This window comes from Gossypium hirsutum, chromosome A08 (assembly GCF_007990345.1).
Source record: "Gossypium hirsutum isolate 1008001.06 chromosome A08, Gossypium_hirsutum_v2.1, whole genome shotgun sequence".
Taxonomy (NCBI): Eukaryota; Viridiplantae; Streptophyta; class Magnoliopsida; order Malvales; family Malvaceae; genus Gossypium; species Gossypium hirsutum.
Genome location: NC_053431.1, coordinates 107,853,557 through 107,925,645, shown reverse-complemented (window position 1 = coordinate 107,925,645; position 72,089 = coordinate 107,853,557). Strand labels below are relative to the sequence as shown.

General features: G+C 32.3%; 2 protein-coding genes, 1 long non-coding RNA gene and 1 other non-coding gene across 4 annotated transcripts; 2 read left to right on the top strand and 2 right to left on the bottom strand.

The window, feature by feature from the left end:
- Positions 1-3,600: 3,600 nt before the first annotated feature.
- Positions 3,601-8,687, top strand: LOC107938339 (protein OBERON 4). The gene is given in 3 exon segments (XM_041074366.1): positions 3,601-6,229; positions 6,232-7,384; positions 7,989-8,687. Coding segments are annotated over 3 exon segments (3,825 nt in total). The 5' UTR covers positions 3,601-4,126; the 3' UTR covers positions 8,558-8,687.
- A 15,147-nt stretch (positions 8,688-23,834) lies between these two features.
- LOC107900759 (uncharacterized) lies at positions 23,835-26,054 on the top strand. Its single transcript, XM_016826461.2, has 3 exons — positions 23,835-24,524; positions 24,623-25,120; positions 25,265-26,054. The coding sequence occupies exons 1-3, from the start codon at positions 24,386-24,388 to the stop codon at positions 25,783-25,785; spliced, it is 1,158 nt and encodes a 385-aa protein (XP_016681950.2). The 5' UTR covers positions 23,835-24,385; the 3' UTR covers positions 25,786-26,054.
- Positions 26,055-34,907: 8,853 nt separating this feature from the next.
- LOC121205956 (small nucleolar RNA R71) lies at positions 34,908-35,014 on the bottom strand. The gene has a single exon (XR_005901030.1). It is a non-coding gene; the product is annotated as a small nucleolar RNA R71 (small nucleolar RNA).
- Positions 35,015-49,794: 14,780 nt separating this feature from the next.
- LOC107929054 (uncharacterized) lies at positions 49,795-50,376 on the bottom strand. Its single transcript, XR_005899425.1, has 2 exons — positions 50,109-50,376; positions 49,795-49,987 (listed from the first exon to the last, which is right to left on the bottom strand). It is a non-coding gene; the product is annotated as an uncharacterized lncRNA (long non-coding RNA).
- Between the last annotated feature and the right edge of the window lie 21,713 nt (positions 50,377-72,089).

The window sequence follows — 72,089 nt, the reverse complement described above, 5'->3', positions numbered from 1 at the left end:
TTAAATTGATTTTGTTTTATTTAATAATTCCTTAATAACTAATTTACCATTTTAACCTTAATAATAAACCTTTTAAACACATAATAATATGTCCATATATGTCCACTCACCAATATAATGGTTTAATTACAACATAATGACCTTAAATTTAAGGTTATATAGTTATTTGACACCTTTAGCTAATAGAATAACACTTTTGCATTTTACGCGATTTAGTCTTTTTTATCAAATTAACTATTCAAACGATAAAATTTCTTCACGAAACTTTCACACATATATACTATCATGTTGTAAACACTTAAAATAATATTAAAATAAATTTTCAACCTCAAATTTATGGTTTCAAAACCACTATTCTAATTTGACTAAAAAACGGGTTGTTGCAGGTTAGGCACTTAGGATGATTGTTATAAGTGATGTTTTTTGTATGATTTTGATGATTTTGAATTGGTTGAGATATGGTGTAATGTTGGCTTATGGCATAAGTGAACTAAGGATAGCAAACTTGTATTAAAAGGTTTCTTTAGGTACACATGGTCGTGTGCCATACACGGGCATATGGCATGACCATTTGGTATGTAGGTTTTGGATGATATTTGGTGCACATGACCATAGTCTGTTACACGACTGTGTGACTCTAGCCTCACACGACATCAGGTTGTTGCACAGCTTGCCTACAAGATCGTGTGTCCCATCCCCACACGGCCTCAACCTTTCACACAGTCAATGGACACGGCCATGCGACCCCTGTTTGCAGATTTTTTCTATCTTTTTGTTTTTGTTTCAAATTGATCCTTGTTCGATAACAGGTTGGTTTAAGCTTTCGTAAGCTCGATATAAACCCAAATTTGATTGTAATGTTTGTTATATTTAATTATATGTGATATATTGATATTTAACGGAAATTTTAAATTATAAATTGTATGTAAATAATTTGTATTTGTTTGTAGCATTCTATTTATTGGGTTTGGCGAACGGACTAGGTAAGAGGTGTTACAACTTAAATAATTATATTTATTTAATATAAAAATAAAGTGATGTATACCTTTTTTTTATTTAAATGTGTACCGTTGAATCAAAATCAAAATTCTACATATTCGTTTGAACTGTGATCAACGTTTCATGCATACAATGACATCAAACCAAAATTTATACATCAAATTACTCATTAAATCACTGTTTTCATAATCGAACTAGTTAGACGGGGGATTGACTAGGGTATCGATCTAGAATAAGGGGTTAGATTGGTTGAGCCACGAACTAATTGAATTGGTTGAAATGATGATTGGGCTACTTGAGATAACCAATTCGATTGTTTGAATTGATAATTGGACCCCCTTTTTTTCCCCTTTTTAGTGATTTATTCAATTGAATCAAATAAATTGATCAGATTGGTCGAATTGAAAACTGGTGGTATGATGAATATACAAAATTGAAATTTATTGCATGAAGAAAAAAATGTTAAAATAAGCCATAAGTTCTAGTGCTCTTTGTAAATTTGAAATTTAGTTCATTTACTTTTCAGATTTTAAAATTCAAGTTCAACTATTTACACTATTAAAATTATTTTGTAACAATTGAATCTAAATTTTGAAATATAAAAAATTAAGGGACTAGATTCTTAGAAAAAAAGTATAGCAATTAAATTTCAAAATTATGAAGAGGGAGCTGGTCATATTTTAACCAAAAAATGGTATGAGAAAAAATCAGATCGTTGCATTGAAATTGACTTCCCAAGTTTGGAACACGAGTCTGGGCTCTAAAAGCCCATGTCTCTTGACCATGCGCGTCGCTCACTTAACTTACACGTGCGCTTTTCTTTCTTTTCTTATCATCTAATTTCGGGAAAAACAAAGAAATAAATATTTTCATTCATTATTTTAAATATCCATTTCCTTTAATTAAGTGTCCATATGAATATTCCACAATTAAGCAAAGAAAAAGAAAAAGGTAATTTTAATAATGACGTGAAATGTCAATGTCAGTCAAACCTATTCTTCTTGCAAGTTGCAACAATAGTTTCAAGTGGTAATATAAAAAACGTGTAAACCCTAAAAGAAACTCGTCGCTGTTCTTCGGCACATTTCGTAAATGAGTCAGATTCTCGACACGTTTCTGGTAAAAAATCTAACTTTAACTTTCTTAAAGATGCAGACTGTTGAAAACTCAGCTACCACTCACGCCTAATACCTACACCTTATTTAAAATGCTTTGTTTTTATTTTCTTAAAAAGTTTTCAGTGACATGACATGACTGCAACCACCAATTTACATGTGCCACGTGTAATGTAACATTCACTTTCCTACCTTTTTTGCCTTTTTTAGTGTTTCTCGAATTCACCCAATACTATTCATTTACAAAAGGTCAAATCCTTTAAAGGGTGTCCATGTATTATGAGTTTGGACAGTTTAGTCCCTCTATTGTAATTTGATATTTTTAATTCTATACTTTTTTATAAATGTTTTTTGTTTTTGGTACATATCAAATTATCATTTCATAAAGATCCGTTCATCGCTTTCAAATTCTAATTCATTCTTTCCATTGTTAGTAGGGGTAAGCTTTCGATATGCACCCATAAACAAGACTAAAAGAGGACGGCTGGTCATAACATTAATTGATCTTCTTACTAGTTAACTGATTTTCCATAGAAAAATGATAAACTTGAAAAAATAATAAAAGAAATAATTAAGTCATAATATGCCAAAAAAACATAAAATACAGGGACCTTCCTAAAATTTCACTTTAAATATGGACTGATACATTATTGTATTGAGCTCCAAAAAGGAAAAAGAAGAGTCAAAAGAGCAAATATTGTTCAAAGGCAATGAAAATTATGCGAAAAATAGTCAGATGAAGGAAAGTGATTGGTGGTTGCAAGAGTTTTGACAGCTCCTGTTTGCACACAATGGTAGCCCTGCTAGAAAAAACAAGCACAGCACCACTTGGACTTTGCGTATCAAAAGTCCAAAACTCTCCTCCTTTTCATTAGTTAAGCTGCGTTGACTCTGATAAAGGCTATTATTGCTCTCAAGGAAAATCAAAATTCCCTTCATTTTTCTTAGGGTAAACTTCCTAATTAGTCACCTAACTTTTATAATATTTTCATTTTAGTCATTAAAATGCAATTTCGTAATCCAACTTTTAAGATGTCTTCAGTTTAGTCACCCAAACGTTAAATTATCAATGACAAGTAACTTTACACGCCAAATTATGTTTACAGTTTTATTTCGATTACGTAACTTCTAGGTTATTTTCATTTTGACGACCTAGAAATTAAGTGACCAAAATGAAAGTATAAAGATGATGTGGTATGATTTGATGTGTATGTCATCCTTCGTTAATATTTAAAGCTTTCTTTTATTCTAAATAGATTTTACAATTGAGTGATTAAAATGAGAATGTCTTAAAAGTTGAATAATGAAATTATAAGAATTTTTATATGACCAAAATGAAAGAGCTTTGAAAATTGGGTGACCAATTAAGGAAGTTAACCCTTTTTTCCTTACAATTCTTCCCATTTTATCCCCCAACCAAACCCCAAATTCCCACAACCTTTTTCCACCTCACCTTTTATTACCAACAACTGGGGCGCATACGTAAATTCACTCTCACATTTGGGCACAAAGTTTAATGAAATTCCCAAACTTTCCTCTTCATGTTTTAGAAGCTTTTCTCCCCCCAGAATCTCAAAAAACTTAGGGCATTGCGTATCGTTTAATTAAAAACCTGGATTTCCTCATCATCACTAGTATTCTTCTTTCCTTGAATTGCACTTTGGGCAATTTTTGTAGCCATTTGGAAGCTTCCCCTTTTGTTTTATTTTATTTCCTTTGTTTTTTTTTTGTTACATTTCTCCAAGGTTTTGCTTTCAAGGTCTGCATCCCGACGAACACTGTGAGCTTCCCCTGTCATGGATGTGAATTCGACATGAAATTTGTGCAATTCTCTAGGTATTCATATTTAAAGGCTCAAAAATTATTTATTTTCAAAATCCTCTAAAGTGAAGACTGCTTGATTTTGGGCACAAAATTAGGGTTTTTGGTTTTCTGTAATCTCTTATCATATTGTTGTTAGATTTTTTTTCTTTCTTTTCAGCAAAAAGATATTGCTTTGATATACCGAAATTATGAAGCGGTTGAGATCGAGCGACGATCTCGATTCTTATGAGAAAAATGCTAGCAAAGAATTGAATCAGAATCAGAATCAGAACAGAAATCGGTCATCTTTTCACCGAAGCAGCAGTAGCAGCGTTGGCTTTTACTACAAGCCGTCTTCAACCTTTGATAGCAATTCCCGGGCCAAAAGCAATCTGATCTCATCGTCTTTGTCTCGTTATGATAGAGATCGGTCCATGGCTGATGAGGATAGCAGCAGGGAGAGGGAAAGGGAGAGGCTGGTCCGGAAGCGATCAGAGCATGATTTTGATAGCTTTGATAGGCGAAAAGCAGGGTTTGATCGGTACAGAGAGAGTGGTGGTGGTGGTGGTAGTAGTAGTAGCCTTCATAGGTCGGAGAGCTTCTGCGGACCTCATAGAGAGTTTCCAAAGGGGTTCCGGTCAGAAAGGGACCGAACTCGTCGTGAGAGTGTGTGTGGGAGCTCGTGGCGAAGGTTGGGAATTGATGACGTTAGAGGGAGTAGTAAGGTGCAACTGAGGGATGTTAGGGATGTGAGCTCACCTACAAGGTCAAGGGATTCTTTGGGGGCAGGGAGGGTTGTTGGGGAATCAAGGGAAAGGGAAGATTTGAGGAGGAGAAGCACCAAGGCAATGTCTACGTCAATGTCAAGGTCGCCAACATGGTCACGGGATTCAGGCAGTGAGCAGTCTAAGAGTGTTGGTGGTGGAATTGATGAGACTAGAGGTAGTAAGGTGCAACTGAAGGATGTTAGGGATGTGAGCTCACCTACACGGTCAAGGGATTCTTTGGGGGCAGGCAGGGTTGTTGGGGAATCAAGGGAGGAGGATTTGAAGAGGAGAAGCTCCAAGTCGAAGTCTAAGTCAAGGTCACCAACATGGTCACGGGATTCAGGCAGCGAACAGTCTAAGAGTGTTGGTGGTGGTGGTGGAGAGGAGAAGAAGAATGAGGAAACCCTGGTGGAGAATGGGACTAGTAGTGAGATGGAGGAAGGTGAATTTGATCCTGAACCTCAGGCTAAGTGTGAAACTGATTTGGCCACTGAAGCTGGAACCGGAAATGATGGGAAAGAGTCTTGTCAGATAGAAATGGAGAATGTTGAAGGTGGGATGATTCCAAATGTGGAAGCTTTAGAGGAGGTTAATGAAGAGGGGGTGAATAAAAGAGAAGGTGATGTGAAGGATGATGGTGAGTTGCAAGATTGTGGACAGAATCTAAATGGTGGAACTAATGAGGTGGTGAATAGAAGAGAAGGTGGTGTGAAGGACAATGATGAGTTGCAAGATTGTGGACAGAATTTAAGTGGTGGAACTAGTGGTACTGGGGATAAGATGGATGATGTGGCTGGTGGTGAAGTTGGAAAGGAGGAAGAAGGTGTAAAGGTTGGTGGTGAGAGTGAGTTAGACAGTGAAGATGCACTTGCTATGAAGTCATCCTGTTTGGAAGGGATTTGTAAGGAGAATAAAGGGATTAGTCTTGAGATGCAGCTCGAGGAATGTGAGGCAGCTGAGTCTAATGAAGAAGTTGCGGAGGAAAATGGTGAGCATAAAATAAACATGCATGTGGTCGAGATAGGATTGAGTCAGAATGTCAAGGATAAAGGGAAAGGAGTTGCTGTTGAATCTACAAATATTACTGATTCTGCAGCAAATGGGGTATGGAATGAAAGGGAATCAAAAGCTACAGATCTTGAAACGGAAGGGCCTTCTAGGGGTTTTGAGTTGTTTTCTCATTCTCCTGTTAGGAGAGTGGAAAAGCCAGAGCAGCCAGGTGCCAATAAGAAAGAAGAGAAATTGGCATTTGAGTCTCTTGATCTTTCTCTTAGTTTACCAAATGTCTTGTTGCCAATTGGTGCTCGAGAAACAGATGAGGTTCCTGGCTCCCCTAGCCACGGGAGGAGTGTGCAGTCTTTAACAAATACATTTCGTACCAACTCTGATGGGTTTACTGCATCTATGTCCTTTTCAGGTTCTCAGTCATTTTACCATAATCCAAGTTGTTCTTTGACTCAGAATTCCATGGACTATGAACAATCTGTTCACAGCCGTCCCATATTTCAGTGTGTTGATCAACTTTCTCAGGGAGCATCGCAGTCTCAAATGAGTCTCGGCATAAAGACATTCCCATGTTTCAGAGAATTTTGATGAATGGCAATGGGTCTTTCAATCATTCTTCAGAATTACAGGGCAATTCAAATAGTCAGGCTGTGCAGGCACCAAATATGCACACTTTAGATGGAAGCTCAAAGATTCCCAATGTACTTGAGCAGCAGTTAAGTTTACAGAATGATGTCAGGTCTCCTTCACAGAGTTTTGGGTCTCATGAAATCGCTTCAAAGTACAGCTTTGAGAATAAGCGAGGCGTGAGAGAGAAGCATGGAGGTAGCTTATATAGGAGCCGTAGCCAGAAAGAGCAAGAAAAACTTCTGCTTGGTGGAGCTGATTGTGCTGAGACTGTAATGAGCAGTATTGTTTCTGAGCCTATCCTTGTTATGGCTAGGAAGTTTTATGAAATGATGGGACAGTCAGTTGCTTGTCTAAAAGACAACATTCACAAGATCATGTTAGATGCAGGTAAGCAGGGACAGCTACGTGCATTGCAGGAGGCCCTACGGAACCGATCTGATCTAACCCTTGAAATGCTGCTAAAATCACATCGGGGTCAATTGGAAATCTTGGTTTCCCTGAAAACTGGTCTGCCTGATTATCTTCGGGTAGATGACAGAATTCCATCTTCTAATTTGGCTGAGATCTTTCTGAACCTACGATGCAGAAATCTCATGTGCCAGACTTCTCTGCCTGCGGAAGATTGTGAGTGCAAGGCTTGCTCAAAGAAGAATGGTTTTTGTAGTGCTTGTATGTGTCTTGTATGTTCAAAATTTGACATGGCGTCCAATACTTGTAGTTGGGTTGGATGTGATGTCTGTCTTCATTGGTGCCATGTTGATTGTGGATTAAGGGAATCTTATATCAGGAATGAACATACTGCAGCTGAGGTGCAGTTTCATTGTGTTGCTTGTAATCATCCATCCCAGATGTTTGGCTTTGTAAAGGAGGTTTTTCAGAATTTTGCAAAGGAATGGACGCTTGAAACTTTCTCCAAGGAACTTGAATATGTCAAGAGAATCTTTTCCGGCAGCAGAGACTTGAGAGGGAAACGGCTGCATGAAATTGCTAACCAGATGCTTGTTAGATTGGCAAGAAAGTCTGACCTTTCTGAGGTTTACAGTCAGATAATGAGCTTCTTGACTGGTAATGTTATCTATTCTTTTTGACAACTAGTTATGTTTTTTTTTTCTCAGGTTAGTTGTTACTAGGTTAAGAAGTTAATCAATTTATATTGTTTATACATAATTTTCAAATCAGTACTGTTTACTCGTCACCCTGACAAACCTATGCTTAATAAATGAGAATTTGTCCTCTCAAGAATATTTATAAATGTTTCCTGGATCATAAGAGATTGATATTAGTTTCCAAAGCATATATGGCTTTGCTATATGTTTTTCCAGTTCTTAGTGGCTGATTAAAGCTCTTTGGTCACCTTTGTGAGAATTTGTTTCTACAAAGCTGTGCTAGATTTTCTGTATGATATGCACTGTTTTCTTTTGATGCGTTAACTTTTTGTTCATTTGCAGCAGCCCCACAAAATTATGATGATTTCAACTAACTGGTTAGATAGATATCAACGTTATTTTGCATTCTATTTACTTTAAGTTTGATGTGTTATGGTCATTATTTATAAATAGCATGTTAATTTCCATCACTGCATTTAGTGCAAGAAAATGACTGTGAATGGCACCTTGCCATGTGATTAAAGGCCATTTGAAGTGAACAAACTTCTTTATTCTAATTGCAGATGCTGATTCTTCCAAGCCTGACAATACAACTGTTTTGTCTGGAAAAGAACAAGTCAAAGGAGTCAATGGTATGGCTGGACCATGTCAGGATGCTACAAGGCTCAAACCAGTTTATTCCGATAAAGCCCTTCAATTGGAAAGCTCTTCTAGCTTGCTTCCTGGTTTCCATGTTGACCGAACTGGGCTGTCTGAGAAACGGCCTTTAGAGTCAGAGTTGGAGAGGAGTGGTCAGAAGCAGCCATTTTTGCCGGAACTGGATAGCTTTGTAAGAATCAAACAGGAAGAGGCCAAAATGTACCAAGCACGGGCTGATGATGCAAGAAGAGATGCTGAAAGCCTGAAAAGAATTGCAATCACAAAGGATGAAAAGATTGAAGAAGAGTACAAGAGTAGAATTAAAAAACTACGCTTGGTGGAGGCTGAAGAAATGCGTAAACAAAAGTTTGAAGAGTTTCAAGCTCTAGAAAGAGCTTACAGGGAATGCTATGGGATGAAGACAAGAATGGAAGCTGATATTAAAGATCTTCTGTTGAAAATGGAATCCACAAGGCGAAACCTTGCCATGTGATATGCTAAATTGAATGGTTCTTTGCTTTCAGTTAGAATTGTTATTGTAGGTAATGTCATTTTAGCGTAGAAATTTCAGTTATATAATGTGCGTACATTATGATTTGCCGTTTATGTAGTTTCTTTTTAAACTTTAGGTGTCTTGCAATATTAGATATTTGCACTTCTCCAATACTTACCCGAATATGTACAGCAGGGATGCAACACTCTCTGTTGTTCCTGAGAGTGGGAAGTTTCAAGACCACAAAGTGCAATGATTGAATATCTTTTAAGCCTGCTTGATTTGCTTGCTTACAGGATAAGCGGAGCAAAGCCACAGTTTTGTGCGAGTACCATGATGCCTCCCAAACCTCTCATTATTGGCGATTGGGGTGCTGCAAATGAAGAGCTTCTAATGTGCCCCAGTTGAAGATGTTCTCATTCAGGCTTCTTCTGCAAAATACTATCACTTAAACCAGAGGCAGAGAGTGAGCTCCCAAGGGTTGCCTGTGTATATGTTTGAGGGCCTGCCATCCTCATCTAAGCATTGGGTGGCTGTCGAAATGAACATGTCAAGTCATCCACGAGACCAAAACAAGTTATATCAACTCCTAAAGTTGGTATAAATGATATGTCAGAGATCAATGATGCTCTTGACTCCATTTCAGAGACCAAAAGGTCATTAGTCTTCGTTTACCATAAACAAACACACATGCAGTGGTGTCAAGGACTGACGTTTCATTTTGGTAAATTACATAAAATACACCGCTGCTATGAGTGACCTGAGCTTGGGTTGGTGTCTTGGGAATTGGCATTAATGTTTGATAAATATATATGGGGTAGAGCTTAATAATATACTTCATCCAATACTCTGTTCTTACTCAAAACATCATCTTAAAAATTAATGCAAGAAAATGCAGGAGAAAAGAAAAAAAAGGAAAGTGGGAATGGAATTTTTTATTTTTTAATTTATTGAAAGGAAAAGAAAATTAGAAAGGGAAGGGACAAGGGCACGTGTGGAGGCGTGACCACAAGTCAAAGTTAGGGCCCATGAAATCTTAATTTTCCTTTGTAATGTTTCCACCTATCATCATCACCTGAGCCCATGGCACATGTACACATGTACATGCACATGCATTCCTCGAACTATGTGTGTCGTGATTGGAATCAATTTGTTTTAATTAATTTTCAATTACAAAAAGTGTCTTAAGAAAAATACATTTTAATTAAAAAGTTAAGCTTAATTAAATGTGCCAGAAATGATATAGTAGAATAATATGGCTTTAGGTAAACTAAACCAAACCAGAAAACGTGTAAGTGAACTAAAAATGTGGGAAATTGTAGGATTATAAACAAAAAAATTGCTTCCCAAGAAAAAATTAAATCCATCGTAGAAAAGAGTTATTTAGGATTTGAATTATGAAATTAAATGTTACTTTTACTCAATTCAAATCCTTTTCATTTCATTAATAATTTAATCGATGCAATAATGTAAAAATCACATAAGAATACTAGTACTATTTACTTCACTTAGACTGGAGTAACTAAGCCATTAGTATGTAGATGTAGTATTGATGCACATCACAACAAAGACAGAACAGTTGAAGAAGGTGAGGTGAACCCAGTCTCAAAGTCACAAGAGAATGGACCCCATCACATCACCCATGTATAGGATTCATTGTATACGCTGTGGGATAGTGATGACCAAAATTTAAATAATTCATATCAATTAGATTTTCTTTTTATAAATTTAGTCATTTATGTTAATTGAAATATAATATAAATCTTATAAAAACATGTATGTTTCTAATGTATATACAATTTCATAAGAAATCTCTTTTACCTGATTGCTTGTTTCTATAAAAGGGGATTAACTCCAAGGTATTTAATATATTTTCTCAAGTTCAAAATTCTAAGACTTCAAAAAACAAAGCTTGAAAAAAAGATTTTGAGCACTAAAGCTTGTCACCAAATTCTCAAAAAGTCTTAAAAAGAATCAAACAACTTGAAGAAATTCTGAAAAATGCTGCATTAGTTCTAAAGAAAGTCGTTCTTCAATCTTGTTCAACCAACATAAAATAGCCTAAACTCATTCTTCAATATCAAGTTTAAAAGGACCTTGAGGTGGAATCTTCTGTCCAAGATCAAGTTTGGAAGACCCCTTGAGCAAACCGCTTCTCAAGCTAATTGCATCAACACAAAGGTAATTTTTTTTCCTCAAAATCAAGTCTCAATGATCCTTAGAAGTAAATTCAACCATCCAAGATCAAGTCTTGAAGGCCTTTGGATCAAACTTCTCCAAACTCGTTTTCAAGATCAAGTCTCGACTACCCAAGAGTAGATGAAGAAATTTTTTGGCCAATTACAAAGCGCCACATGTCAAGATAAAATTACAGCGAGTCAAGCCGAAATTACCGTGGGTAAAAATGATGAAATCATATATGCACAATTATATTTCTCTAGTTAATTTAAATTAATTAAGAGATAAGCAATAAAATTTATATTATCACTAATTAAAAATAAAATAATTAAGTGATAATATTAAATGATTGCTTTATCTCCAATTGGTTAAATTAATAAGAGACCAATAAAAAAATTTTAAATTATTGTAGAACAATCAAATGAAGAAGCTGAACTCTGCAATAATTTTCTTTTATTCAAGTGACTGATATTATAAAAATGGGTTACCTCCAAACCATTCTATACATTCACAAGTTCAAGAAGCCTAGAAATTCTCTGCAGAAATCTCTGAAGAAATTGAAGAATTTGAAGAAACTTTGACAAACACCATACTCGTTTTAAAGAAAAGCCACCTTTCAATCCAATTCAATCGAAGAGAAGAAGCCCAAATCTATTTCAAAAGAAAGTTGTCTTTCGACCTAATTCAACTGAAGAAAATAGGTCCAAACCTTTTTCAAGAGCAATTCAACGTGACCTTGAAACAACTTGCATCTGTCCAAGATCATGTTTAGACGACCCTTAGATCTAAACTTTCTCCAAACTTGTTTTCAAGATCAAGTCTTGACAATCCCTAAATCCAAATCAAATTAAATTCTCAAACTAGCATCTCACCTTCAAGATCAAGTCTCTACGAATATTAAAGTAAACCATATCCTTTCAAGATCAGGTCTCAATGAACCTTAAAGAAAACTGTAACGCTCCATACTTGATCTGATCGTGAAGTCTGAGCTATAATGTGTCACATCCGTTGCCAAGGCAACTACAATTAATTTTTATACGAATACACTTCACAATTCATATAACTTACTTATAAGTATATAATAATACTATTAACTAAATTCAGTAAATACTAAATTTATAGTCAAGTTTATATAAACATAAAGATATATTAATAGTGACTCAACTAGATAGATGCATGTTAAACTATTCAAAAAACAAAAATACACCAACATTGCTGAGTCCGGGATCTTCTTTAGATGTTGAAGCTAAAATTTGGGATTTTGAATATAACCTAACCTATGCACGAAAAATAAATCTTAAGTTGAGTATTCAACTCTGTGGTATTTTTACAAATTTAATATTAACGCGAATAAATTAATGAAAATACTCATTAATTACACCTATGCAAAACAACCTACTAAGTACATTTATACCACTTAATTCCATTTAAATAAATTCCATAACTAGTTTAAAAGTATAACATGGTAGCATATTATATTTCAAAATGAGTCGATTAATTCGTCTCAATTTCATACCAACCTTCTGGATCATAACCTGCTATGCATAATCTTTCACAATTGCAGTTCATGTTAAATCTTATTATCAAATTTTATATTCTAATACTGTCCAATACAATATAACATGCTATTATTACATATATCATGCACAACAAACAAAACTGAGCCTAATTCGAGCTTACGAAAGCTCTAAAATTGACTTGGAAACAAACAAGGACCAAGATGTAACATTTTCAATAGATAAAGGTAATTGGGCAAAATAGGGATCGCACATTCGTATGTCTAGACTGTGTAACTCTCTAAAGTCGTGTGCAGCAAATTACAAATTTTTATCAAAAGTCACATAGCCGTGTGGTTGGGTAGTGTAACAAACTAAGATCGTGTGAAACTTAAATTACCAAATCTATAATACTTACACGAGCGTGTGACCAGCTCATGTGACGGTCAGGAATCGTGTGGGTTTAATGTTTCTTAATTTCCAGTAGACACACGACTGTGTCACTAGCCAGTGTGTGACACATGGTCGTATGGTACAAAATATGTCATTATGTGCCTATCTCGTGTAAGACAAACCAAAGGCTCAAATGATAGATATAAAGCCATTTAATCCTGCACAAAAAAAATCCCAAAACATGTCTAAATATTCATTCAACTCAAACACAAAGATTACATAAAATTTTACAAGTCTTTCACATCATTCAAACAAAACATTCTAATAGCCAACATGTTAATATACCAATTCCTTTGTGACTTTCATGTCATCGTAACTCTACAACCAAAGCTATCATTGACATTTATGAATACTTATGTACCTTTAATTTCAACGCATGAAACATCTAAGATGCTAGCACAAGTTAGATCCAAACATCACCATTCAAATGAATTTAAACATTTAACAAAACTTATACACCTATCATATAATCATCAAGCATAAGTATGATGTGCACATCATAACCATTAATATCCAAATGACACTTATACATACTAAGATTTCTATGACATGAGCCATTTAACCAATTCAAATTCCAAGCCATTCATAAGTTCAAGTCTTACCTTTGAACCTTCAAAACGTTGTCATTCATATTGATGTTTATATATGCTTCACATTATGCCCAAAACACATGAGACTCATATCCCTTCATGAAGCAAAAGCGTTAATAATTTAAACTAATTAGCTTATTTTCCTAACAACTAAATCCAATCACTATTATAAAATTTCATACCATATTCGAGCATATTTATAATTAACTTATACTTAATCAAATACGCACCAATTCATATAATCATGACCCATTTCAAAACCTTTCTATCTATTCAATTTAGTCCAAGTCTCGATATTCACTTCCACTATTAGCATTTTCACTCAATATCTATTAATAGCTTACCTTATTGCTATATAATGCAATATATCATAAATATATATTAACTAAAATTAGTTTCGGGTTATAGAAATACAAACCAAAAGCTCGCATCACTCGTCGTCGACTCTCGGCTTCCCTTTCCTTTTTGATGATCTTGCATTATTTTTAGCTACGAATAATATTTCAATAATGATATAATATCAAATTCTATTCAAATCACATTCAATTTCAAGGTCATACATATTTTGCAAATTATTTAATTTAATCCTTATCTCTATAATCAATAAAATTCATACCAATCCTATTCGATCAATCATAATCAAATATAAATTCATTAAATATATCAAATTTCAATTCATCATATTCAATTTATCATTTTTTACAATTTAGTCCATATCACACCTTTTTGTACCAAATTGTAAACAATTCAAATTACAACCACAAAAAAATTTAATAACTCAAGAATATGTTACAATTATATAACCCTACTATATGAACTTATTAGGTTAAAACAATAAACAAGCTAAAACTTTGAGAACTATTCAACAATTTTGTATTTTCTCTAATTATTTCTAATTTATTCCAATTTTCGATCTATACAATTCTTTCGTTCAATTTATCAATTGCACACATATTATATCATCCTATTATGTGCATGTATCAGTTCAATTTCATTATTCAAATACCCTTAAAATTTTTCATTTTATTCATTTTAGTCCTTAAAATCGGGGCTAACATAACTTCCAATTTAAAGCTGAAATTTCTAACCTGATTTCACTATATTCCATTTAAGACCTTTAATTTCTAAATTCATTCATTTTAGTCCCTATTGTACGAAACTATAAATTAACTTCACAATTTAGTCCTTTTTCACTCATAAGCTTAAAATCTATCAATTTAATACCAAAAAATTCAAATATTTATTTGTATCAAACAGATAGTCAAGGGCATTGAAAAATGCATTTCTGAGACTCCGTTCCTGTAAATCAGATTCGTAAATATTTATTAAAAATATTTACGAAGTTAGTTGTGTAGTTAATTAGGTTTTAGTTAAGTGAATTTGTATGAATTAAGAGTAATTATGTATAAGGACTAAATTGCATACAGGATGAAAGTTGAATTATAGATTAAAGAAAAATTAAAGGGACTAAAGAAGCAATTATGCTATTGCCTTTAAAAGAGGCAGCATAAGGATGAAAATGTTACAAAATTTTAAGTTAAAATATATATATTATAATATATTTACCTTAAAAATTAAGTATATATATTATATTAAATTATATTATATTATATTATATTATATTATATTATAATAAAAAATAAATAAAGAAAAGATAAAGAACAAAGAACAAAGAACAAAGAACAAATGAAACAGAAGGGAAAAAGAAAGAAAAGGAAAAAGACCAAAGCTAAGGGTTTCAAAGTTTTAAGCTCAATTGGTTAGTCAATTTAGTCCATTTTTCTTGTAATTTTTATGTTTTTGGAATCTCGGTGTTAAGTACTACCCGAACCATGTCAAAATTTTAGAAATTATTGAGTTTTTAAGTATTGTCTATGTTGAATAATTTTAGTATTAGGGATTAAATTGATAGATTTTTAAGTTAGAAATGAAAAAGGATTGAATTGTAGAATAAATTGTAAATTTTGAGTAATAGGGACTAAATTATGAAAAATTCAAAATTTAGGGATTAAGTGAAATTAGGGAGTTAAATTTAGTTTAAAGTAGAATTTGAATGAAAATATAGAATTAAATGTGAAGAAAAAAATTAGTCTCGGTTTAGGGACTAAATTGAAATTTAGACAAATATGGAATAAAATTGAAATATTAATTATGAGATTGAATTGTGTTGTATTGATGATTTTTTTTAAAAAAAAAATTTAATTCCATAGCTAACGTCGTACTAGAATTCTCGACTAAAAAGAGAAAAGATAAAGTCGACAAGGAATAGCTCGAAATTTTTGGTTTGTATTTTTATAATCCGAAGCTAGTTATTAATTGTTGTAATTTTTATTTAATGTATATGATAAGTGCTGAGGTGAGTAACTGATATTTTGATAATTGATTGAATGAATTGAATTAGTAGATATATATATTGAATAGATTGATTTTTGAATTGAAATGAATATATGTGTAATCATTTGATTATATGAAAAATCAGTATTGGATATTGATTATATCTGAAAAGTAAAATTAAACCCTATTAACTGTATCGGGTTGAGTCGAATATAGATGGCATGCCATAGGATTGAAAGAGTTCAGAGATTTCTTTGACTTCGAGTCGATGAGACACTGGGTGTCAATTTACTACTTCGGATTAATTCGATGAGGCATTGGATTTCAATTTACTTCAGTTTAGCCGATGAGATAGTGGATGTCAAATTAATTACTTTGAATTAACCGATGAGGCACTAAGTGCCAAACTTCTGTGTTTGGTTGGATCTGTGTATCCGTCCGAGTCATGTTAATAGGGAAAATGAATAATAAAGTTTTATGATTGATATTGAAATGATGTGGTATGTGTAACACCCCTAACCCACATCCGTCACTGGAACAGGGTTACAAGATGTTACGGAATAATTACACATAAATTCCATTATTTACTTATATTCACATCAAAGCTGTCCACTCGAGTCATAGTCACTAAATTATTTATACCTTAAGATACAGAATTCTAAATTAATATCTGTAAAAATAATTTGAAACTAGACTCATATATCTTTCTACCATAAAATTTTCAAAATTTATGGATTATTCAAAAAGTACAGTTTATTCTTCAAAATTACCCATGTTCTGCTGTTTGACAGTTTCGCCTTTCTTTACTAAAAATTAATTATCTTATAGTACGGAATTCGAGTGATTTTTCTGTTTGCTTCTTTTGAAACTAGAATCATTAGTGATTTTAATAATATAGATTATAACCCATAATTATTTTTTTACAATTTTTAATGATTTTCCAAAATCAAAACAGGGGAGCTCGAAATCATTCTGACCATGTCTCACAAAAATTCAAGTATCTCATAATATGAAAGCCTTTTGCTTACACCGTTTCTTCTATGTGAAACTAGATTCAATAGGATTTAATTTCATATCTTATTCAACCTCTAATTCAATTTCCATAATTTATAGTGAATTTTCAAAGTCGAACTACTTCTACTAAGCAAAAATTGTTTTAGTGCAAAATATTGTTAAATAGTTTATAACATCTTTACTTCATTTAATTTAAACTCTATACAAGCCATATAAATCTTTAAACATAAAACAAAAGCTACCGGAATTGATCTGGATAGTGTGCCTTGTTTTGATGATCTGATCTACCAACTTCACTTCAATTCAATCTACATAAAAACATCAAACACACACAAGTAAGCTTATTGAAGCTTAGTAAGTTCATAGAGTTGAAAGTAATGCTTACCAAACATAATATTTCCAAACAATAACAGAACATTTACTAAAATTCTCTGCCATCCACAACTATTGGTATAATACTTCACATAGTTGAGCTCAATATTAGCAACTACACGGTCCCTTTTCATTTTAGTTCACACCTCATATATTACTTATTATCAAATTAGGAAACGTCTTACGAAATTGAGTACGCCGTTGCTCAGTGCCACGATTCACAAATCAGTATGGTTTTCCTCATTGAAATACCATACCTACATTTCACAACTCGGTATCGGAAATGTCATACCTACGTTTCTTAACTCAGTATGGATAATACCATACCTACGTTTCACAACTCAGTATGGTTAATACCATACCTACGTTTCACAACTCAGTATGGTTAATACTATACCTTACATTTCACACTTTGTCATGGATCAACCATGGTCTTATCCGTCAATTCATCATATGTCTCGATACGAACGTACTCAATCCTGCGTTTTTCCTAATTTGAATTTCCACCTTTATTCTTTCATTTTAACATAATTTTCACAATCCAATAGCAAATTCATATATAATAACACATTATATCATTCAATCATTCACAAATAAACATGTAAATTCAACCATATGAACTTACCCAGCTGATTTGTAGAAGATATTGAAATTTAGGGACTATTCCGCAACTTTTTCTTTTCCTCGTTCTTCTTTGGATTCTTGATCTATAATGTAAAATATTTTCACTCATTAGCATTTGTTTCATTTCTATTTCATTTCACAATTTATGCTCTTCAATTTTCAAACTTGCACTTTTATCGTAAAATTTACAGTTTTTACAATTTAGTCTTTGTTCAATTCACCCATAAATTGAACTAATTTTTCTCAATTAACACTTTATTTTACCATTATAAACTATTTCACAACTTTTATATTCTGAATTTCAACACCAACCTCTAATTCACAACTTTTTCACAATTAGGTCCTAAATACCATTTCTATCAAAATCACTTAATAAAACCACCTTAATATGAAATTAGAACTTAAATTTCATAATAATTCATCATAAAATTCCCTTAATCATCTAGGGTAACTTCCAATTTCACCCACCAAAAAAAACTAATGAATTCTATAAGTGGACCTAATTGTAGAAGTCATAAAAACATAAAAATTATCAAGAAAAAGCAAGAATTAAACTCAAATGATGTAAAATTATGAAAAAACAGCTTTCTCCAGACTCTATGGCGTTTTTACTGAGAAAATATGAAGAGATCTCTAGATTTTTCAATTTTGTCCTTATTTTATATGTTAAATTTGTAAATTTCCAATTTTTCCCTTATTTCCCTTATTTTTCTGCTGATTTTCTTGCCTTTGCCATCCAGCCTATTCACTTTTAGGCTTAATTTCCCTTTAAATCCTATTTCTTTTAACACTTGAGCTATTTAATCCTTCTAGCAAATTTTACATTTGTTACAATTTAGTCCTTTTTTATTTAATTGACTACCCAAACGTTAAAATTTCTCAACCGAACTTTAATAATAACTTACTGACACTCCATAAATATTTCTAAAAATATTCATGGCTTGGTTTTCAAATTCGAGGTTTCGATACCTCATTTTTGACCCATTTGACCTAATAAATTCTTTTAATTCTACAAATTCACCAATTCACAAATTCTTCTAAATTCTTACTTGACTCATAAATATTAAATTGCTATCTTGTTCAATCTTACTTGTCAGGTTTAGTGATCCCAAATCACTGTTTCTGACACCATTGAAAATTAGGTCGTTACAGTATGAGAAATGAAATGTGAAATAAATTGTGAAAAGCTATTTATATAGCAAGTATGAGAATTGAGATATTTTTGAAACAAATGAAATATGATATGATTGTTGTAATAATTAAATATTAATATGTGTTTATATTTCAATCGTATAATTGTAATTACTTATCTTGAAATATTCGGATTATAGAAATACCACTAAGTTTTACTCAGCGTATAGTTTGTTTTTCGTGCGCAGGTTAGGTACTTAATTTTGATGTCGATCCAGTATCCAACAACGATCCTGATCTCAAGCATGGTGATGTCTATCCTTTTGTGTCGGCATGTACCTAGGGTGTCTAACTATTAATCATTTTGTGGATTGATTGTAAATAAGATTATAAGTTAATATTTGTTGGTTATATACATATAAATATATATTTATGTTTGAGCTTATATTATGGCATGTTTAAGTTAATGTTTAAATTAACATGAAATAGGCAAAATAGATTGAAATTGGCATGTTTACAAATTGGATTTGAATGATATTATATTGATATGTTTTGATGATATAATTGTGGTACCAATGAGGGTACATTGGTTAGGCACCTAGGATGTATGTTTTGATATAATTTGGATGTATTTGATCGTGTTTTGAATTGGTTAAATGTATGATTTTTGAGTTGCTTATTGTCCAAGCTTGCAGGGAATGGTAAACTTGTTGTTTAAGGTTCATTTTGAGTCTACACGACTAGCACACGGGCGTGTGAGGCCATTTTGAAAGGGTATACGGTTTGGCACACGGGCATGTGGCTTGACCGTGTGACCTAAGTCAGAGAGTTACAGGGTATAGACACGGGCTAGGACACGGCTGTGTGTCCCTATTTCAAATACCCACACGACCTGAGACCCGGACGTGTCTCCTGACCGTGTGAGTCGCACGGCCTAACCACACGGCCGTGTGAACCCTGCAGCTTTGAAAATTTTTAATATTTCACAAAAAATTTTCTGAGTTTTCGAATTAGTCCCGACTTGTTTCTAATACGTATTTTGGGCCTCGAGGGCTCGAATAAGGGGAAAATGTATGACTTTGATTGGTTTTGACTTGAATATTATATAATATGAAATGTTTGAAATTATGTTTGTTTGATCAGTAATGCTTTGAACCCTATCCCGACGACGGATGTGGGTTAAGGGTGTTACATCATCAATGACAACTTTTTAAATCTTTAGAATTTTCAAAAAGTAACACATGGGTCAACTAGATTAAGCTCCTAGAATTTCAAAAATATATAAGTTATAAGAAAATAATTAAATTGCACTGACCAATTTAAAGCTTTAAAGTTGACCACCTATGGTCGAAAACCCTTCTTATTCACTCTTCTAATCTGGCCTCTTGATAGAGAAGATAAGAAAATGTTTCTCTTTCTCTCCACTAACCAAATTTTATTACATATTTTGTTTTACTTTTTATTATAAATTTATAACATTAATCTATAATTCATTAAGCCAATGTCCACAAAACTTCATATGGTGGTAAAATTGCCACTTTAAGCCCTTACTTTAATTTTTAATTAGAGATTTTTTAGCACTTGAAATTTTACCCCTTTTACAATTTAATCCCTGTACCATAGTTAATCACTAGTTAGATAAAATTAATTGTCCAAAATTTAATTCATTTATACTATAATTCCATAAATATTTAATAAAATATTTACGGGTTCGGTTTCAAAAATGGGGTTCTAAAACCGCAATTTTCAATACTATTGACTTTTTAGATCATTACACTTTTACCTCAATTAACTATGAATTAAACAAAATTACTAGACCAAATTTTAATATATTTCTATACTAGTCCCGTAAATATTAAATATTAATATTTATGGACATGATTTAAAGAAATGACATTTCAGAATCGTAATTTTCAACACTATTAGAAATTAGGTCATTACACAAGCCATATCCTCCCAAGATCAAGTCTAGTTGACCCATGGATCAATGCCTAATTGAATGGAAGAATAAAAAGATTTCTTGTATTCGAGAAACTTTTAGAGATTGTAACTTTTTTCAAGTTATCAATAAAAATTGTCTTCCAAATTTTCAAGTCAATTTTTTACTCGAAATTTGTGTGTGCACCATGAAATGAACTCCATTGATTCAAGATAAAGTTTCAAAGACCTTTGAATCTAATCCAATCAAATCAAATTCTCAAGCAAGCATCTTGTCAAACCTAGATTCAAAGTTAAATCTCAATGACCGTTGAAGTGGCTCACATCCATGCAAGATTAAGTCTACAACCCTTGCAATGAAGCTCCATTGAAGAGAAGAATCAAAATATTTCTTTGTATTCAAGAAACTTTTAAAGGTTGTAACTCATAATTCATAAATAAAAATTCCTTGATTTGTTTCAATTTTTCAAGTCTTATTTCGAATCAAAATTTGGTGGATAAATTTTTGGCATTTCCGATAGAACAATTTATTCTTTTTATATTTTTTCTTCAAAGATCAAGGTCATCGAAGTTGTAATGGATCCCATGAAGAACCTTATCACCAAGTCTAATATCAAATCTTCTCCAGCTTAAAAACTAGAGCAATAAATATCAACAACATCACTTTGCCAAGGCTAATCATCAAGTTGTACGTTATGGCTATGATGACAACTAGCACTAATTCCCTCAAGGCAAATAACTTCTTTTCCAAATCCATAGGATCCATTGCAACAAGCATCAAAGGAAGGGATCATAGAATTGTTTTCATAATGGCTCAAATAGAATGTTTAAATGGAAACAATTGAACTCCTGCCAATAAAATTCAACACCAAACTTTTCAATAAGTTGGTGAAACCAAGACTGTTGAAAACGATCTTCAAAATGTTACTTCCAATAAACTCAAGGAGTTTATCAAGGAAATTGTCAAATATCAAGCTAAAAATGTTGTTTTGCCTTTATACACAGACGCTGAGCTATACACTTAAAGGATTGATCATTTGAAAATACCTAAAAACCATCAACCTCCAAAGTTCCAATAGTTCGATGGCAAAGATAACCCACATATGTTGCACACTTTATGGCAGCCTACAATAATGTCGAGACTTATGGAAATGTCATGGTGAAACATTTTTGTTCGATCATTAAAAGGAAATGTCTTTGATTGGTACATTGATGTCGAGGATAGGATGATTAATAATTGGGAAAAACTTAGGAGAGTATTTCTCAATAGATTTTATAACACTCATCGAATTGTTAGCATGGTTGAGTTCACAAACTCATGAAAAAGAAAAGACGAGCTAATCATCAATTACATCTGTCGTTGGAGAAATTTAAGCATGAACTACAAGGAAAAATTGTCAAAGTCCTTTGCCATTTACATGTGCATACAAGGCATAAATTGGAGCTTGAGCTACATTATCTAAGGCATTAAGCCAAAGTCTTTTGAAGAATTAGTTATTCAAGCTCATGATATGGAGTTAAGTTTGACAACTATTGCAAATTAAGTACCTCTTAAGCAAGTAAGTCAAAATGGGGCAAAATTTTACAATTATATTATGTTTTAATGTGGACGATTGTATTATTCTTGCAAGCGAAGAAACTTTTGAATGACTTTTCTTGTGCATTTTTGCATTTAAGTATTGATACCCAGGGTAGTGGTATTGATACCATAAAGTTAGCAGGTAAAATTCATTTATAGAGTAGTATTGGAACCCAAGTATCGTTACCCCTAACTCAGGTATCAATACTTGCAAACATTGAAACAAAAAATAGAAAAATAGGGGATCTGGTTATTGATACCCAACAGTTGAGTATCAATACCTCTTACTAGTCAAGTCTCGGTACCTCACTTAAGTTATCGATACTTCATAGCCTTCCATTGAAGCATAATTAAACCATATAAATTGGCTTAAAGGCATCAATTAACAACATTGATTGTCGTCTATTTGGAGGCACAAGAATCGTTTAACCACCAGAAAGGCACCAACTACAGACAGTATCATCGAAGATGCTTTTAGGCATCGGATGCAGCATCGTCTTATCATAATTGTAATCGGCTCGGGTTAAAGGGTGTTACATGACCCTTGAAATGGATTCAACCATCTAAGATCAAGTCTCGAAGACCTTTAGATCCAACTCTTTGCAAACTGTCTTCAAAATTAAGTCTCAACGACTCATGAAACGAACTTCACTATTCAAAATCAAGTCTTAAAGTCCAATCAAATCAAATTTTGAAACAAGTATCTTGCCAAACCCAATTTCAAGATTCATATGAATTTGGACATTCGTTTGTCTAGATCAACGCTAGTCAATGGTTAATGGTCACAATGACATAGAAAAAACCAAACACATGATTTATTCACATAGGTTGAATGTGCCACTTTTTTTTAACACCATTAATTTTTTTTGATAAAAAAATAGAGGGAAAAAAATTTAAATACTGAAATATGAAGTGAAAATTGAAAACAATTGGGAGGCAAATCTAGACATGAGCCTTAATTAATGAAGTTTGTGTTGCTGCCTGCCGGCTGGGTGGTGGGAGTGATAAAGAAATAAAAGAATCGCTATGAAATCTGATCTTTAAAAAAAAAGATTTTATTTATATGTGAATACCGACCGACATCTGCACATGGGTGGGGAGTTCATCCTGTAATATATTGGACCACTGGGATTGAATTTCAGACATCTTCAAATCTCGATTCTCATCCCATTTTTTTAACATTTGAGTAACAACACACCTACTCTTCCTAGGAATATACAGTTTCTACTTTTAGCTTCTTCACCTATACGTGGGAGCACCAGTTTCTCTTCTTAAATTCAAACTATGTTATTATGTTTTATTTATGTCGTAACATAAAGCAAATGGAGAGTTGTTGGACTAAGCAGACAAAACCAAACCATTATGATTGCAACCATGGTTAGATCTTGGATAATTATCTAACCGGATTTTCAGTTCACTACAGAACAAAAAAGATATGGGTATTCGGTCACCGACACATTATACAAGAACAAAAAATATTTACAGTTTCTATCTTTAGAAAAAAAGTTGGAAGATTTTCATTTTATGATACTAGAATGGTATTAATACTTGTCTGGAATAAAGAATGTGGTCGATGTGGAAGGCTTAACACCAATTTCATACAGCTGATTTGGACTTTGACTTCATTCATAATTTTGAAATAATTTAATTTAATTTTTAAGTATCACATAATAATATTCATAGAAAGAATGTTAAGCAGCTGAAAACCAACTCATGTCTCAATAATTTTTGAAAATCTTTAAATTGGATATTTAAGTAGGTTGAAATACTAATGATGTTACTTTGTTACCATAAATGTTGGGTTTTACATCTGTATCTGATCTTGTAATAAACATTTAAATGTCTTTTCTATTCCATTAATTGTGGAGAAGAAATCGGGTTGAAAATTGGAAATAATTGAGACTCTCCTCCGACAACCCCCGTTGTTGCTGTAAAGCATCTTTTTGGGCTCTTTGCTTAACACGCCATTTATGTATGCCAACACTAATTACTTTTTGCTATTTCTCTTTCTATCCCATTTCTCACTATAAATGCAAGCACTTGGATCTCTACCCTTTAGCTCCTCACTCAGCTCTTTTAACTCCTCTGGGTTATTTCTTTGTCTAACGAAGAAAAGAAAATGACAATATCTGCTTCATTTTTGCTTGCTTTTACCTTGCTGCTCACTGGGTGTGTTTTGGGTCCTATATCTCTTGTTTCAGCCAAACATGGTGTTCCATCTTATGCTCATAAGAAAATCGCTTCTAAACCTTTTGAAGGTAAAAAATATCACTGGGTATTTGTTGTTGTTGTTTTATTTATTTATTTATTTACAAATGCAAACTCCTTGAAATCTTGGTTTTGCTGCTTGTTTCAGGGTATCTTGAAAATGGCAACTTTGAAGAACAGCCCAACCCGACTGCCATAAAGAAAACAGTACTCATAGGAGCACACGCACTTCCCAAATGGACTATCACAGGGTTAGTCGAGTACATCTCCGGTGGGCCTCAACCTGGTGGGATGTTTTACCCCGTCGCTCATGGCGTCCATGCGGTGAAGCTGGGAAACGAGGCCACCATTTCTCAAACCATACCTGTAAAACCAGGGGTACTGTATGCGCTGACATTTGGGGCGTCCAGGACTTGTGCGCAAGACGAGGTGTTGAGAGTGTCGGTGGGTACTCAGTCAGGGGACCTCCCCTTGCAGACCTTGTACAGTAGTATGGGTGATGACGTTTATGCTTGGGGTTTCATTCCCAAAACCAAGTATGCCACTGTTAAATTCCATAACCCAGGTGTTCAAGAGGATCCCACCTGTGGTCCATTGTTGGATGCGGTTGCTATTAAGGAGCTTGTCCGTCCCAGAGCTACCAGATGTAAAGACCTATACCCAATTCTTATGCTGGTTTTTATTTGCAAAGTTGTTTACTTTTTCAATTTCGGTAGGATTAGTTTGGATTTCAAAATTCGGGTATGTTATTTATTTGGTTCAATATTTAAACCATGATTAAACATTGCAGATAATCTGGTGAAGAACAGTGGCTTTGAAGAGGGTCCTCATCGCCTAGTCAACTCCACCAATGGTGTCTTGCTTCCCCCTCGGCAAGAGGATTTCACATCCCCACTCCCGGGCTGGATCATTGAATCACTTAAAGCCGTAAAATTCATCGATGCAAAGCACTTCAACGTCCCGGCCGGACACTCCGCAGTCGAGCTGGTTGCCGGGAGAGAAAGTGCCATCGCCCAGATCCTCAGGACCATCCCCAACAAATCATACAACATGACATTCGTCATCGGGGACGCTCGCAACGGTTGCAACGGAGAAATGATGGTGGAGGCATTCGCTGCCAAACATACAGTCAAAGTTCCCTTCACATCACGTGGAAAAGGTGAATTCAAGGCTGCAAGTTTAATGTTCAAAGCTGATACAGCCAGGACAAGAATCACATTCTACAGCTCTTACTACCACACGAGGAGTGATGACTTCGGGTCTCTTTGTGGTCCTGTTCTGGATGAAGTTACGGTTTACCCTATTGCTTAGATGCCAAGTAAATTTTTTTTTATGAAGCACTAGAGCATATAAGATGGTAAGTGAAGGGTTTTGTAATGGTTTTACGTTTGTATATTTAGCGGTTCTGGTAAGCTGTCTAAAACCAGATGGAGGAATGCGTTGCCAATGTTGACTTTCAGCAATCATGGATAACAATTTGAAGATGCTATCTGTGTTTGATCATTCTTTGGACGGTCTTAACTTTATGTATCAATAAAATTCAAAGTAAAAAGGAACCAGTAGTAGCCTGATTTCCAACATCTTCAATGGTGATCAAACCAATATGAGCTGTCGGGTTCTTTGCCTACACATCATTTTGCTTGGGTATCAAATGAATGAAATGTAGCCATTACTCAAAGAAGTAGACTAATAATAAGACAACTCATTCTTGATGTATCAAGTCTAAAGTGGATGAAAACTGGAGACTAAAATCTTTCTCCATCTTATCCATCATGTTGTGAAGATGGACAATTTTAAAATTGAAAAAATTGGTCCCTCCTTATTAAAAAATTGGAGCTATTTAATCCTTGTCAAATCCGAATTTGAGCAATTAAAGACAATTAATCACAATGCTAATGTTTTCCGTCAATTGTACATAATTTTAATTGATATAGTAACAAATTTATCTTTTGATGTTTACATATTTTATCATTTTACCTCAACTTTTACACTTTGCACAAATGTTGCCGGATAAATTTGTTAAATTAGGACTAAATTTGTAGAATGTGTAATCTTTGAGGGCTAAATTTATTATTATACCAATCAAAGTCATATACAATTAATAGAAAACATTAACGTCATGATTAATTGTTCTTCTTTTCCCAAATACAAAAATTGATAGGGATTAAATTCCTTTGATTTTTTTTTAGAGGAATCAATTTGCTAAATCCCAAAAACTAAAAGGAAGTGGATAAGTCTTTTTACCAAATATTTTTCACGGCAATATATATCTGACAAGAAAAATCAAATATAGCATAGGAGCCCATAAAAGTTCCAGAAAACAAAGATCATTAAAAAGAATGGGCCTCAATGGACCCCAGCCAACTCTAAAAAAAATGCTTTTCTTTTCTTTTTTATTTAAAATAAAATAATTCTTTAAAACATAGATTATTTATGAAATATATATTTACATTTACATTTAAATTACCGAATTAAGAATATTTATTTTTATTTTTAGTATTTAAATTTTTTATAATAAACTTTACACTAATTAATATAGAATATTATTTATTTTTTATATTTACTTATAAACAAATGAAAAGAAAATTGATAAGAAATATAAAAAGGTAAAAATAAAAAAAATACATGTTTTAAGTGCTTTTACGAGCCATTAATTCTTTTTAATTTTTTTAGTTTAATTAAAAAAGATACCAAAAATAAATAAGAAATGAAAAAAGAAAATGAAAGACATAATTGAAATATTAAAAGTTGTTATAAATCTAATATATATATTCTATAGTTAGGTTTTAGCTTAAATAACAAAATGGCAGTTAAACTATACTAGTTTTTCCAAATTGATACTTAAATTTTTTTTGTCAGAACTGGTATATAAATTATTAAACTATTACTCATTTTACCTCAACTAGTAGTCCTGTCAAAAAAAAATTCAGCCAACCACAACTTGCCACATAGACATCTATTTATTTTTTTTCAAAATATTAATAAAATTCATAAATGCATTTAAAAATAGTTTAACAATTCTTAAATTTAAAGGGTAAGTAAAATTTTACTTGAATATAGCTTTAAAAATTTTCATAAACCCTATTTCGTTCAAAAAATTTCAATAACTCTCTTTGCTTCAAAAAATTCATCAACCGATTCAATCATCTTCTTAGAACCTTCAATCCCTTGTAGAATTGGTAGGAGGGTAAGTTTGAAGAACCAATTTTTTTATTGAAAAACATTTTTTAAAGCAAAAACTTAAGGTTCTTTCTTTCTTACTTGGCTGGATGTAGTAGATATCGATTGCAAGCTCAGTAACTCATTATGGGTTGAGGGTTGTTCATTGTTACTATGGATTAAGAGCACCTATTTGTACATCAAATATTCCTTGGAGCAAAGGGAAGAAATTCTATGGTTGTTCAAAGTATAAAGAGGTATTTTAATTTGTTCTATTTTTTGTTTTTGTTTCACACCATATTTGGTGTAAATAGTTGCATATATCGTGAGTTTTTATGTTGAAGGCTTAATTTGATAGGAATTTAGTTTTGTTTTTGAATTTGAGATGTACTAAAAATTGGCTAAAGAATGTTTGCTGTCAATATTATAGGGTTGATTTTTTTAAATGAGTTTTGTTTGATATGAAATTTAGTTTGATGATGTTATTTAGTTAAAATAAGAGATTTCATTTTTGAATTAAATTGATTTGTATATTCGAATGGTGTAGATTGGTTGTGATTTCTTTGAATGGATTGAAAACTAAAATGGCAATAAGAATCTTGATGAACTGAAAGGGCAAATTCAAATGCTATTGGTTGAGAATAGAGAAATTAGGATTGAGAACACTGAGTTGAAGAAAATGGTGAAGGCGGATGAAATAGAGAAGTTAGTGAGGAAGGTTGCAAAGCAAAAAGAGAAATTAAGATGGTATAAATTATTGGTGACAAAGACTAAGAATGACGTGTACTCCTATAAGGTTGTTTTCATTGCATCATGGATAATTTTTATTGTCCTTAAATTTGTGGTCTAGAGAGTAAAATAATTATTTGTAATGCTTTTGAATTGTTTATTGACCTTGGAATGGAATGGAAGTTATATGCCTTATTAAATGTAATGAGATGATTTAGCTTTTGAAAATATGTTTATTAAGTATGTATATGAGCAGATTTATGTAGGATTACATAAATTTGGCATCCCCTTTTACTAGGAAATAACACAAACATGACTTTAGAATTGCACTTACAATTATTATCAATTGATGTAAAATCAATTGTAAATCATTCATTGATACGTCACAAGTAATGATAAAGTATGGTTGATGTAGTTGCCAAAATATTTAAAAGTAGCCCTCCTACAGATATGATGACAAGAAATAGCCAAAACCCCACAAGAAATGAGAAGCAAGTTCAACATATTACGTTGAAAAAGGCATAGGCTTCCAACTACGTATTGTAATTATTTTACAGACAGAAACATACCCTAGAAACGTGTTAATGCTTGAATTTTTGTGAGATATTCAATAGTAGCCTTCCCAGGCTTTATATTTGGTATCTTGGCACCCATCTTATTTAGGTAACCTACTATTTCCATTGGTAAGTTGGCCTCCATAAGAGTTTCCACATAAATAACATAAAGAAGCAACGAGTACTAGAATAAACTAATAGGAGCCAAGATTGCACAATAACAAGCACATCATATTAATAAATTCAACAAGTGGTTAATAGATTTTTAAGGTTTAGCCCGATGTATACAAATAAAAAATATATATAAGACAATGGATCAAAGCATAAAGTTCAATCCCTACTACAAGTACCAAATGTCTTTCATTGAAAGTTCAATAGTATATCTTTATGATTTTAAAAAAAATGATAATAAGCAAAATTAAGTATAATAGTAAAAAAAGAATCATACACTACTTTTTATTGGCACAAATACCCCAAGAAGTAATAGTCAGAAGAAATAAATCATAGCAACAAAAACATTAGAATCTTAAATAACATTGCATACAAAGAGAATAAAAAATCAAAAATCTTAAAATTTGACATGTTGACATTGATGTTTTCCAATAATATAAAAAGAAAAAAGCACCAAAAATCTCAAATTTTGAGCAATTCAGAACTGCAATCTAACTAAAGAAACTATCTCTTTCAAGCAGGTCAATGACTTGTCTTCCACAATGTTAAAGAGGTTACAAGGTTAGATATTGCAGGTCTCAAGGAACAACTTGGGAGGATGGCATGCAAGTCTTGATGAGGCTACAAGTTGAGATGGTTTAGGTATTAAGGAAGTAGCAGAAGATGTAGATGTTGAGGAGGCAACAAATTGGGGGAATGCTGGTACATTTGATGAGGAGGCTGCAGGCCTAGATTGAGGCCTATTGATCTTCATTTGCCCTCGTCTCCCAAGCTGCCAAAAAAAGAATTTTTTCTAAGAAACATTTATAAATCAAACAAACCAATATAAAAAAAGGTAATAAATGAGTTTTAAGGGTTTAGGGCCATTTACATTAAGAACTTGCATTTTGGTTGTAGTGTTAGTGTAGATGCCTATGCCTTGCATTCTTGTTCTCCTTGTTGTACCAAAGGGTTTACTCTCCATTCCTTTAATTTGAAGCTGTGAGTAAGAAGTAGTTGATATATTCATCTTTGAGGCTTGAACTTTCCTTCTACTTGTTCGCTAAGGTACCTATACGAACAAATCAGCAAAATAGTTTAATAAAAGTGAAAATTTAACAATTGTGAACTTTATATCATTCAGTACCAACATTGATGAAGGTAAATTTCAGTACAAACAAATATAAAAGTTGTCAAAATGTAACAAATTACCATTTCATCTATTGATGACTATAACACCTGGTTTCCAATTAACATGAAATTAAGAATAATTAAGGGATTAAATTGAAAGAGACCGTAAGCTGGTGGCTTATACTGGAAGAAACGGGAAAACTAGAACTCGAATTAGACATGGCTGAGATCCAACCTTGGTTTAGTTAGAATGAAACCAGTCGATTCCTTACTGTGAAATATTATAATTAGCAATTGATGGTTCTCATAAGGTGAGTGATAGCGTGGGAAAGGCTATAAATAGTTGGGAGATGGCTCCCAATGATGATTTTCTTCCCAACCTTGTTTATATTTCTCCTATTCTTCAACTTTTTCAGTAGCTCGAAGAAGGAATAACCATGGAAGATTCTTCATGGAATAGACTTCATGAGGGATGGAGCTGGAAAAGTAGGAAAACCAGCAAGCTGGTAAGGTTCTTAACCCTTCAATGTACATGAGATAAGCAAATATGGTTATGGACTTTTAGAACCATTTTAAGGGCTCTCCATGCTTATGAAAGTTTAAGCTTCTAAGATGTAAGGTAAGTTTAACCAATGGGTTTTTGTAACACCTCATGCTCGACCTGACTACCGAATCCGGGTATAGAACGTCACAAATGGACCTATACTCAATAATTGCTAATTTAACTACTAATAAGCAGGCTATTAATAAAACCAATCTAATGAAGAAATTTAAAATAATGGTTCATACATCTAAGGCCTTAAGCCATTAAGTGTTGGGTCTATCAACATTTTTATACAAAGAAACTCTAAACATTTAGCTGAGGACTATCTGTCTTAAAATCCAGATTTTAGGTATGTTATCTGGCTTTGTAGTCATAGATCCTGAGGCGAAGCCTCAAATGATACCTTCTTCCTAAGTGCATGACTTGATCCATCAGCGATCTTTGATCTCTAGTCCGTCTGGCTTGGTCCTTCCTCGTAGTCTTCAATCATCCTCACAAGTCTTGCAAACATCAGTCAACTCTGTAAGTTTGAATAAACTCAATGAGTTCCTATACTTACCATAAATAACCTTATCGCACAAGGGTAAACAACGTAAAATAAATTAAATATAAATACTTCATTCCCGCTCAATGCGAGTGTTCTTCATCAAGATGGTGGACTCAACCCGATGCTTCGAACCATTATGGTAGCTTTTCAACTATCCACCCAAGGATTCTTAAAGCATACTTTCCTAGCAGACTTGATTGTACCAGTTTCTAGCAGACTTTTTCTATCCAAACCTTAGTCTTGAAAGACCCCTCGACATTTTCATATTGCGTTAATCTTCAGCGCGACTTGACTCTCTAGTGAACCCATCCTCATTTCACCTTACTGTTCGTAAAATGGGGATTACTTCCAATAATTCGCCCTTCACACCAGCCCTTACTTGAATACTCTTTTGCCCCATCAGTGAATAGTGGTCTGACTTACTGAACTAATAGTTTATTATCCTTACAACTATACGAGCTTGCCATCCCATTTGCTTGTTCCTCTCTAGGGACTACTATTGTGACGATATACGCGCATTAGACTTTCCTTAAAGAGGAATAAACTTGATAGATATTTTTTCTCCTCTTATTTTCCCATACTTAGGTCAGCTCCTGCACAACTTATCTTTCTTTAATTCTTATTGGATCTTCACCCGTACCTTGTTTGTTTTCACATATATCCTTACCATTATCAGCATCTTTGGCAGATTCCTTTAGATCTGCTTGTCAAACTTACGTTTTTCTTTACATTTACTCCATCTGCGTGGTTTCTCGTACTTGGCATACTAGTAACATATCTTGCTCTTAATGTCCCTACAAACTATCGGTGTTTATGTCTCGACAGACTTTGTTGGCTACCATAGTCGAGCTATGGTCTTAGGCCTTTCTCATCCTATTTCTTTTGTCTTAACAGACTTACCTGTTTTTGCTATCCCGACGGACTTACTCGTGTTTACTGTCCAGGCAGACTTACCCATATTTACTGTTCAGGCAGACTTACTCGTGTTTACTATCCCGAAAGACCTTCTCTATTCTATGTTTATTGTCTCAACAGACTTTATCTATTCTGTGTTTACTATCCCAATGAACTTTCTGTAGATGTCATTGAGTCTTTTATCAAAGGTCTTATATTGCTTTGTCATTTCGGTGTATTACCTTATGATGCCATGACATTTTTCATCCATGGTCTTACTCATCAAACTTGGCTATGATAGCATTTTTCATCTAGATTTTACACCGTATACCTTATACATTATACCTTGCCTCCATGGCGTGTTTTATGCACAGTCTCACGACATATACCTTTAACGTGTACCATAGTTCCATGACATCTTTCATCAATGGTCTTATGTTACGTACCTCATATCAGACTTCCATAGTGTCTTTTATTTATTGCCTTATTCCATATATTGTAGTCACGGTATCACCCCAAAGGGCCAGTTGATACTACCATAGTGGTAAACACCACTCTATGATTCATATAAAATTTATAGTGGCAAATGATACCATTTTTGGCCTTTTGTCTCATAAAAGGTTTGTTCCACTTTCTCAATATAAAATTTCAAGAACCCACTACTTGCCAAAGAATTACATAAATTAGAAAATACAATAAACTAAACAATGGAGCTCATTGTTATTTTAATCTTATTGCATGTTGATAAACCATAAAAGTAACACATTTTGATCTCATGCTTAGCATGTTTTTGGATGATTTATTATTTAATTTAGTGAATTTGATGCTCTTAATCCTTTAATTTCATGTTTTATACTTAGGAGAGCATAGGGGAGAAAAAGGAGTAGAAAACGGGCCAAAAACAGACAAAATGGGCTGATTTAAAGATTTACATGGCCAAGACCTTTTCCACACGGGCTGAGCACACGCCCGTGTGAGCCACATGAGCTAGCCACACGCTCATGTGGTAGCCCGTTTCGATATTGCTCCCTGTTTCTCAAACACACAGAAAAAACTAATTTTTAGGGTTTCTAAGCATTCTAAAGTCTATATAAACACATTAGAAAAAGACTTAAACAGACATACAGAGTAGAAAGTAGAAATTACTCAAAGAAAGCCATTGGAATCATCTCGGAAGTAGATCTACTTTAAGATTGAAGATAACCATTCAAATTTCTCTCGAAGTTTAATTGGGTTTTTTATGTCTTGATGTTTTTCTAAATTTGAGATGTTTTCCTTTTACATTATGAACTAAACTCCCTAAATACCTAGGGAGGATGAAACCTACGATGGATCTTATTATTTAATTATCTGAATTATATGATAAATACTTGTTCTTGTTTTTAATTATGTGTTCTTAATCCTTGTCTTAATATTTTCAGGATATTAATCCAAGTTTGATATGCTTATTCAGTGGAGCAAAAATCCCTGCTTAAGAGTAGATCTAGCATAATTGAGCGGAGTTGATTGTAATACGAGAAATAGGACGACATAAATCTGCCGGGTTAGAGTCAAATCTAATAGGGGAATCCATAGATCGAGTTAATGTGACGATTGGGGTTTTAATTAGAAAGAGATTTTAATTAATCAACCTAGAGTTAGTTATTCTTAGTCTCGAAAGAGATATTAACATAATTTAGGGATTTCTACGGATCAAGACAAGTGCATAAATCGTTTGATCCAGAATCAGAATAATAAGTGAAGTCTAGGTGGATTCTTTCCTGGGTATTGTTTCTCTCATTGGTGTTTTTAAGTATTTTCCTAATTCGATCTCTGTCACGTTCATAGTTAATTAGTTTAATTTTAGATTAAAACACCTCTATTAATTATTAGGCTAAATAATAGAAAGACAGTTATTACTAATACTTTTAGTCCTTGTGGATACGATATTCCGGACTCACCATAGCTATACTACTATTCGATAGGTGCGCTTGCCTTCATCAAAATATTAGTTAGTTTTATGACCCATCATGTTTTTGGTGCCGTTGCCGAAGACTAAAATATTAGGAACACTTAATTTTTATTACTTTAGCCATTTTTTATTTTTATTTTTTTGTTTTTACTTTAATTTACTAACTTTTTACTCTTTTTTTCTTCTGGCAGGTTCTTTTAGTTTATGACTAGAAGAACCCATCAGGACCTCTATTATTTGATAGTGAAATTGAAAGCACAGCTCATAGAATTCATAAAGAAATAAGGCGGAGTCCACAGTATATAGAGAAAGAGTAAGAGGACGATACCAATATTACCGAAGAGATGGCTGAAAATCAGAATAATCCGCTACCTCCTGTGGTTGTCGCGAATATTGTAAATAAGAATCCTACTCCTCATACTATGTACGAATATGGTTGTCGCGAATATTGTCGCGAATATTGTGAAACCTGCTATTGCTGCAAATAACTTCGAACTGAAGCCAAACACCATTCAGACAATCCAACAGTTTATTCAGTTTGATGGTTTGCAAAATGGGGATCCAAATACTCATTTGGCTAACTTTTTGGAGTACTATGATACTTTCAAAATAAATGGCGTTTCTAATAATGTCATTTGTCTTCGGTTATTTCCCTTCTCATTGAGGAATAAAGCTAAATAGTGGTTGAACTCTCTGCCACGAGGGTCCATCACTACATGGGAGCAAATGACCGAAAAGTTTCTGTTGAAATACTTTTCATTGGCCAAGACGACAAAGTTGAGGAATGATATCTCTTCCTTTGTGCAAATGGACTTAGAGACCCTATACGATGCATGGAAGACGTATAAGGATTTATTGACAAGGTGCCCTCACCATGGGTTACTTTATGGTTACAGGTTCAGACTTTCTACAATGGTTTGAACCTCTCAACTAGACAACTGATCGATGTAGCCGCCGGCGGTACCCTAAACAATAAAACACCTGAGGAGGCTTATGAGTTCATTGAAGATATGTCATTGAATAATTATCAGTGGCAAGTCATGATGACAAAGTCGACAAAAGTTGCTGGTGTTTTCAACCTCGACGCGGTCACCATGTTATCAAACTAGATAGAGCTCTTAAATAAAAAAATTGATGGTTTATATGATTCTACACAGGTACATCCGATGATGCAATGTAAAGCAAATGGAGAAGGGAACCATCCAGAAAGTCTTTCCTACAACCCTAGCATAGAAGAAGAACAAGTCAACTATATGGTTAACAATTCTAAACATCAGAATAATCTCTATAGTAATACTTACAATGTAGGTTGGAGGAACCATCTTAATTTCTCTTGGGGTGGTCAAGGAAATCAGTGAACACAACCCCCTCCAGACTTTCAACAACAACCTTACCAGTATGAGACCTTAAGGAAATGTTGACAAAGTTTATTTTGGTTTCCGAAACTCGCTTCCAAAACACCAAAACAGCATTTAAAAATCAGCAAGCATCGATTCAAGGGCTCGAGAACCAAATAGGCCAGCTGGTTAAGATGATTTCAAAAAGACCAGAAGGTAGCTTGCCAAGTAATACTGAAACTAACCCAAGAGAACAACTTCATGTGATTACTGTTTGAGATGAAGAAGGGTTAGTTCAGTCTAAACCAGAACCAAGGCAAAAAAGCGTGGTAAGTAAAGATAAGGTTGATGAAAGCCACAGTAAACAAAAACCGGTAAGTAAGGAGTATACACCTCGTGTGCCATATCCCAACACGACAAAGAAAGACCACACAAATGAATAATTCAGTAAATTTCTTAAAATTTTAAAAAAGTTGTATATTAACTTACCATTTATTGAAGCTCTTTCGCAGATGCCCAACTCTGTTAAATTTTTAAATGAGCTTTTGGCAAACAAACGGAAGTTAGATGATTTGTCGCATGTGGAGCTAAATGCGGTGTGCTCAACTATCTTACAAAATAAACTACTCAACAAATTGAAGGATCTAGGGAGTTTTACTATTCCTTATTTTAATTGGTAGTTTAAATGTAAATAATGCTTTAGCTGATTTAGGGGCAATTATTAATGTCATGCCTTACAAAATGTTTAAACAGCTAGGTCTTGGGAAACCCAAAAAAACTAGGATGAGCATTCAATTAGCAGATAAAATCATTAGATTTCCTAGGGGTGTTGTTGAAGATGTACTCGTAAAAATTGATAAATTCATATTCTCAGTTGACTTTGTTGTCCTAGACATAGATGATGATAGTGATGTCCCTTTAATTTTAGGACGCCCCATTTAGCAACTGCTAGAACTATCATTGATGTTGGTACAGGTGAACTCACACTTCGTGTAGGTGATGATACAATCACGCTCCAAGCTCGTGATTCAATTAAGACATCAAGTAATAAAGACTATTTAATAATTCCTATTAATAAGACTAATAATGGGATTCAACCCTCTTTATAGGAAACTCTTTCAAAAAACACAAATAAGCCACGTTCTGGTTCATGCGCCAACAATTGAACCATCCATGGAAGACGAATACTATAGATAGATTAACTAGACGAATGGCGGACCTATGTCAAAGAGGAACAGAAGTAACACCATGTCGAGCTTAACGATAGAACCAAATAATTTAAGGTTGGGGACCAAGTATTGTTAGATGAAAAGGACCCTCGAATTGTTACTACAGAGTTTAAGGCAAACAGAGTGACTTTTTTTACGGTACTCAATATCTTTCCATACGGTACAGTCGAGGTAACTCATTTTCATTTCGGTATTTTTAAGGTAAATAGTACTAGACTTAAACCCTATTTAAATAAAAGAATTGATAACGAGAAAGAGGAGTCTCGACTCCGCGATCTATCGTGACTATGCGAATACGAGGTAAATCTAGCTTAAGACTTTAAATAAGCGCTTCTCGAGAGGCAACCCGAGTACTAACATTGCTAATTTCCTTAATTTTTATTTCAGATTATTACTTTAAAAATTAACTAAATATTAAAATGTAGGTTTTTGACCCACACGGCCTGGACACATGGGCGTGTCCTAGGCCGTGTGACTTAACATGGGCGCGACAATGAGTTACATGGCCATGCGACATGGCTGCGTAACCCACACGGCCTGGACACACGGGCGTGTCCCTAGCCGTGTGAACTTTGTGGCTTAGTTTTTAAAATTTTAAGGAAATCAACAGAGAGGTACACAGCCTGAACACGGGCGTGTCCTTGGCCATGTGGATCCTAGGACTTAATTTTTCCAAAAATTGACAGAGACATGGCCTAACAGAGTCTACACGGGTACATGACACGGTCGTGTGGACCATATGGCTTAGACACAAGGGCGTGTGACACGGCCGTGTGGACCACATGGCTTGGACACATGGGCGTGTCTTAGGCCATGTGAAAACTAGAACTAAAATTTTTAATTTTAAAACAAGTCAGAGAGCTACACGAGCAAGGAAAACAGTCATGTGCGTGACCACACGGGAGTGGGGGAGGCCACATGGGCGTGGGAGAAGCGAACGAGATTACACACGACTGGACAAGATACAACACGGGCGTGTGACACGGCCGTGTGGCCCGACACGAATCGTTAAATGATCGTGTCACCCATAAAACCCTAATCGTTTTATTCTTTTCATCTTTATCTTCTTATTCACCTAAACCCTCCCCTAGCTGCCGTTCCCCTTTCCCCTACTCCGGTCGCCTTTTGTCACCCTCACGACCACACCATGCCGAAAACCCCCCGTCCTCACCTCTTTCCTTCCAACCCTATACACACCGCCCCCTTAACAACCCCTCACCCTCGCACACCACTAGCATACCTCACAAGCCTCCTCTCCTCTCTTCCCTTCTCTTCTTCTTCCTCCTTTTTACTCGCCTCCCTATTCACTCAAGCCAGCCCTGACGCACCACTATGCGCCCCAACCCCATCTGGCCTCTATTTTCCCTTTTTCCTTATTTCTTATCCCTCTCAAACCTGACCCTCCTTCACCGCCGTCCGTACCACCACGTCTACCATAACAGTCGGTTTAGTATTTTCTTTATTTTATTTTATTTTATTTTACTCTTTTATTTATTTTCTTTCCTACTGATGCTTCTCATTTTCTGTTTTACTTTTGATTCGTGATTTTAGTTTTAGGATTTTTTCATCTTCAGAAGTATATTTTCTACCTCTTATTCTTGTTATTTTTTCTATTTGTGTTAGGACTAGTTTTCGACTTATGCTCGATTAATCATTTTGCTTTATTGATTCTTGTCATTTGCTCCATTCATTGATCATTGTAGTTCCTTTTACTCTAATTGTGGATTTGATCAATGTCTACCTATTTGTTTTATCATAGTTACATTCGTAGATTTTATCTACATCGATATTAGTTCTTCACTTGTTGTTTTTCTTCTTTAGTTGATTTTCTAATTTGGATTTTTTTTTGTTTTTCAGGCATATCATGACTAACACTCGTGACAAATCTAAAGTTGTCGTCCCCTCTTTAGAAAAGCAGAAAGGCCTCGGTGGAACCTCTTCCTCGAACACATCTGTCGAGGCTTGCCATTCTTATTATGATGGGCCCCTAGGAGGATCTGTACAAGCTTCATCGAGTGTGACCACTCGATCTGGGCCGTTGCATTGATTGGGCCGCGTTGGAGTAGGTCTATTTGGTTGATGATGTGTGCGCGATTATTACTAGAACCCCGTGGGATAGATTTTTCACCATCATTGAGCCCACCTACACGGAGCTCAGCTTAGAGTTCGACGCCACATTTTTGGTCTAGTAGGTCATGTCGATCCATGACGAGCCAAGCACCATCACCTTTCGCATTAGTGGGTTGGTACGACACATGAGTGTTCTAGAGTTCAGTGCTGCTTTGGAACTTTACATAGAGGAGTTCATGAGCGTCGAGGACTTTCCTCAACTTTGTGGCATATTCATTATTCGCCTTTGCGCTGTTGGATTGATCTCACAGGCGGCCTGACAAACTATGACGCGAATTGCTCAAAGGCTACGTCTCTCTCTCTAGCCCTATGGTACCTTCATGCCCTCCTAGCTCATACTTTGCCAAGATGGAGAGAGAGCACAGGAGTGGTTAGTAATTTTGATGACTATTTTCTGTGAAGCATGGCTACTGGACATGTTTTTCATTTGGCGTACTTCATCGCCCTCGTTTTTCACCATCAAACTGAGAGCCACAAAAAGGGCCCCATCTGTCTAGGTCCTTGTGTGAGCCGTCTCGCTCGACACTTCGGTCTTCTCAACACACTAGAGTAGTCCTCGACACTTACCCTAGTCGGTTAGATATCCCCTCAGGGCATTTCAAGCATGATCCACATGAGGATGATTAAATGGCGTCGTGGAGTAGACCCCCCTCAGTATAGACTATTCCAGCCTGATGTTTAGCATGACCCAGAGGACTTTACTGATGATGTTCCTCCCTACCACGAGGATCCACCTCCACCACCACCTTCGAGTCACCGCCCTACTCATTCTGCTGCAACCTTCGCGGACCTTTTCGAGTAATTTACTCGCTTTGAGCAACAGTATTTTCAGAAGTTTGACAACATCAATGCAACTCTACAGCAGATATGCCAGCATCTCTACATCTCTTTTCCAGTGCCACCGGCTCGCAACATTGATTAATCTGATGATGAGGACCATTGAGTCCATTTGTCTTTAGATTTCTTTTTCTTTTTCTTTTCTTTTATTTTTTCTTTTTATGTTTATTTTCTCTTTCTATTTTAAACTTTATTTTCCTTTTTAATAATTGTTCTTAATCGAGTTTTAATCCTTTGATCCTTTTCAGTATTTGTGTTTATCTTCTTATCAGTTGTTCAGAATCATGCACTCTCTACATTTATCTACAATTCCGCTTTTCACTAGTTTGGGACTTTTATCCATTATTTAGGGCAGTTTCAGTTTTCTCTCTCTCTTATGATATTCTGTTTATATTATAATTATATTTGTTTGTACATTGAGGACAATGTACATCTTAAGTGTGGGGAGGTTATTTATATGATTATTTGAAAACCCGTGAATTATGCCTTGTACTTAAGTAATTTCCTCATATTATTGTTAGAATGAATTTTTCCTCGATTTATGATTCTTATTGATATGTTTTAGATTATATTCATAGGTAATTATGCACTGATTGTTTAAACTTTAAGACACTAGAGAATCAAGCATGATAAATCTATTTTTAGAATTAAAAATTTTAGGTTGTTTCCCTAAATTGAAGTATTACCTTGAAGTTTGAGATTTGCAAGATTAACATAAAAAACCATAATTTTTGTGAGATTTTAAACCTTTAGAGCATACACTTTTCTTGCTCATTCTATTATAGGTTATGAGTGTGTCAATACTGATTTGTTATTCTAGAACTTACTTCGATTATACATGTCAAAACCCCACTTTTGACTTGATATACTGAGATGATAAAGGCACTTAGGTTTTAACCCACTTATCCCATAAAAAGTCTACCTTCATAATTAACCCTTAGTGAACCCCTTTGAGCTTAACGAACCGTTTCTTAATTTATCCTTAATATTAACCCATATTTATCCTTAATATTAACCCATAAATCATTCTTTTTAATTCACTAAGAATTTTTCCTATTCTATTGACTCCTTTTTTGTCTAGATTTGATTTGGTTAGTTTCTTAACTATGTTCTTTTTTTTTAGTTCTTTAATTTTCTCTAATTATTCATTCATTCAAATATATATATATATGTTGATTATTATTAGTTCTTTGTGTTGAGCTTAAGTACTTAATTTCATATTCTGAGAAGAAGCTCGTATTTTTTTTAATAATTCTGATTGAAGTAATTATTTAGTATTAGTTTATTTTTCTAGTTAGGTAATTTAATAATTCGATCTCGATTCTAACCTTCTTTTTCAGCCTTTTTCCACACCTTTAACCCAAGCACCGTTACAACCCTTTAAAGACATTTTGATTTGTGTATCATATCATTTTATAGTGGTGGGGATTTGATTTTCATATAAGCCTATGGTAATGACTTTTCATAATTGATTTTCGAGTTCTTAATTTCCGCATCTTAAACTCTTTGAGTGATTTGAGTGAATCTTTAGTGAGGATGTAAAATCTTGTCGATTTTGAATTAAAGGTAATTACTTGGATAAAGGGAAATACCTATTTTTCATGCTTTAAAAATGTGAGACTTGGATTGTTTGAATCTTTAATGCTCTTTTAGTTGAATTATCAATGTGCGATTATTTGTGAATTATGATAAAATACTATTGATGATAATTATGAATTGAGAAAGTTTAATTTTAATTGTGAGTTGATGGTTTTTCTCGAGGACAAACAAACGCTTAAGTGTGGGGATATTTGATAAACCATAAAAGTAACACATTTTGATCCCATGCTTAGCATGTTTTTGGATGATATATTATTTAATTTAGTGAATTTGATGCTCTTAATCCTTTAATTTCATGTTTTATACTTAGAAGAGCATAGGGGAACAAAAGGAGCAAAAAACGGGCCAAAAAAGGACAAAACGGGATGATTTAAAGATCCACACGGGCTAAGCACACGCCCGTGTAAGCCACATGGGCTAGCCACACGCCCATATGGCAGTCTGTGTCGATATCGCTCCCTGTTTCCCAAACACCCAAAAAAACCAATTTTTAGGGTTTCTGAGCATTCCAAAGTCTATATAAACACACTAGAAGAAGACCTAAGGGGACACACAGAGTAGAAAGTAGAAATTACTCGAAGAAAGCCATTGCAATCATCTCGAAAGTAAATCCACTTCAAGATTGAAGATCTCCATTCAAATTTCTCTCGAAGTTTATTTGGGTTTTTTATGTCTTGTTGTCTTTCTAAATTTGAGATGTTTTCCTTTTACATTATGAACTAAACTCCCTAAATACCTAGGAAGGATGAAACCTACGGTGGATCTTATTATTTAATTATCTGAATTACATTGTAAATACTTGTTCTTGTTCTTAACTATGTGTTCCTAATCCTTGCATTAATATTTTTAGGATATTAATCCAAGTTTGATGTGCTTATTCAGTGGAGCAAAAGTCCCTGTTTAAAAGTAGATCTAGCATAATTGAGCAGAGTTGATTGCAATCCTAGAAATAGGAAGACATAAATCTGCCGGATTAGAGTCAAATCTAATAGGGGAATCTATAAATCGAGTTAATGCGACGATAGGGGTTTTAATTAGAAAGAGATTTCAATTAATCAACCTAGAGTCAGATGTTCTTAGTTTTGAAAGAGATATTAACATAATTTAGAGATTTCTACGGATCAAGACAAGTGAATAAATTGTTTGATTCAGAGTCAGAATAATAAGTGAAGTTTAGGTAGATTCTTTCCCGGGTATTGTCTCTCTCATTGGTTTTCTTAAGTATTTTCCCAATTCGATCTTTGTTGCGTTCATAGTTAATTAGTTTAATTTTAGATTAAAACGCCTCATTTAATTATTAGGCTAAATAATAGAAAGATAGTTATTACTAGTACTTTTAGTCCTTGTGGATACGATATTCAGGACTCACCATAGCTATACTACTATTCGGTAGGTGCGCTTGCCTTCATCGAAATATTAGTTAGTTTCATGACCCATCACATGTTGAGTGACACTGTATTGGAAGAATTGAGCAGCCACTATTTGAAGGGAACCATTCCATTGTTGGACAAAATCAGAGTAGGTGAACTATTATTTACATTAATTAATAATTAAAACAAATAAACTCCATTGTTAAGTAATCTGGTGTATATATTGATTCAATCAAGATGTGAAAAAAACAATAATAACAAAAATAGATTAATGGTTTAACAATGAATAATTCAAATGAATGAATTTTTTTTGCACCCAATATAACTTTTTAACTGAAAATTTGAAGAACCCCACTACTTGCTAAAAGATTACATGTAATATCTTGATTTTAGGCTTAGTCGGAATAGTGGTTTCGTGACCATAAAATCCGAGATAGAAATAATTATTTTATGATTATTTTAAGGTCTATGATATTATTGCATGATTGTGTGAAAATTTCGTGAAGAAATTTTATGCATAAAGTGCTTAAATTGAAATTAGGAACTAAATCGAATAATTTGCAAAACTTGCATTCTAGAAGTTTCTAGTATGAAATTGTTCTGAAATATTAATTAGGAGGTCTTAAATAGCAATTTTACCAATTTATAAGTCTATGGACAAAAATTGGACATGGATGGAATTTTTGGAAAGTTTAGTAGTAAGGGCATTTTGGTCATTTAGGGGTAAAATGAATTAAAATACAAAATTAAAAGCCAATTTTGCTCATCTTCAACCCCATGGCCGAATGTAGCAAGGAGAAACCATGGCTAGGGTTTTTCAAGCTTCCAAGCTCGATTGTAAGTCTGTTCTAGCCTCGTTTTTAATGATTTTTACATTTTTGGAGTCCCGGTAACTTGATTTAGGTTATTCTAGCAATAATTTAACCTAGTTTTTATATTTGGAAAAATACGCAAAGCTGAAATTTGTGTATTTTGGTGTTTTATGATAGAATATGAGGTTTTAAATTATGTTAGACAACTTGTGCTACTCGGTTTTAAGTGAAAACGAGCAAAAGGGCTTAATCGGTAAAAATACCTAATAGTCATAAGTACATGTTAGAGTGAGAATTTGATGTTTCCATAGAAGGGAAAAATGATCAGCATGTCATAAAACATAAGAAAATAGGCTGAAATTTAATTTACGAGCTTTGGGGCAAAAGTGTAAATATGCAAAAGTTTAGGGGCAAAATTGTAATTTTGCCAAAATATGATTTTGGGTCAATTTGAATAATGTGAGTCCTAATTAGACTATATTTTAAATGATAAAGCAAGGAAAACTGAAATTCGGGCTAAAATGGAAAAATACCAAGTTGTGGACGAAATGGTAAAAGTAGCCATTTTCGCATACGAGGTAAGTTCATATGTAAATGTTGGTAACATAGTTATTATTTTAAATATTTTTATGTTATTTAAATGATATGATAATTATTATGAAATATTATACTCGTGATAATTGTTTGATAATATGTCAAATTATGTGATATACTTGGAAAATGTGAAATACTACCGAGTATCGGTATCGACATTCCGTAGGAGATGGTTGAGACACATGATTGGGAAAAAGGTCCCGTTGAACCTTAGGAATGGATTAGGATACAAGTGACATGTCACTAGGATGTTTGGGCATCCGAACTCGTTGAGTTGAGTCCGAGTTCACTTATGGATGCGAATGTCCGAACTCGTTGAGTTGAGTCTGAGTTCGAGAGATGTAACTAGGCATCCGAGCTCGTTGAGTTGAGTCCGAGTTCACTTGTGGATGCGAACGTCCGAGCTCGTTGAGTTGAGTCCGAGTTCGCTTATGGGCGGGTTACATGGTAGCTTGGCTACATATGTGGCACTTATGTGCAAACTTTCCATGTATCCGAATTATATTCCGATGTGTTCAACGGGTAAAGTTCTACTCAAATGGAGGAATACTAGAGATGAAAGGGACGTATTGGTGAGTGTTGTGAAATGGATACTTTGAACAGGTATGTACTTAACCCTCGGGTTGAAAAATCGATATAACAATAATATGGTAAGATGATAAATGAAAATATGATATGAATGTCTTGGTGATGATTATGCAAATGATGTTTTATGTTTGCTTATATGGTTATGTTACTTGCTATTTGCATGTGAACTTACTAAGCATTTATGCTTACTCCATCCTTTTCATTCCTTGTAGTTTTGACAAGCCAGCTCGAAAATCGGGAACGGTCGGAGGTTCGCTCACACTATCTGTATACCATCTTGGCATAATGGCTTGTATATTTTGAGTATGGCATGTATAGCATTATAATCATTTTGTATATATGGTCTTATGATATGGTTATTGAGTGGTATGGAAATGCTTGGTAATGATTAGCCATTGGAATGGCTAATCATGATCATATTTGGTGTTATGTATGTCAAATTGCTAGCTAATCCATGGAAACCATGAAATAGGTAAAATTTACCATAAAATAGATTCTAACAGCAGCAGTGATGTAAATTTTAAAAATCACTAAAAATAATAGAAATGGAATTAAATGATGAGTATATTATGAAATTGAAGCTTAATGAGTCTATTTTCATATGGATTGAACAAAACAGGTCTATGAATTATATTTTATGAGATATTTGAATTTTTGTGAAACAGGGCCAGAGTGATTTCTGGATCCCCTAGTCTGACTTTAAAAATTTATCATAAATTGTACAAATATAATTAGAAGTCATTATTTATATGTACAGATTCCTTATTGAGTCTAGTTTTAAGAGAAACAAACTTCATAGTCATTGAAATTCTGTACAGAGAGATATCTGATTCGTAATACACATAGGTCAGAGCAGTCGAACCCTGAAACATGGGAGACTTTAACTAATAAACTGTACTAATTGGCTTGACCAAAAATTCTATAAAAATATATAAATGAGTCTATCTTCATGGAAAATTGACGGAATTGGATTTCGAGTTTCGTAACTCGAGATATGAATTTGTAAGCGACTGTGACGCAGATTGCTAGTTTAACTGGAAATTTTAAAAATAAATTGTTTGAGCTGATTAAGTAATGAATTAAGTCTGTTAACACCTCGTGTTCGACTCCGGCGACGGTCTCGGGTACGGTGCGTTACATTACATAAATTTGAATATACTTAACTATAAAAAACACTTAACAAATAGCGTTAGCTTAAGCCTAAGCCATACCTTTTTACAGCTCTTTTGGTTTGCCAAATCAATTAGGGTTTATGGTTTGCCTAAAATAAAAATCAAAATAATTATGGGCTTAGAAATGTTTCAACAATGAAAATGACAAACAAGGGTTCCAAGAAGAAAAAAAAATTCTTCATTCAAACAAGGTTTCAATAAAAAAAATGGTTTTTCAAACTTACACTCCTATCAGTTCTACAAGCGGTTGGAGGTTCTATGAAAATTATTGAAAGGGTTGGTGATTTTTTTTTAAACAAAGAGAATTGTTGAATTTTTTTAACTAAAAGAGAGTTGCTGAAATTATTTTTTGAATGAAATAGGGTTCGTCAATTTTTTTAACGAAATAGAGTTCGTGAATTTTTTTTAGGGCTACTTTCAAGAATTAAAATTTTACTTATCGCTTAAATTTAAGATAATATGTTTTAATTTTTAACTATTTTTAAATGCATTTATGAATTTTACTAATATTTTGAAAAAAAATAGACGTCTATGTGGCAACTTGTGATTGGCTAATTTTTCTTCTAGCGGGACTAACAGTTGGGGTAAAATGGATAACGACTTAATAATTTAGGTACCAGTTTTGACCAAAAAATAGTTTAGGATTCTTTGGAACGACGTTCCAGCTCAGAAGTTCAAGCCGGTTAGAGGTATTAGCCAAGGATGCACATTATCACCATATCTTTTTCTATTGTGTATGGAGTGGTTGGGATAGTGAATGGTAGGTGGACTTCTATTCGGTTGTTTAAAACTAGTCTGCTTCTTTTCCATCTCTTTTTTTGTAGATGATTTCATCCTCTTTGGTTAGGCTGAGGAGAGCCAGGCGAAAGTTATCAAAGAAGTGTTGGATACATTTTGTGTGTACTCGTGTTATAGGGTTAACATGTAAAAGTTGAGTATCTTCTTTTCTAAAGAGGTGGAGGAAGATCTCAAAATGCATATATGTGGATCGATTGGGTTTCGCATGGTTTAGAATCTCGATACGTATTTAGGAATTTCACTTTTTTATGACAAGGTGACTAATAATACTTTGCGCTTTATGGTGGGAAAGGTGTATAGCAAACTTTGTAGTTGGGATGCTAATCAACTCTCTTTAGCTAGCAGAATTTCTTTGGCATAGCCAATTTTGCTCTAAATAGGAAATTGAAAGCATCGTCAGACAATTCATATGAGGATCTTCTAGTGGTTCTAAACAAATCATCTTGGTTAGCTGGGATTTAGTTTGCCAACCTAAAGCGCATGGTGGGCTTGGTAAAAGGTCGTTACGAGATCAAAATACTTCATTTATAATGAAAGTGGGTTTTAGTATTGTGTCTAATGCCTTCACTTTATGGGTTCGTGTCCTACGTTCAAAATATAAGATTCAAAGTGGCTTACCAGAAACTTTATCAAAGGGTAGACATTCTTTTTTATGGAGATCGCTTTCAAAGTTATGGTCGTTTATTCGTGAAAACCTCATTTGGTTTGTTGGAGATGGTAGGAACATCAATTGTTGGAAGGATGATTTCTCCTAACTCAAATCTTGATATAGAATGTACTATCAGTGAGATGATTATAGAGAATGAGGACAGGAATTTAGATTTTCTTTGACTTTGGGTTTCAGAAGAGATCATTCAGCAGATTTTGGGGGTTCCACTACCTTAGCCAAACTTGGGTACAGACAGAATCATTTAGGGGGCACTTCTTCTGATTTATTTTCCATTAAAAGTGCGTATGAGAAGTTGCGGGAAAGGTTATGGAATTCAAAGGAAGCGGTTGGTTGCTATCATGAAAGTTTCAGTGTCCACAAAGGGTTAGAGTGTTCATATGTCTTGTCTTTAAACATCGACTACTTACCAATGTAGAAATGACAAGAAGAGGAATAGGAGTGAATTATGGTTATAGAATTTGTGGTCATGAGTATGAAATGGTCTTCTTACACGTCTTTGTGATTGTATTGTAGTTAGAGACATTTGGAACCAGTTAATTCCTACAGGCTTTTTTTTTGCAGGGATTTTACAAGAATGGATGGAGCATAATATCCATAATAATCAATCTGCCGGCCTTGTGAAAGAAGTTACTTAGCAGTGTTTATTCGGGATTTTAATATGGCGCATTTGGAAGAATCAAAACCTTTACATTTTTCAAGGTCTATCTTGGAATGCTGATACAGTTATCAAAGTCTCTTTAAGTTGGGAAAAAAATTTATTGTTCCTTTGTCTAGTAGTTGGGTAAGAATGAATACAAATGGCTCGATTAGAGTAGAGGATGCATTCGCTGCAGTTGGAGGGATTTTACGAGATCATAATAGGAGGTGGATAATTGGATTTACTAGGTATTTGAGTAATTGTGTTATCCTTGATTCAGAGCCTTGGGGCATTATGGACAGGTTGAAACTTGAACTTGATCGAAAATTTGAAAGAATATTAATTCAGACAGATATTCTTGAAGCAGTCAATATCATTCAAGATAGTGGCCAAGAGAACTCCAATTCCGCCTTGGTAAGAAGAATCCATTCTTTATTGAAACTCTTAAGTTAGTGGAGTATCTAATATGTTCCTTGAGAAGAGAATAAAATCGCAGATAGTATTGTTAAGACAATCTGTGACAGAAGAAAAGGGTTAAGATTAATAGAGGACCCCATTCTGATATATTACGGGTGCGTTTGGTTCGCTGTATTGGATTAGAGGTGTATTGGATTAGAGGTGTATTGGGATTAGAGGTGTATTGGATTAGAGGTGTAATAGCTAATCCACTGTTTGGTTGAATGTAATGGAATAGAGGCGTAATAGTAATCTTGTGTTTGGTTGAATGGAATAGAGGTGTAATAGCATAATGGAAAAAACTAAAATGACTAGAATACCCTTAGCATAAAATTGTTTTGGTAAATGATTATTGTTATTGTTATTTAAATTTTAATAAGATTATTATTATCAGTAATAAATATTTTAATCATATTTAAACATAATTATTATTAAATATATTTTAATTAATAATATATAATTTAATAAAATTCTTATAATTAGCAGAAATTTGTTTTGGTAAATTATTATTGTTATTGTTATTTAAATTTTAATAAGATTATTAATATCAATAATAAATAATTTAATCATATTTAAACATAATTATTATTAAATATATTATAATTAAAATATATAATTTAATAAAATTCTTAATAATTAATATTCTTATATGAATTTACTCAAATCATAATATATGATACTGTAAAATATAATGTAACATAATTATTATTAAATATATTATAATTAAAATATATAATTTAATAAAATTCTTAATAATTAATATTCTTATATGAATTTACTCAAATCATAATATATGATACTATAAAAGAAAATTTGAAATAATTAATATTAAATATATTTTAATTAAAATATATGATTTAATAAAATTTAAAATAATTATAACTAATAAATTATATTTCCAACTGAAACAAGCCAAACAACATAAGCAGTATTAGAACGGGGATTATTAAATCGACTTTTGTAGTATAAAGTTCCAAAAAAATTTTCTTTATCTGTAGATAGAGAGAATCATGTTCATAAAACATATAAAATTTGACGTTGATGAACTGCAGTCTCTTCCATTGTTAATGCAGGTTGAAAGGCTTGATTTCAATAGTGTTACGGCCTTTGTATTTAACTTCAAATAGAAGTTTGTACAATTGCTCCAATTAATATTTTTTTCTTTGCTTCTATTGGCTGGGTTAGAAATTCAAAACAATATTTTTGAAAGACTTGTATAATTTCATCTGCTCAATAATTGGAAAAACTCAATTTGATTTCTTCCTTTAATTGTCTCTTTTTTAAGTACTAATTATCAGCAACAGGCAGGGCGATTTAATGTGGTCAAAACAACCACATCAAGCACTCTCATCTCTTTGTTTGCAGCAAAGATGAACTCAACAGCTTCAAACCATGGCAAAATAAGTACAACATATATGACCAAAACAGGATATGCTTTCTTCAATAACATCTCAACTTAAATAACGGAACATTCATATTATGTTCGGAACACAAAATAGGTAACTTATAAAGTACTGAATAAAAAACAGAAGTGTCCACTGCCATGGTTTATGCAAAGTCCCACCAATTCCTCAACGATTGGCCTTGGCAACTCTCTCGATTCGTCCTTCTTCTTGATGGCATAGCTGCACAAACAACACGAGAATGATGAAGCAAGCTGTGGTAAATAAATGGGATTGCAAGGACAGTTCCTAGTTTCAAAGCAAAATAAGGTTCAAACACGGGAGTTCAAAGGCTGTTATTTACCTGTTAGATGATCCCTTTGCTGCGTTAATAAGCTCATCAGCTAAACATTCAGCGATAGTTTTAATGTTTCTGAATGCAGACTCACGATTACCAGTGGTGAGGAGATAGATGGCTTGATTCACTCGACGAAGAGGAGAAATATCAACAGCCTGACGCCTCACAACACCAGCAGAACCAATACGAGTAGCATCTTCACGAGGTCCACTGTTATATCAATCAAAAATCAACAAGGATTATCAAAGATTGATCCAACAAAGATAACCCAGAATTGGATGTTTCCGGTATGGATCCGCGAGGAGATAGAGATCAAGGGGGTTCCTCATCTTCAAACAAGAGAAAAAAAAAATATGATGCTCGTGATAATGTGTATGCTTCATTTGAGGAGGCTGCCACCTTGTTGGGGGAAAAAATCCAGGCCGTTGGCGATAGAATCAGTATGAGTATTGCCTCCGAGGTGGTAGTTCAGTAGAAGTCTGAAGAAAAGATGGAAGAGAAAGCTTCAAATTTATATTCAGCCTTATGGTCAATTGAAGGTTTAACCGACGATCAGCGGTATGATGCTTTGAGTAAAATTCCCGATCATCCAACTCAAATGATCGTTTTCTTTAGTTTACCTTCTGTTGCCCGATTGGAATGGGTCAGAAGATTTCTTTCTCACCATTAAATATCAATGTTCAAACTTTTTGATGTTGTAAAACTTTTGAACATATTGATTATGATGTACAATTTCATTTTCATCTAACTTTTTCTTAGTATAAGTTAATTATGTTTATGCAGAATATAATTTTCAAGTTATATATTTAATAATAAATATGTTAATTTATATTTTACAGTATCATATATTATGATTTGAGTAAATTAATATAAGAATATTAATTATTAAGAATTTTATTAAATTATATAGTTTAATTAAAATATATTTAATAATAATTATGTTAATTTATATTTTACAGTATCATATATTATGATTTGAGTAAATTAATATAAGAATATTAATTATTAAGAATTTCATTAAATTATATATTTTAATTAAAATATATTTAATAATAATTATGTTAATTTATATTTTACAGTATCATATATTATGATTTGAGTAAATTAATATAAGAATATTAATTATTAAGAATTTTATTAAATTATATAGTTTAATTAAAATATATTTAATAATAATTATGTTAATTTATATTTTACAGTATCATATATTATGATTTGAGTAAATTAATATAAGAATATTAATTATTAAGAATTTCATTAAATTATATATTTTAATTAAAATATATTTAATAATAATTATGTTAATTTATATTTTACAGTATCATATATTATGATTTGAGTAAATTAATATAAGAATATTAATTATTAAGAATTTTATTAAATTATATAGTTTAATTAAAATATATTTAATAATAATTATGTTAATTTATATTTTACAGTATCATATATTATGATTTGAGTAAATTAATATAAGAATATTAATTATTAAGAATTTCATTAAATTATATATTTTAATTAAAATATATTTAATAATAATTATGTTAATTTATATTTTACAGTATCCTATATTATGATTTGAGTAAATTAATATAAGAATATTAATTATTAAGAATTTCATTAAATTATATATTTTAATTAAAATATATTTAATAATAATTATGTTAATTTATATTTTACAGTATCATATATTATGATTTGAGTAAATTAATATAAGAATATTAATTATTAAGAATTTCATTAAATTATATATTTTAATTAAAATATATTTAATAATAATTATGTTAATTTATATTTTACAGTATCATATATTATGATTTCAGTAAATTAATATAAGAATATTAATTATTAAGAATTTTATTAAATTATATAGTTTAATTAAAATATATTTAATAATAATTATGTTAATTTATATTTTACAGTATCATATATTATGATTTCAGTAAATTAATATAAGAATATTAATTATTAAGAATTTTATTAAATTATATATTTTAATTAAAATATATTTAATAATAATTATGTTTAAATATGAGTAAATTATTTATTATTGATAATAATAATCTTATTATAATTTAAATAACAATAACAATAACAATAATCATTTACCAAAACAATTTTATGCTAAGGGTATTCTAGTCATTTTAGTTTTTTCCATTATGCTATTACACCTCTATTCCATTCAACCAAACACAAGATTACTATTACGCCTCTATTCCATTACATTCAACCAAACAGTGGATTAGCTATTACACCTCTAATCCAATACACCTCTAATCCCAATACACCTCTAATCCAATACAGTGAACCAAACGCACCCTTAATGTTTAGCTTTTGATTTGTATTCCTTTCACCAAAAAAAAAAAGATAAAATAATCTTGTACCTTTTTTATGTTATATCCATATTTTTGTTTTTAATCATCACTAATTAATTTTAAAAGTTTTATTAAAAATGATATTTTTATTTTTAAAAATTTTCATGAAAATTATAAATATCTTAATAAGACTATACATTTTAATTTGTATGTACAATCAATCTGTACATTGCAAAGGATACAAATTAGTGGATGTTTATAACTTTCTAAATCTTCCTCCTAATTCAAGAATCGGAATGATGTTTCAATCTACATTTAAATAAATATGTAACTAAATGGTGAATCTTCATTTACAAAGAGCCATTTTATATATTAATATATTTTTAGTATTTTTTTTATGTAATTATTTTATAATACGTTTATTCAATCAATATTGAAAATAAAATAATAAAATTTAAATCTATGCACAGTTATGAATAAATTTAAAAGTTACCCCTTTAACAATTAAGACATATCAACAAGTAGTAATTATGATCATTAATGTGAAAGCTATATTTGTTATTTTAAAAATTTTATTTGAAAACAATACTTATCCATCATTGATGTTTAAATTTTATTAAATGAAAATATATTTATATTTACTTTAGTATTTCTAATATTGTATAGTTTATGTTCTTGAATATCCATGATTTGCATGGCTAAAATTCACTAACACATTAAACATTTTGGAAATATAATTGTACAAGACAACGAGAAATTTAACCAAACCAAAGCTAAAGCCATCATATTCCTTTCTTATCAATCTCTATGAAAAATTTAAAGTATTAAATTATGGAATAACTTAAAAAGAAAGATATTATTTAAAGCTCGTTGTGATTAGATTTACCTAAGGTTGTAAGATTTTAAAACCGTGAATATAACTTTTCACTATTTAAAATAAATTCTCAATTAAAATTACGTGAAGAAAATGTAACTTATCAAAATTTATTAGAAAAAAACTTTTTTCAATTTTTCACACATCTAATGAACTCCTATAACAGTAATATCATAAAAAAATTTTAAGAAATATTCTGAATTAATCTCATTCCTTTTGGTGTTTGAGCAAAATAATTAACTTTTAGTGAAATATATTAAAGTAGTTCCGTTTATTCAGCTTCTTTATTACAAGTGAATGCAGCAATATATAGTAATTTTAAAAGTGACAAAAAAACCGTGATCATGGTCATGGTTGTGGCCATGGCCATGGACATGAACATAATCAAGGGCATAATAATTATTGTTATCATAGTGTTAATAATTATTTTGACCACCAAAAGAAGAATAATAGTGAGAAGAGAGAGAAGGATGATCCATTTTATCTTTCAAAAGGCAAAATTTTGTGTTATTGATGTGGTATGAATGAGCATTTATTATGTACTTACTGAACACTTATTCATATTGTAAAGTTGTATCAAACTTCTATAAAAAAGAAAGGGAAGAATATTGAAATTATTTTGATATATCAAAATAATGATAAAAAAACCAATTTTGCTTACAATGATGATGATGACGACTTTTAACAAATTTGTTGATTTTACCCATATTAACGAAAAAGAATATTTTTTTCGAGAATGATGATGAAAAAAATAGAAGTGAAAATGATAATAACATTTGAATAATTATTTTTAGAAAAAAAATATTTTCAAATTTTTAAATAGGCTTTTTGTAACATCCTTACTTGACCTGATCGCCAAATCTGGATATGGAGTTTCACAAATGGACCGGATTTGGCTAAGCATAAATTTTAAACATAACAATTTGGAAGAATAACAATAAATACTCCTTACAACAGAAAGCTTAAATTAAAATAAGAACTTACTATCTCCAAATTTCAAATTCTAAGGAAATTATTTTATTACAATATATTCGATCTCGAGGCAAAGCCTCTAAAGGTACCCCTCCTATGTGCATGACACTAAACTAATGATTGCTTATTGATCTATCTCGGCCTGGCTTGGTCCCTCCTCAAGATGCTCGATCACTCTTGAGTTTTGCAGACATAAGCCAAATTTCTGTAAGTTTGAAAGAACTTACTGAGTTTCTTTAATGTATTTATTAAAAAAAAAACCCCGTCTTGCAGGGACAGTAGATGAAAAAGAACTAATCATGACTAACTCCATATTTGTTTGAGGTGATTTCTTTTAATTTGAAATTGCGATATTTGATCCATTCCTCGAACTTACCTATAAGCGGATATGCCACCAAGCGATCTTCCCTTGGCGAATCCTAAAGTCATTCGAAAAGTTTTGGTAGTTTCTCAATTGTCTCGCCATAACAGTGAACTCTATCCTTTTCTTACGTACATTGTTTTCTTCATCTATTTCCCTTCCCGAACATCCTTCTACTCATAATTTTTAATCTTTAATCACATAATTGGGTGATCAGTTACTAGTATAGAGTCTCTTTTCAACCTTGGACTTATGAGGTAGTCTTTCTGCCTACCACTCTGATAACCCTTTAGTTTTGCCTTCATTGGCGATCATAGCAAACCCGATTAGTCTTTGGTGGACTCTATTTTCCTACTTCAGTCATATAAGACTTACTGACATTACACTAGTAGGTTTAGCTAACAAGGACCCCATGTCACTCTAGTAGGCTAGATCTCATTTCACCCTAACAGAAATACCTTGCCTTTAAGGCGCATGTCCTTTTGCGGGGCACCGCTTTGGTCTACAGTATTTCGGCAGACTGTCATCTTAGTGACCATTCGAGTTTCCCCTTAAAATCATCTTTGTTTTAATACACGGTTGGTGCTTTCTCAAAAGTTTCCCCTTAAAGAGGAATAGTCTTGGGGGATTCCTCAAATCCACTGGCTGGCTATTGCTTGCCAATACTCGCAATTCTCCTTGTTTGCGTGACTTTTCATATTCACTATCTTAGTAGACCACTTGCGTTTATCGTCCTAGCGGACTCCATATGTTGTCATAGTCGAACTATAGTCTTACACATGTAATCCGTATTTAATGTCCTAGTGGATGTCTCTGTATTTACTATCCCGACGAACTACTCTGTGTTTACTATCCCAGCGGACTACCCCGGTTTATTATCCTGACAGACTACCCAGTGTTTATTATCCCCGCGAACTATACCAGTTACCATAGTCTAGCTATGGTCTTACACGTTAGACCTCTTTCGAGGTGTCGCCCCATGGGACCTTACTGCCATCGCGGTGTCACCCCATAGAGTCTGTTGACCATCATCACAGTGTTGCTTTATGGAACGTAATGATCATCATCATGGTGTCGCTCTAGAGAGCCAATCCATATCATTTCATTTCTTATTTAACCTGGATGCTTGAACACCAAAGTGTCCCCTCTGTAAGGCCTGAAGCTTCGCACATCATGGTTTGCACTCAACAACACTGTGTGGCGGCATCTTATCGAAATTCTATTTCCCTATTCATCCACCCATACCTCCAATTCGCCATGACTACCTAAATGCTCGAACACCGTAATGTCCCCTCCATAAGGCCCGAAGCTTTGCACACCATGGTTTGCACCCAGCAACACCATATGGCGATATACAAAAACACCATTTCCTGAATCTTAGCTTTAGAACCTATCAATAGCCTCCCCTCCATACCCCACAGTTATAAAATTATGCAATGCATGCATTTCACTTACATACTATCATAGAGTACACAATCTTTTGAAAACATGGAATCATAACTAATTTCATGCATATTGAACTACATTGGCAGATACTCATATACTAGCCAAACCCACACATGCTTAGCATTCACAATCAACAATGTTCATACATCATCATAGAACTTAGCACAGAATCATGCCAACTACTCAACATTTTAAGAATGGAGTACAAAAACTCACATGCTGCTTTTTTGCCCTCATGGCTTAGCTTTTTCGAACGCCAGAAATTCCATTCTCCTGGCAGCTAAGCAGTACAACCAAGGTCATAAGTTAAACTCATCATTTTCAGCTTAAAACTCAATTTTCCAAAAACATGCAGAACCTCTAAAAAGGTTTCTGAAAATTCTTAACTTTATGTCGTAAACTTACAAACATCAAAGGTCTTAGAACTTTACCAGCTCATCGGATTCTCTACTTTTCCAACTTAAACCTCATGACCAATACTCCATGCAGAGCTTCCCAAAATTCTCTTCTTCGGAGTAACCAAAGAAAGAGATGAAGAAGAGAATAAAACAAATTTGAGAAGAAAGTCACCCACGGGCATTCCCTTCTCAACTATTTATAGTGCTTCTCGCATAGTCTTCAACTATATAAAAACCATCCATTGATAATCATTTTGTCTCTCACTAAAGAACTAGCTGGTTTTAATCCAATCAAATCAGTATTAGATTTCAACCATGTCCAAATCAGTTACTAACTTTTCCTAGTTTTTCAGTAGAAGCCACCGATTTATGGCTTCTTTCAATATAACCCTAAATTGTTCTTAATTTTCAGGCTTAAAGGAAACCGGGGGTGACACTTTTGGTATATTTGTAATGTTATATATTTTTAATACATGCAATAGCTTGTTTTTTATTTCAATGAAGATAATGGGTTTCTTCAACTCATTGGTTGGAGCTAAGAGTAAGAATGAGACTGAAGACACATATTTTACCCACAATGTTACAGTACATACTATATTTAAAGATAAAAAAAAATATTTATCTCATTTAATAGCAAATGATCAAATATTAATACCATATCAAGTAGTGTAAATTTAATCAAATGTTCTGAAAGATCTATTATTAGTACAATGGACAAAGTTTGAAATATATGTATTTTTTATACATAAAATATATGTAGTTTTAATGTTATAAACTTTAGTATTTTAATATATATATTATCTCTTAATCAATTAAATGAATACATTTACATTAATTATGAAATTGATATTTTTTATTATATGTTAATAAAAAAAGTTACACAATTACAATATTTAATATAAAATTTTCATTTTATTTTGTAGGCATAATAATAAATTTAACCCTCAACGTTTAATTTTTTTATTATCAATTTTACCTTATTATTTTTTTAGTTAAATTTAGTCAAACCTTTCAAAAAGAGCTAAATTGTATTTAAAAAAAAGAGAAGAAAATGCTAACTAAAACCTTTTTTTTAATAATGTTTGTGTGACAACCCGAGTGACGATCTATGTGTACTTCATGCTAACATGACACTATTTTCCTTATATGCCACAACAATAAATAATTTAAAATTTATAAAAAATAAAAAAATGAAAAATGAAAAATATTTTTAAAAAAATAGCATGAAGTACGATATGGGATGCAATGTTTAAAAATTTAATATTTTAGTAAGCATTACCATTAAAAAAACAAACTATTTTCAAAAGGTTGATGGCCAAATTCAACTCCATTTAAAAGGTTGGGGGCCAAAATTGGCTCAAAAAAATTCTATGGGCCAAATTGACAAAAAATGAACACATTGATGGCTAAATTTACCATTATGTCTTTTTAATGCGTTTAACCTTATTTTTTAATATAAAATAATTTGATGCCTATTTTACTTTTATTTTTAATAATAAAAATTTAATTTGCATGAAAAAAAATCTAAACACGTAAATTTTTATTGACAGTGTATTGCATAAGTAGTCTTAAAAAATTGTCACGTGTCTCTTTTATTAAAAATATGTATTTAATATTTTTACTATATTCCTATAGGAAATTTATCAACTCTTTCACTCCATTTGTAGTGTACCTTGGTTTTATTCAATTTTTCAATGTAATTATAATTAATAATTAAGTCAAATCGATTAAAAAAACAAACTTTGTTATTATGGGCTAAAACCAACCAAAAACACACTAAAATGGATGAAGCATGAACTTAAAATATTGAATACGGATTTAAGATTGAAATGAGACATATCAACCTTATTTCGATTTTCCCTTTTTTAACACTATTTTGTAACTTCATCCCTAATACAAATCTATTTCTTAGGCAATACCTTCTGTTGAATGTTAAAAGTGGCATTATAAAATTTGCCTTCACTTCTTCAAGTTTGAGTAATGCAGCTTCAATTTCAACAAAAGAACTGCCCTCCACCTGTTTCTAAGTAGAAGAAATTGGCTAAATATGCAAATTTCATCTTCCAACCTTTTTTTTTGTCATCTCAATATATAATTTATTATTATAGTTTAAATTTATACACCAACAATATACCCAAAATAAATCTTTTTTTTTTGTTTAACAAACTATCTTAAAAGAGTTTAAATAACATTAATGGTTTGTATAGTTTTAATTTGATTGGTTTTCTTATATATAGTATTTAGGGTTAAATTATTTTTTAGTTTAAACTTAGTAATTACTCCCACATTGGAGTTCAATTTTTTTTTGTCTAAGTTAATCTCTAAACATAACACTTGTTCCTACTTTGGAGCATGAACTTTTTATGTTCAAGTTAGTATCTGCACTTGACAATTATTCTTAGATTAGGGCCTGAACTTTTTTATGGTTCAAGTTACTACTTAATATTTCCTTGAAAACCTTAAAATTCAAGCTTCAATATGAAAATAATTGTCAAATTCAAACCTGAAAATGAGAACAATTGCCAAATTTAAGAATTAACTTGAATAGAAAAAATTTAAACTCTAAAATAAAAATAAATTCTAATATAAAAAAATATAGTGAAGTTGAAGCCGAAATAGAGATTTAATCTACTGGCTACTTTTCCAATGGTGACGAGAAGTTGAAGCGTAGTTGTTAACCTTGAGAATGAAAAGAAAAAAAAATTAAAGCTTGACAGATAGGGCTCGAAATTTGACTTTTGTGAACCAACTTGTCAGCATTGTTGTATGATATAGTTGGAACAGAAACATTAGATAATCTGTGTGGATCAAACAAAAATAGGAATGGAATAAATCAATTCTTTGAACCAAAAAGAAAAAAGTTGAGATTTTTATAATGTTTGGGTTGTAGATATTTGTAAATATAAACCACAAAATAAAAATACGAATGGTTGTACCAGGTTGCTAGTGGTAATGAAAAAAATATAATATGGGAATGGTGGGAAATAAAAGTGGAGAAAATCAGGAAAAGAGGACCATCCAATTTGGTCCACAATCCACTAAAATCATCCTTTATTACTCCAACTCTCACAATCAGGGTTAATTCCATCCTAGCTTCCTAATTTATGATTTATCTTTTAAATTAGCCTTTAAATTTTGAAATTCAACTCTTTTTTCGATCACGTTTCTTTATTAGTACAACTTATTGATGCGCTTTCAAATATTTTATTAATCATATCCAAACTTTAATAAAATATTATTTTATTTATTTTTATTTTTTAAAGTCAAATCACCTAAAAATGAAAGTTAATATTTTTTAACTTTGTTCATGTAGCATTTAATTATTTTTTTAAAAATTAAAAGATTTAAAAATTACTTTTAAAATTTTAAAAACATTAAAAGTATAAAAAATATATTTTTTAAAAATTTTAAAAAATTAGTTACATAGTGGTAAGTCATCTATGTGGTAATACACATATATACAATGTTAACAAAGTTAACAAATATTAACTTTTTTTTATTTATTTTGGGTTAATTTGCTAAAAAAATACAAGTTCAAAGGTTAAAAGAGAGAGCTAAAATGAATTTATTGTAAAGTTTAGAAGGCCAAAATAATCATTATGCCTTAAAAAAAATCACATTAGATCCAAATTTCATCTAACATCAAAGCTGCTATAATTACCCTAAAAGATTTTTGGATAGACGGTAAGTATAATGCGTTTAATTTACTTTTTGTCTCATGCTATATTTTTTAATATTATCAGCACTGATGTTTTTATATTATAGATCGTACATCTAAACTCACGTTAAAAGTTAAAATGATGGTGGAATTAAGTATGTTTGAAATTCAGTGTAGCTTCAAGATTTCTCAAAATGTTGGCGGTGGCCAACTATCCTACTCCTACCCCTACCAAATTAAATTAGTTGGGCATTTGAGTTAAGAAGGGTTGTTGAAGTTTTCAAATTTGGGGAAGGTGATGAGATTATTGGAGTTTGAATTTTTTATTGAGATTGTCGAGATTATAATTAATAAATCTAGGAATTTAATTTAAAGTGGAAAACAAGTTGAGCTCATTGCAAAAATCCAGGCCTTGCCATACAAGGCACAACTGTGTTTTCCATGTTTACAGCTAACTTGCCAATTGTGTTCCTATTGTGACAAAAGCAACCAAAAACTGGTTTCATAGTAAAATAAAATCATTTTCATTGATTGAGTTTAATTTCATCGTTTATTTTATTGTAAAAGGGAATTTGTTAAAAACATAAAAATAAATACCCAAACGAAAACATCCAAGTAATTATCTCTTCGTCAAAGGGAAAAAATAATAAGCTCCTTCACGTCAGCACCAGCAGCACTTGCCTTGGGACCGTAAAACCCCATACGCGTCGAGACTTCTCTCGTGACGGTGTCAACGCCGTAGTGGTGGTGGTGTTCGTCGGAGTTAGCCGGTGGGTGATAATACAGGCGAGCAGTCTGGGGGCAGTGAGAATGAAATCTTGCGACTATTCTCACCCCTGCATCCAACATCTCTGTGTACTTCCCCATTACTTGTATCTCTATATCCTATAAATTTCTTCACAAAAGAATGAAAAAAAGGAAAGAAAGAAAGAAGGAAAAAAGAAATAAATGTGGCGCTAAAAAACGTCCCAAGGTAATGCTCCCATGTAACGGGAAAATGGAATTTGATGTTTGGTGCAAGAAAGAGGAGGCGGCCTTTGATATTTATATATTCAGAAATGTTTGGTTTAATGGTTTCGGGGTTCTTTCCTTTCGGTTTCAAGCCAGCTCACATTTTCCACGCTATTCCAAGTTAGGTGGAATGAATTTCAATATCTGCCCCTACATTTTACTATATTTGTGATCTTAGTCTGTAATAATTTGTTTTCATTTAATTTTAGTATTCTTCTACTTCACAAAACAACAGTTTTTGCTCCTCATGATTCATTACTCTCTTTCTACTTCAATTCTAGTAATTTAGTCTTTTTATTTCTTCTTTTCTGATTTTATAACTGAATATCAGTTCACCACACCGGTAAAGGATTCCTGTAAGAAAAAAAAGTAACCATTTTCTTTTTTCTTCTTCATAATAATATTGCATGATATTATTAGGGGTGACCAAAACTCGATTCGATTTTGAAAAACTTGATAAAAAATTCAAATTTTGAATTAAAAAGTTCGAGTTTTTTGAGTTAACCAAGTTATTCAGATCAATTCAAATAAAAATTTAAGTTTTTCGGTTTAACTTGAGAATTATACAATTTGAATTATCCGAAATCTGAATAAGAAAAGGCAAAACTATGTTGTTTTGATAAATATTTACTCATTAAGCTAAAAGGCAAAATCATTATATTGTTTATGTACTAGATAAATAATCAATCCATATAAATGCAACATTAAGTATAAATAATAGGATTTATTAACTCAACTCGATTTGACTCGAAATTTTTTGACTCGATTTGATTCAATTCGAAAAAAAATTTAAATTAAGTTCGATTGCTAAAACAGGATTTGTCAACTTGACTAACTCAAATTTTTTTTACTCGACTCGGTTGAATACTCATTCCTAAATATTATAACCCTAATTTTAAAAACGGAAACCTTACGGTCCTAGATTCAACCATTTTTATTGTTTATTTGATCCTCTACATGTGCAACATTCACCATTAGAGAAATTTCTTTTAATGCCACACTATCCAATTTACGAAAATCCTTTTTTAGTTTCCATGCCATTATGTTGGAGCTGCAAAATAGTGTTTGTTTTTGGAATTGAATGAAGAAAACTGTTGTAGAAATTAGTGGAAAGAGTGGTTTAGAAAGAAAAAAATAAAAATACAAGGACTTGAATGCAATATTCATTTTTTTTTGTCATTTTGCCCCCAACTATATCGCATAAAGATCACCAATCCGAGCAAAGTGGGGACAGAGTCAGAGACAGGGAATCGTATTTAATGATAAAGTCAAATAAGGCAAAAGGCGCGTCAGATAACGAAGTCAGACAGTCATTGAATTTATGCGCGGCGTGGATACTTCGCCGCGGGATGTTGTTCCAATTTTCTAATTTTGCCCTTGTGATTTTTTCCTAATCATCTAATCGCCCTTCATTTTTCTATTATTTATTTATTTGTAATTTTATGGTTACCTAGCAGGATGATCACGTGGCTGACTGGTTCTACCGTGGCTTGCCGTTGCCCCACCAGCCTATTTTGTTTTTTTATTTCTTAAAATAATCCAATAATAGTAAAAAAAATAATTAACAGGAGCACTGTTTCATACATTTAAAAAATGTTAAAATTTTATTACACAAATTTTCAAGTATTATTTTGTGTCACAAAATTGTTTGGTACTAGTATTATATCCCCGCTACGCAGGGTGTTAAAATTTTTAGTTTAGTTTTAAAATTTAATTTTAAAATAACTTTTTTATTAAATTATAATTCTCTAGAATTGAATGTGTGAATTTTAAATCAAGAGACCAATTAATGCTTAGATGAATTATTTTAAATATATCATTTTAAATCAAGAGGTGAATTAACTATTTAAATACATTATATAAGAATAAACAAAAAAAATAGCAAGTAAATAAATTATTATTATTTCTTTGATACAATATTAGGAGTAGGGGATGGGGGTTACAGGATTCAAACCTGTGCTAAATAGGTGTGAGCGTTCGATCGAGTCGAATGAAAAAATTTTGAGTTAATCGAGTTGAAGAATCATATTTTATCATCCTAATTTGATTTGAAATTTTCTCGAATCGAGTCGAGTGAGATGGAATTCGAATCAAATTGAATCGAATATATTTGTTCGAGTTAAATTTTAAAAAATAATTTTGGGTCCTTGTAACTACTGTCACCCATCGTAATAAAATTTGTCCACCGTAATCAATTTTTTTATTACCTTTCATCACCTCATAATTTATTTATTAATCTTTTATATACGGGTTAGCTTCTTTGCTTGTTTAGTTGTTTCAATTATCTTCATATTCTTGTCACTATATATATTTGGAATTTAAAAATATATTAAATGTAAAAATGTGATTTTTTAATAAAAGTTATTTTAAAGATAAAATGTGAAATTGATACCGATATAAAATTTTAACACGAATATTTTATAGCATCATTAATAATTCAATTTAAATATAAATATTCAATATGACTAAACAATTCAATAATATAAATAATATAAAATATGAAATTTAATTTAATAATATAAATAGTAGATATAAATAAAATTATTACTATTTGTGTTTAGGGATTTTTTTTGGATAATTTTAATTTTTTATTTGGGAGTAAAGAGTGAAAAGTAAAAGTTTAGGGGGAAAATAAAAAGTTTTAGAGAGTAAAAGTTTAAGGGAAAGTAAATAGGGGAAGTAAAATTTTGGAGGAAAAATATTTAAAAAATAGGGGGGATGGGTTTGGGGTAGATGAGGGGTGGGATGGGAAAGAAGTAAAAGTTTTGGGAGGAAAGTGGGAGGGAGTAAGAATTTAGGGGGAAAATAAAAAGTTTTAAGGGTTTTGGGGAGTAAAATTTTGAGGAAAAGTAAATGGGAGAGTAAAATTTTAGTGGAAAATGGATTTTGGGTAGATGGGGGGATTAGGATAGGAGGGGAGTAAGAGTTTTGGGGGAAAAGTGAGAAGGAGTAAAAATTTTGAGGGAAAGATAAAAAGGTTTGGGAGTTTGGGGTAAAAATGTAAAATATTATAGTTTGATATTTGAATTATTTGAATTATTCGAATTTGAAAACTCAACTTGATTCGAACTCGAAATTCGAAAAAAAAAGTTTGAGTTGACTCGAATAATTTGATTCGTTTAACTCGAAATTTGAATTTGTTTTTATTTGTTTGAGTCGAATCGAATTTTGCTCACCTCTAGTGCCAAACAATCGTCAGACAAAAGCTTTAACTACCACTCCATTCTAATGAAGACAAATAAGTTATAATTTATAAATCTTATGGAAGAACATGATAAAAATGGCAACAATGACAATGGTAAGTATAGTGGTAATAAGAAACCATAAAATGGGAATATGAAACACAACAACCATCCAAGGGCAAAGGGAATGAAAAGAAGCCAATACAATGCTTTTTATGTTGTGGTTCACATATGATGCGAGACTGTCTAGAGTGATATAAGATATCTATGATTAGTAAAAAAGAGAAAGCGGAGCCTGATGAGAAAATGGTATTGAGGCTTGAATCAATAATACTTGATTATGCGAAAACAAAGAGGGATGATAAGTAGAAAGTGTTGATGTTTGTGGACATTAACATCGCAGGTTGAAAGCGGGGTGCTCTTGTTGATACATGAGCATTTGACGTGGGTAAACTTCGTCTCTTAGTTAACAAATTGACTAAGACAATCAAGACTGTTAATTCCAAAGAATTCCCAATCGTGAGAGTAGCATAAGGAGTTGAGCTACAGATTGGAGATTGAAAAGGCAAGGAATGAGGTAATTCATTTAGATGATTACATCTTTCTTATTGGCTTGAATTTCTTTGATGAGATTATTTTCTTGGACAATAACCAAGACAATGCAGTGCTGGTGAGTCGTGATGAGATTATTATAACTCAAAATAAACGTAATCATTGGCCCATTTAGTCCTGTACACGGTTGAATCGAAGTTGACTTGAGTTTGCTTTCCATAGATGCAATGCTTGCAGAAATCTAACTTTCCAACTCCGGAGCCTGTAAAAAGACCTCTTTTGCTCAAAATGATTATATTTTTCTCACCCATATGACTGAGTCTCATGTGTCATACTTGAGTTGATTCAGAATACGTAAAAAAGGAATTTGGACTTATCGTCACAGCGTTGGGAGAGTCTTTGTCGTGACGTAGCGACGGTCTCACCTCTTCTTTAGTAATTACTGCCAAATCAGACACTGTTGCACCTTGCAGAACGTACAGGATGTTGACTTTCTGTCCTCTCATAAGGACAAGAGCTCCATGAGATACTTTTAAGTTGTTCGACTCAATGACAATCTTGCACCCATTTGAGTCGAGAATGCCCAAACAGACGAGAATTTTCTTTAACTCAAGCATATGTCTAACATCCGATAACGTTTTGATTATCTTGTTACGTATATTGATTTGAATGGTACCAATGTTGACTATTTTACAGGGTAAGTTATTTCCCATACCGAACTATATGTGGAGAATTAGTCTCTATTGTGACACATATGTTAGGAACACCTTGAATCCAAGATCTACTCGGATGTGTACTTAAACCTTTCGATCGTTGAAACTAACAAAAAATCATCACCTTTGTCCTTGGCTACACTAGTATTAGCCACACCAACTTTTTGTTTTCCTTTCTCGTAATTTTCAGCGGCCCTTTTTTGTTTGTTTTGAAGTTTGAAACATTCTGACTTAATGTGACTCTTCTTTTTACAATATCCACATTGCTTGTACCATTTCTAGATTTCAACCTTGTCCTTGATCTCTTGACCTAAATCCTTAGGTTGTTGCATTCCTCTAGCAACCAAATCGAAGCTTGCCCATCTGATTTGTTCTTCGAAACTAACTCATTGTTGAGTTTATCCTAAATTAAAAGATTACCCATCACATCCTCAAATGATAGTCTCTATCTACCGAAAATTAAGGTTTCCCTAAAAGTTTTGTATGAATGGGACAAAGAACAAAGTAGTAGCATAGCCAAATCTTCATCATCTATGTTAGCATTAACACTCTTTAGATTGTTTAGGAGAGTTACGAGTTTAGTTATGTAAGCCTTAATAGACTCACATTCTGCCATATAGAATGTATATAATCGTTGTTTCAATACTAAACAATTTGCGAGGGACTTTGTCATATACAGGGCTTCCAATTTCCTCTATAGGGCTACTATCGTCTTCTCCGAAAATACCTCATGTAGTACATTGTTAGTGAGGCACAATTGAATTGTTGACAGTGCCTTCTCATCAAGTTCCTCCCACTCTGTATGATTCGTATCCGTGGGCTTTTTCCCTATAATGACATTTTCAGACCATTTTGAACAAGAATTGTCATCATCCGAACTTGCCACAAGCTGAAATTTGTAATCCTATCGTACTTCTTGATACCGTACCTCATTTCCATCTCTGAATGTGTTGAATGTGAAAATTAAACCAAGCTCTGATACCAGTTTGTTGAGTCGAACTTGAATTATGCAACAAATATGAACAAAAATCAAGAAAATTGAACACAAATATTTATGTAAAAAAACCCCTCCGAATGACATAAAAAACCATAGGCAAAAGAAAGTTTCACTAAATCGAAAAAAAGGGAGTACAAGATAAAGAAATAAGTAAACCTTGAACCCGAAATACAAATTTTTCACGAAATTTTCACAAACTCTCTTAATTTTGTCATTGTTATTCTAAACTATCTAGGGTTGCTAAATGGCCTATTTATAGGCTAAAATTTGTGTAGAATTATGACTAAAACATCCATAGAATAATCGAAGTTTAATTGGGAAAAGATTATAGAGTTTAACTAGGAGAAGAAACCCGGTTATGTAGGGAACACGTCGCCATGTTGTGATATGGCTATCGGCTCGTTGGGACGTCGTAGTTGTGTCGTCGGGACAATGGTATTTCCTCGTCACGACGTCAACTTTGTTTCGTTTGAAATTCAAGGCATACTTTACAAAAAAAATGAAGCATTAAATAATGGTTATTCAAAGAGGCAATATTGAATAATATTTGAACAACAATTGCACCACAAAGAGATGGAAGATTATTTTAATTGATTATAAGGTAATATAATATTTTGCCTATTTTTATATTATTTAAATTTAATAGTATAGTTTTTTTTTAGTTTCATGTTTCTATATTAATTTTAATAGTATTATATATTAATTCACGTTATTTTATCTAATTACTTATATTTTACAATTGATTGTTTCCATTTCTTTATTTTCACCACCTTTAAAATATTTCATTCTCTCAATTATGTCAAAATTAATATACATTTATTAGTTAGTGATATAATTTTAAAATTATATTTTTTATTATAAAATAAATTTCGATTGTCAAAAGAAATGTTAATATAATAATTTGTAACAATTATATTTGTTGCTATGTTTATTTCAATAAGAAGAACTTTTAAAAAATAATTTGTTAAACAACGAAAGATATTTTACGTAAAATCATTCAAACACAAAAAAAAAAATTCAAAAATTTTTTTAATGAACCAAATGCAACCTGTGATTCTCCCAAAAGTTAACCTTCATTTTTGAGGGTCTAAAATCATGGAGTTTGGCTCTATGCCATTGGTTACCCACGTGAGGAATTCTGTAAAAACACAGCATAAACTGCAAGACCAACAAAATGAGTATTGCACACAATCCTATCAATTTTACCGGATTAGGACAAAGACATTAGCCAATTCCCATGCTCGTGCAAGTAAATCTGTGAAACTTAGGTATCATTTTGAAATAAAATATCTTATTCCCTTTATCATTTCAATAAAATCTTTGTTGACTTAAGCATTGTTGCAAAAGTTATGAAGTTCCCGGACCCACCTTTATCTGATAGCTGCAGTCCAAACCGTCGGTCTTCACCTTGACTCAACTCAAAATCAAACAATATTGTTCATGGTTTTATTGTGTTTGGTCTTATGGAATTGAGAAGATGGAGAAGTGGTATGATGAATTTCAGCTTATAAGAGGCAGGTATGCTCCTTAGTTTGCATGGTCAAAATATTTTTTAGTCCTTTTAAAACTATTATAATTCAATCTAGATACTTGTAATTTTATTTTAACCCCAACAAAAAATTCTGACTTCACCCTAATCAAAAACTTTTGAGAACATGGGAATGGGAAGTAAGGGAAAGGTGGAAATAATGAGAATATTTTAATTATGAAATCAAGATTAGTATTTGATATTATTGGTCAATATCTAAATTCCTCAATTATGATTCAAATATTTTTATTTTATTTTTTATTATACTCTTTAGACTTATATTACATTTAAGATCCTGCTTAATGAAATCTAAAATTTCTACTATCAAATATTTTTTTTCTTTTACGTTATAGCTTAAAGCCAACTATAGCTATTATAAGGGGGAAAAAGAACATTACGAGATCTAAGAGGGAAAATTTAGCTATTATAAGGGGTAAAAAGAACATTATGAGATCTAAGTAACAGTTTGAGAGATATAAGTAGAAAATTATGTTTAAAAAAAATATCTACTTTTCTCCCTTTATTATTTTATTCATTTTTTCAATTTAGTAACAGTTTGCAAAATTATTTATTTTTTATTTATCTGACTCAACAGTATACATGTCCGATCTTATTGGTTACCATATTTTTTGGTGACACGGTTTGCCAAATGTACCAACATTATTGAAGTACCTATATGGGAAAAAAAAATGTTTTAAGTATCTATATGAAAATATTGGTACAGTTTAAGGGCTAAAATGTGAATAAAGCCCTTTTTTTTTATTTAATATCTTTTCTATCACTTTGAATGGTGACAATAGTGTAGCAGCTAAATCCGGCTTTAGGTGTGGTATTATTTTATTGGATAAACTATTGTGAATTATTAGAGGGTGAAATTATAATTTGTTTTTTAATTTTGCTATTAATATTTTAGATTTTTTCTATTTTAGTCACTCTATTTAATGGTTAGTGAAATGATGGCATGATTTTTTTAATTGAAATAATAATAATACATTTAGTCCTCAATGCTTACATATTCAATCAATTTGATCCTCAAACACATATAATTAGATATAAATATAATTAAATTATTATATATTATGAAAAAGTAAAAAAAAATATAATATTATATATAAATAATTGGATGTTACTTTTTTATTCTAAAATTGACCACTTTTATTAGAATTACATAAATGTATAACTCTTCATTTCAATACATATGCATTTCTTTCGTCTAAATTTCATCCTTTCACTCAATCCTTACGTAAGCTTCTAAAAGAAGGTTAAAGTGGGGAAAAAAATCTCACAGAAGCTCTTTTTTTTTATCGGTGTAACTATTGCTATGAATGAAGGTATTAACAAGTTTCCATTAATAGGTATTTGTTGCATTGCTCGCAAAGCACATTCATAGTAGCGGAAGGACAGAAGGCGGATGCTGGTCGGCCCGGAAGTTGCCGAATTGACAGGTTACAGTGAGACCAAGGCCATGCTGCAGGTCGGGCACAAAACACAGAATTCAGGATAAAAATCCCCTGCCCCTCATTTATGCCCCTCCAATCATAATTTGACATGCGGGTTATATTAATATCTTATTTTTTATGGAGTTGCCCTTAACAGTAAATTTTTGTTTGTCTACAAAATTGAAGAGCAAAAGAGATTTCTTTCTCTTGGCCAAAAAAATTATTTTCAAACTTTTTTATTTCTGGGTTTCTTTGGTTGGTTTGATTCGTCATCTTGTCCCCAACCATCATGTTCAAGTTATGGTATTTTTCTGTAAAATGATGTATTTTGATGGAGAACTAATTGACTTGTTTTGGTATTACTGATTTGTAAGCTCAACATGTTTGTTCATAGTTCAAAAAGATGGAGAACTAATTGACTTCATCAAGGCCTAATAATAAAAAAGACTATTCTCTATATGTAGATAGCTTCATTTTCAAACATTTCCAACACTGAACTTGTCTATCAATTTATACTACTATGTTTTAAGCATCTTGAAGTTTGCTCTTAGTTTTTGTAATATGTGATATTTATGAGCCAATGGCTTATTGATGTTCTTATATTGAGTGGTTTGGATGAGGCGAGAAAGGTTTTTGATTTGATGGTTGTAAACCTAATGTCTTTAGTTACAACATCATCATCAATGGGTATTACAAAAAAATTATCAAGTCCTAAAACTCTAATGAAATGACTCAAAAGGGACTAGTTCCTCACATTGCTACTTATGGTGGGAGGCAGGCAACCTCTCGAATGTACTACTCTTTGAGGATTACCTGCTGTGCTCAAATTACAAATTCAACACTTTTGCTTCCCCAATCAGTGTATTATATTAATATTTCATTAATTATAGAGTTGTGGTTAACCTTTAGAATTAACTTAAGAACAAAGAATTGAAACCTGGGTAGTAAAATCAAGAAGCTTGATACATCAAACACTTGAGAAACAAAATGAAGATAATAAGAGAGAGAGAGGGTCAAGGAAGTTGTTGGACGACAGGACGTGATTTTGGTAATGACGGCACAAGAAGAGACGGAAGTCTTAACCACTGGACGACGCCATTACAGTCTTGGTGTTGGATCCAAGAAAACACACACCCGATGTTAGATTATGAATTTCAAAGAGACATGGAAATGGGGGTTCTTGATCGTACTGGTTATGAGCTTCTGAAAATTGGGTTTAATGGAGGGCTGTTGTTGTGGTAAACAAATTGAAAATGACCCTTTTCAGTTATAAGACCTCGCCGGAAAAATTCACCAACTTGAAAAGCTTCTAGCCTTCAACAACCCAAAATGAGAGAATTATAATGGAATTCGGGATAAATTGTGTTTTTATATATAATAATCATTTATTATATTTATATTTAATTATATGTGTTTTTGTAGAAAGTTAAATTGTTTAGAATTAAATTAATTTTTTTTAAAAAAAAGTGTGAGTATTGAGAACTAAAGCGTATTATTATACTAGTTAAAAAAATATTGTGATAAAAAAAACAATTTAAAACATTAATGATGGAAATTAACTTTTTTATAATTTTGTGACCGAAGCAGAAATATATTAATAGTGGGATGAATAATATTGTAGTTAACCTATTTTTTTTAGGTGCTGCAGGCGGGCCTAATATAAATATGAATGCCATAATATGAAGTGGGCTTAATCACCAAATGGCACCTCAAGATGGGTGCTAGTAAACATAGCTATAAATTATACCTTCTTTTCTCATCTTAATATAAATATTTAAAAATATAGAAAATGCTTCAGTTGGATTTTTTAGCTTGCAATCAGTGTGTATTCGTTAGCGAGTTAATCAATTCATTCTCTATCTCTAGATCAATATTTCGATTGGTTCCCATTTCTTAATTTAATTGGTTTAATTTTGAAAATTGATGTAATAATTTTTTTTTATCTCATCAAGCAAAGTAAGTAGACAATGAAATTTAAAATCAAAATTAATTGCTAACGTCTCAATCTTGGAAGTGCAAATTTTGAGCATTACTAATATTGATAGACATTATAAGAAAGAAGAAAAAAAGAAAAGAGAGAAATAATGTAACTAAAAAATAAAAAATATTTTTTAAATTTATATGATATGACCATTTATTATTGACTGTAATCTTTTTTAATGGATACAGATATAATATTTTGGTGTTAAAAAAAAATTAAGTATTACCTGTGACAAAAAAAAAAAAACTAAGTACCAAGATGAAAAAAAAATATGATTTTGGTATAATTTGTGGATTAAGCCTAATAATTTTCTGCAGGCTGTGTTAACTCGGTTGTACCCATGAACTCGTCCCAACTTCACACGTGGCATGATTGAAGCTTAAGAAAACAGAAATTCAGGCACAAGCATTGAGTCCAACCGTCACATTGGACTTCATATTTTGGGCCGGTGGTATTTCTCCCTTATTGGTGTGTTATTAGTTCTTTTATGCCAAAATCTTTCAACACTTGGAATTTTCTAGAATTTTTTAGAATATATATGATTAATCTTTTAAGCCTTCCAA

What these genes read in the sequence shown, in the direction of transcription:
- LOC107900759 (XM_016826461.2), top strand. Translation starts at nt 24,386, where the DNA reads ATGACAATATCTGCTTCATTTTTGCTTGCTTTTACCTTGCTGCTCACT. An exon ending in CGCTTCTAAACCTTTTGAAG is followed by an intron (nt 24,525 to 24,622) that starts GTAAAAAATATC and finishes TGCTTGTTTCAG; the next exon opens with GGTATCTTGAAAATGGCAAC. An exon ending in CCGTCCCAGAGCTACCAGAT is followed by an intron (nt 25,121 to 25,264) that starts GTAAAGACCTAT and finishes TAAACATTGCAG; the next exon opens with ATAATCTGGTGAAGAACAGT.